Here is a 70,012-nt window from a genome sequence, read left to right as displayed (position 1 = left end):
TACGTACACACACATACCCCACATATACACACACATACACATACACACACATACCCCCCACCACATACCCCACATATACACACACATACATACCCCCCACACACACACACATACCCCCACATATACACACACATACCCCCATATACACACACATATACGCACACACATACCCCCACATATACACACACATACCCCCATATACACACACACACACATACCTCCATACACACACACACACACACACACACACACACACACACACACCCATACACACACACATACCCCCATACACACACACACACACACAGGAGACTGGGGAGAGGGAAAGGCGGAACATGAAAGAATGACTGAGGGTGTCCTCAGGGATTCTGGCAGCCACACCATGGGATCTCTCCCTGCATGTGATTGCAACAGGGATGACCAGTCTTAGCTGATGAGGCTGCGTGTGGGTCACCTCAGCCTGAGTCTGCTCACTCTACACATGTCTCTGGGGGTGCGTCCGAGTGTGGCTGCGTTCTGCCACCATCACTTCGTGTAGCTTTGAGCCCGAGGCAATGTCTCAGGCCGTCTTCCAAACATCCATGATTGTGAGTGGGCAGTTTATATAGAATGGAAATTTGGGGGGCTGGGGCATCACTCAGTGGTGGGCTGGCATACTGAGCACGCGTGCTGCCCTGGGTTCCATCACCCAGAACCAGAGGAAAAAGTAAGACTGACCAGGCACTGTGACACACCTGTAAACCCAGCGTTCTGGGGCAAGAGGACTGTGAATCTAAGGTCAGTTTGGGCTACACAGCGAGACCCAGGCACAGACAGAATGCAGGCTGTTTCTTAGCTTGGAAGGGCAAGAGATTGCCTGCTTTCTTTTTCTCTGTCTCCATCGGCTGCACTCAGCATGGAGCCGGGCCTGGCCTTGAACCCCTGATCCTCCAGCCTGTGCTCCAAGCGATGGGATTACTGGTGTGTGCCATCACACTCGGCGAAGAAGATTCTCTTTGGCTTATGTGGCAATATGAGGGTTCTTTGTGACGTACCTGAGTGTAGTTTCTGGCTTCTAGAACTTGCATATATTCAACTTTACAAGTCAATGCCAAAATGTTCCTGTCAGAGCTCTCAAACATTCTTTTCCCTTATAGTACACTTGCCCCCACTTACGCTGCTATGAGTGGGTTTCTATTGCTCCCAACCAAAATGAATTTTAACCCATCTGAGCCATCAAGAATGACTATGGGATGACAGCCGACTCTGTGATCTTGCTCCCGAGAGATCCCTACCCCAACAGCCATCACCTGCTGCAGTTTCAAAACTCACATGGAAACTTGTCACACCAACAACATTGAAAGGTGGGGCCTGTAAGAGGTGACTACGTCACGAGCCTGTCACCGTCACCAATGGGTGAAGCTGCCTGAGTGGGAGTGAATTAGCTCTCACAGGCGCAGAGGCTGGAGAGCCCCTCCCTTCTCGAACACAGACGCCCTCTGCTGTGGCTGCACAGTAAGAAGACACCAAGATCAAGCTTGGTAGCTTACTCCTGTAAACTCAGCACTTGCAGGCAGAGTCAGGAGGATCAGGAACAGCTCCAGCTACACGGTGAAGCCAGTCTGGGCTGTATGAGATCCTGCCTCAAAAATGAAAATGAGAACCAGGGCAATGGCTCAGTGGGTAATATGTTCCTTGCACGAATTTGAGGGCTCCAGTTTATTTATTTATTTAGATTTTTTGAGACAGGGTTTCTCTGTGCAGCCCTGTAACTTGCTCTGTAGAAGAGACTGGCCTCGAACTCACAGAGATCTACCTTGCCTCTCGAGTGCTGGTATAAAGGGCATATGCCACCACTACTTAGCGAGGGCTCAAGTTTAAAGCTAGGTGGCCAAGGTGCCCTGTGACCTCAGTGCTGGGGGCAGGAGGGAGAGGTGGACACAGGCAGATTCCTGCAGATCACTGACTGGCCATCGAGCTGGTGGTGAGCTCCAGGTTCAGTGAGGGACTGGTTCTCAAAAAATAAGGTGGAGAGTGACAGAGGAAGACAATTCACAGCGTGGGCAAGCAGGCACACACACACACACACACACACACACACACACACACACACACACACACACAAGCACATGAACACATACACACACAGGTACACACACACATGAACACATATACACACAGGCACACACACACGCACACACACACACAGTCCTCCTGCCTCTGCTTCTGAGAAGCTTGGATGACAGTTCTGCACCACCAGGTCCATTTTTTGGTGTGGTGTGGTTTGGTTTGGTTGGATTGGGTTGGGTTGACACTGGGGATTAAACCCGGGTCTACTGCAGGCTAGGCAGACACTATGCTATACTGTTGACTCACAACTCTAGACCACATTTTATTTTTGCTACTCTGTGTGTGTGTGTGTGTGTGTGTGTGTGTGTGTGTGTGTGTCCGTCTGTCTGTCTGGAACTCCTGTACTATGAGACAGGACAGCAAAAGCAGCACACATTTCCTTTTTCTTCCTTAGCAGATCTCAGCCTCCTCAGTCAAGGACACTTTTCTTCTCTTCCTCTTGAGTTCTTTCTCCTTTTCACAGGAAGGGAGCCGTTCGGGCTTCTCTTTCTCTTCTATGTCGCCAGCGCAGATCCAGTAGGCAGGGCTGCCTGGCCACAGGGAAGATCAGGGCCCCAGGCAGGACAATGAAAGGATTCATCCTGATTCTCAGAAAGTTGTATAAATCAAACTGGTTAATTGGAATGGGATGCAGCTCACAGGCAACTCAGCACACTCCAGGCCCTGGTTCCATCCTTAGGGCAGAGAGAAAAACAATAAAACTTGGATGAAAATGGGGTAAAGTCACTCAGTGATAGATCACCTGCCTAGAATCCCCCAGTGAGGGGCTGGGGGCGTGGCTCAGTGGTAGAGCCCCTGCCTAGAATCCCCCAGTGAGGGACTGGGGGGCGTGGCTCAGTGGTAGAGCCCCTGCCTAGAATCCCCCAGTGAGGGGCTGGGGGTGTGGCTCAGTGGTAGAGCCCCTGCCTAGAATCCCCCAGTGAGGGGCTGGGGGTGTGGATTAGTGGTAGAGGACTTACCTAGCATGCATAAAGCTCTGAACTCCATCCTCAGTACCACAAAAACCTAGCAATACACACACAGAGGCACATTTTCATACACACCGATCTCTAAGCAGAAGAAATCAAAATAAATAAATAAAAGCAATATATGAATTGGGAGGCTGAAGTAATGGCTCAGCAGTTGAGACCCTTTGCTGATGTTATAGAGAACCTTGAGTTTGGATCTCCAAGACCCACATCAGGTGGCGTACAACCAGCCACCTGTTATTCCAGCTCCAGGGGGTCCAGCACAGTCTTCTCCCTCTGAGAGCATCCACGCCCATCAGCACAACCCACTCATAGACACACGTATTTTTAAAAAAGGCATGTCTCTTTAAGACGGCATTCCTGCTATGTATATTATAATGACAGTTCTGTCTGCAGGGACTGTGTCTGTGGCATGGTCCCCTCAGATGACATCACACAGTAAGTCACAACCATCCGGAGTGAACAATCTGTGATGTTTGCACAAGTCCACCACACAGTTCTTAGGATGTGTCCCCGTGGTTAAGTCATGAGTGACCAAAGGGAACAATTCCACGGGGTACCTGCCACTCCTCAGCAGCAGTGACTACGGACAGCCTGGTGTGCTCAGGGTTGATTGCACATTGTTTAGTATGCACAAAACACATGTATATTTTATATGTATTTTAAAAAAAAACAGTGGGGCGTTGGTGGAGCACACCTTTAAAACCAACACTCAGGAGGCAGAGGCAGGTGGATCCCTGTGAGTTCAAAGCCAGCCTGATGTACAGAGTGAGTTCCAGGACAGCCAGAGCTACATAGAGAAACCCTGTCTTAGAAAAAAAAAAAACAACCAACCAAATAAACAAAGCCCCCTCTTTTCCTTTACTTTCTATTTTATGTGTATGGGTGTTTTGCCTGTATGCATGACCATTTACCACATATGTGCGGTGCCCACAGAGTAGGTCAAATCCTCTAGAACTGCAGGTATAGATGCTGTGAGCTGCCGTGTGGGTGCTGGGAATTGAACCTGGGTCATCTTGAACGGCAGGAATGCTCCTAGCCTCTGAGCCATCTCTCTAGTGTTCCATTCCCTTTGAGACAGGATTTCTCTGTGCAGCCCTGACTGGCCTGGAACTCACTCTGTAGACCAGGCTGGCCTTGAACTCAGAAATCTTCCTGCCCCTGCCTCCCGAGTGCTGGGGTTAAAGGCGTGTGCCGCCACACCCAATTTCATATTTACGTTGTAAAACTTTGTGTGGGTGATTATGTGTCTGTGCGTGGGAACACACATGCCATGGCATTTATGGAGATGTCATAGGGCAGCTTTAGGAACTAGTTCTCTCCTCCCATCATACATGGGTTCCAGGAATTGAAGTCATGTTCTCAGGCTTTTCACCTACGGAGCCATCTCTCCAGGTCGGCTTTGTTATTAAACCCCATGCCATCCATAATGGTATTCATGCATAGAGATTACTCTGAACCAGAGACATTTCTTTTTCTCCCAGGGGTGATTTCACATGGGCAGCAATCTCCTTTTTTTCTGGGCTGCTGGAAAAATGTCGAATCAAGGTTGAGGGATCTAAAAAGAAGATTTCTTTTACTAATCAAAACGTATCACTGGAAATTTAAAAAAGAAAAAAGCCAACCTCTCTTTGCAATACTTTCCCAGAGTCCTTTGCGATGTGCTTGTTAGAACCCCTTTCACTCGGTGTCTGAGTTATCGATTTACCATCTGGCTCTCTCAGAGGCCCATGGACTCCTCAAGGGCAAGGCATTCTTGCATTCTTCCTGGGAAAGACTGTTGTGTGAGATGTTTATTTTCCTAAGCTTCTCTAGTATTTGTGAACACTCGGTGAGGAGACTTGCTCCTGAGTGGAGGTGCTGAGCATGTGCGCACACAAACTAGTCGGATGCGTGTGTGGGGATTTGCACGATGGAGATTTTGTGGAGTGTGGGGCAGGAGTGAGCCAGGGGTGAGCATTGCAGGTAATAGTGCCCTGATTGCACTGGTACCAGGATGTTGGTGGCTGTTTCTCTCTAGGCCTGTGTATTGAACCTGTGGCTACGACACTACACTCAGAGTGTGCCCTTTAGGATCCCTGGTGAGGGGCTGGGGGTGTGACTCAGTGGTAGAGCCCCTGTCTAGAATCCCCCAGTGAGGGGCTGAGGGCGTGACTCAGTGGTGGAGCCCCTGCCTAGAATTCCCCAGTGAGGGGCTGGGGGCGTGGCTCAGTGGTGGAGCCCCTGCCTAGAATCCCCCAGTGAGGGGCTGGGGGCGTGGCTCAGTGGTGGAGCCCCTGCCTAGAATCCCCCAGTGAGGGGCTGGGGGCGTGGCTCAGTGGTGAAGCCCCTGCCTTTTTCATCTGCAGTATTGTTCTTGAGAAATGCAGAACACTCTGGCCTGAAACTCAGAGTCCTCACCTCAGTCTCCTCAGTGCTGAGATCACAGATGCACAACCACACTAGACAACCATTCTGCTTTTGGACTCCTTGCTTGTTATTGCGTGGCCTAGTGCTAGAGTATTTGCCTAACCCATCTGTGTCTCCACACATGACAAAAACAAAGACTAGCAAAACACCAGAGACTAGATGAACGGCCCAGCGTCAGTCCCTCTACCCACATGTGTGTTGGATGGGGTGCTGTGCCACGGCCTGTTCTGTAGTTCCTATGATGACGCTGTGTGGCGTGAGTCATGTTCTTGTCCCTTTCCTGGGACCCTCCTGGGTGTATGTAGCTGCAGGCGACTGCACCACACTTTGGTATCAATGGCTCCATGCCCGTGGACCAGTAGTTGGGACTCTGTGACCCTGAAGTCCTGGAAAGTTCCTGGGAAGTTAGCAGCTGGAGATTAGATTGCATGAATCATGAGACCGGAAGGAGGGACCAAGAGCTGAGCCTGACCTGGGGCAGGTGAGAGTCTCAGAATCATGCTAAGATTAGTGGTGACACTGCAGCTGACCCAGCAGACCCCAGGCCTTAAGCTCTGCACATTTACACACATGATTTCATACTTAACTGATATTTTCTATTAGGTATCCACATATACTTATAAATAACAATGATGTGGCTGGTTTGTAGTGTTTTAGACTCATTATAAATGACTTTATCGATCAGTCTTATCATCTATGATCCCATTGAGGGCAAGAAGCAGCCAAAGCTCAGAAAGATAAGTGCACCCGCCCAAAGTCACTCAGCAAGCACTTAGCAGAGTCCAGGTTTAAGCTCCAGGCTGCGGAGATAGCACAGTGGGTAGAGCGCTTGCCCTGCGAGCCTGAGGATGGGGTCGCGGCGGTGCGTGCTATAATCTCAGTGCTGGGGAGGCAGGCACAGGAGAAAGGAGAAGCCGGGCTCATTGTGCTCTCATGGGGCTCACCCACCCACTTACTCCTTGCACTGGAATTCTGAAATAGGTCCCATCCCCGTGAGGTGCAGCGGCTTGAAAGAGCTGGGGTTCGGACCCAGGTGATCTGGATCCCCGGGCAATTCTGCTACATGCTTTTTATAAATGTTATTTATTATTACCATGTGCATGATGGCCGGGGTGGAGAGGTCACAGGAGATTGTCATGCAGTCAGTAATCTTCCACTTCTAAGTAGGTTACAGGTTCTGAGCTCAGGCTGTCAAGCTTGTGTGGCAAGCACTTTCACCCACTGAGCCATCCTGGCAACCTCCGTGCTTTCTGTTTTGTGTGTGTGTGTGTGTGTGTGTGTGTGTGTGTGTATTTATAGTGTGTGAGCGTTCATGTGTTTGCACATGTGTATGTGGACATGTAAAGATCAGAGTTTAACATTCAACATCAGGTGTCTTTCTCAATTGCTATTTATTTATTTATTTATTTAATTTGAGACAGGGTTTCTCCGTGTAGCTCTGACTGTCCTGGCACTCGCTCTGTAGACCAGGCTGGCCTTGAACTCAGAGATCCACCTGCCTCTGCCTCCGGAGTGCTGTGCTGGGATTAAAGGCGTGTACCATCACTCTCAGCTCTCCACTTATATTTTAGTTTTAAAAAATCGGAATCATTTTGCTCTACATGAAAGGGCACACCACATGTTTATCTAGTGCCTATGAAAACCGGAAGAGGGTGTTGGATCCGATGGAGCTGGCTGGAGTTATAGGCAGCTGGAATCGAACCCAGGTGCTCTTAACTGCTGAGACCTTCTTCCAGCCCCTGTCCACTTATTTTTGAGACAGGGTCTTTCTGGCACCTGGAGGTCACCAGTTCTCTTGAGAGCCTGCTGGAGAGCCCTGGGCTCTGCCTGTCTGCTTGCCCAGCACTGGCTCACACAGCTGTACTTTCACACACTTGGCTTTTTATGTTGGTGCTGGGATCTGAACTCAGGTCCTCATATTTATGTATGAGCACTTTAACGACAGAACCACCTTCCCAGACCCCAGATTTTCTTTGCATACTTGGTAGTGCTACAGATGAGCTCCCCAGCTAGGCTAGGCTCACCCTCCATCACTGACTTCTAGCTCAGGCACCAAAACACCTTGCCAGTCATCCGTTGTCATCTTTACAATCTGTCAGTGTGGAAAAACAATACTGCCCATTTCACAGGTGAGCAAGCCGTGTGGTGTGGTGGTGCACGTCTGTAATGCAGCACTGGAGACGCTGAGGCAGGGGGATAGCTGTAAGTTTAAGGGCAGCTATGAATTGAGATCCTTCCTCAGAAAACTATAAGAGAAGAAGGAGGAGAAAGAGAAAGAGGAGTAAGAGGAGGAGGACCAGAAGGATGAGGAGGAAGGAAGGAAAGCTCCCTAGTGTGGCTGGAGTGCAGCTCGCCTGAGGCTGTGGGTTCCAGACCCAGAACTACACACAAACAGATCTCCAGCTCTTGAGGTATAGGGCGACGGTGGGAGGCCCCTGTGCTCACCTTCTCCTCGGGGCCTCCGCTTTAGTGTGGAGGTCAGGGTGAGGAAAGAGGAAGCTCAGTTGCCCTCCCCCACCTCTGATACAGAGCCTTGCAGAAACTTAGGAAGTGTTACAAGAACACATCTGTCCAGTTCAACAATTTCAGCGCGAGGGTGGGAACCCTTTTTTTTAAAAGATTTTATTTATTTATTATGTAGACAACATTCTGCTTCCATGTATATTTGCACATCAGAAGAGGGCACCAGATCTCATAACGGATGGTTGTGAGCCACCATGTGGTTGCTGGGAATTGAACTCAGGACCTCCGGAAGAGCAGTTGGTGCTCTTAACCTCTGAGCCATCTCTCCAGCCCCGGAAACCCCCCTTTTTTAAAAATAAGATTTATTTATTTATTTATGCCTATAAGATTTATTTATTTATTATGCATACAGTGTTCTGCCTGCATGTATCCCTACAGTCCAGAAGAGGGCACCAGACTACATTACAGATGGTTGTGAGCCACCATGTAGTTGCTGGGAATTGAACTCAGGACCTCTGGAAGAACGGGCAGTGCTCTTAACCCCTGAGCCATCTCTCCAGCCCGGGAACCCTTTTTTAATTAGCTAAATTATTCACTTAATTAACATGCCCAGCCCCTTGGTTTCTTCAGACAGCATTAATCTGTAGCTCAGGCTGGCCCAGAGTTCTCACTTCTCCTTCCTCGGTTTCCTTGGTGCTAGAATTAGAGGTCTGCACCGCCATTTCCAGCTGCCTTTTCCTTTTTTCTCTTTGTGACTGTGTGCATGCGTGTGGTATGTGCACACACGTGTGGGGTGTATACATTGGTGTGCACGTGGACACAGAGGCCAGAGGACATGGATTATCCCTGCTCTATCACCAACTTATTCTGAAGACGGGGTGTCCCACTGAACCTGGAGCTAGGGTGCCGGGTAATCCCCAGCCATCCTCCCGTCTCTGTCCGCTGCCGTGTGGGGGTTATAGGAGCACAGGGGGCCATTAGACTTTTTTCATGGCTGCTGGGGACTCCAAAGTCAGGTTTCCCATCTCTCCAGCCCTCACATTGCCCATTAAAGATATATTTGATTTCTTTTTTATTACATTTTGCATGTGTATCTCTGTGGGAGGATGTGTATGTGATTGCAAGGTGCCCATGGGGACAGAGTGATGAATCCCCCCTGGATCAGGGTCCTCTTCAAGGATCTGAACCTCTGAGTCGTCTCCTTTCTTCCTATCTATCTACGTGTCTGTGTACCTATCTATATATCTATGTATCTGTCTATCTATGTATCTATCATCTATCTCCCACTCACCCAGGGTCTGGAATACACAGGGTAGCCTCCAGTTTGCTTTGCAGCCAGGGATGAGTCTGAGCTCCTGATGCCCTGCCTACCCAGTGCCTGCACCACCGCAGCAGAACTGTAAACAGGAACAAAGATCAAACCCATGGCTTCCTGGGTACTAGCAGGAACAAAGATCAAACCCATGGCTTCCTGGGTACTAGGCAGGAGCTTCTTGGGTACTAGGCTCGGAGCCCGGTCTCCAGCCCCTTGACTGTCTTTATAACTGTGTTTGACCAGTCTGACTTCCTTGCCTTGTATTTGTTATTCAGGGCTGCGGGGTTTTCCACGCCGAGCATCAAGGTCTCTGGCTCCTAAGGCAGAGGGCGTGTCCTCTTCCCTCCCCAGTCTTTATCTTGCAGCTTCTCTCTTCCCATGGGTCAGACGCATAAAAGCATAAATGCACCGGAGATCTCTCGTGGCCCATTGTCACCATGTCCCCGCTGTGCCCGCTGCTGCTGCTGGCTCTGGCCCTGGTGGCCGTCCCCGGTGCTCGCGGCAACTGCCCGGTGCCTGCAGACCTGAAGAGGGAAGATGGGACGCGCACGTGCGCCAGGCTCTATGACAAGAGTGATCCCTACTACGACAATTGCTGCCAGGGAGCCCAGCTGTCATTGGAGCCCGGCAGCGACCTGCCCTACCTGCCCTCGGACTGGGCCAACACGGCTTCGTCTCTGGTAGTGGCCCAGCGCTGCGAGCTCACCGTGTGGTCTCTCCCCGGCAAGAAAGGCAAGACTCGCAAGTTCTCTGCAGGCAGCTACCCGCGCCTGGAAGAGTACCGCAGAGGCATCTTCGGGGACTGGTCCAACGCCATCTCTGCCGTCTACTGCAAGTGAGTCCTGGGACCTTAAAGTTCTGAACTCCCTACCCCACCCACCCCCAAGCCCAAGAATCCAGACACCCCCACCCGCCAACTCATACTAAGAAAAGTAGATTTCCTTTAGAAACTGTTTCTGGAGGCCTCATCTCCCAGTGCACCCCCAGTGTGGGCCTCCACCTTTTGGCCCTCCGCCCCCTGAGTCTCTCAGACACACTCTGGGCTCCCCAGACTAGGAAGCTGCACTCCGTTCCACTGTGCCTCCATTCTACAAGACCCTCCCCTCCCTTCAGGAGTCCCCCCCCCATTCGGCACCAGCTTCAGGTGTCCTGGCCTGAGAACAAGGCGCTCATTGGTTCCTTTGGGGCGCTAGATACGATGTCACTGCCCCCTTGTTGCATTTGAATGCCCCCCCCCAGACCCAACTCTCATACTTAAGACTCCTCTCAGGCCTCAAGACCCCAAGCCCAAGTCTTGAAGACTCGGTCTAGTCTAGATTTCCAGCGCCCCCGCCCCCATCTAGATCAGCCTCAAACCCAGAAATCACCTCCAGACCTCCCAGACCCAATGATGGGGGTCCCCGAGACCCACAGACCCCAGGTATCCTCTATCCCACTGTAGAATCATCCCAAACCAGCCCTGCAGAACCCATCAAAAATCACCAACCCCAACCCCCCTCCCCAGGTCAAGACCCCAAACTCCTGAGCCTGGAGCCTTGAAGCCCCTCCTCAGACCTTGGGACCCGGGGCAGTTCTGTGCCCTGGCAACCCCTGTAGAGAACTCCTGTTTCTTTTACAGGTGCAGTTGATGCCTTGAGGGCGGGTCATCTAATTCCACACAGTGCTGAGTCCAACCCCGCCTGACCTTGGGGATTGCTGTGGCCCCAAGAGCCAGGAGGCGAGATAGCCCTGCTGCCTGAGGTCGCAGCCGCCCCATAATACAGTCCTTGAGAAGTTACTACCCCTGTGTGCCATCTGCTTGTGTTTGAGAGCCAAATTCACCCGGGACTGGATAAAACAGGGAAGGGGGTAAGCAGAATGATCAGATCCGGGTCACTCCATACTGGAGACACAGCCTTAGATCCCTACTTGGGGTAGGGGTGAACAAAGACACCTACGGGGCAATGAGGGAATGCTGACTATGTCTAAGGATTTAAACACTCTTTGTTTACTTCAGGTACATATCCTTCAGCTCCCCAGGGAGCTTACACACCCTCACCATTCATGCCTAGAACATCAGAGGTCATTCTAGAACCTTGTGCCAGTCGAGAGCCACAGTGTGTTGGGTGATGTGGTGGTCTTTGATTTCTGTTGCTGTTGTTATTGTTGTTTTGTCTGCATTTATTTGGATGTTGTGGATGAAACCCAGGGCTTTGCACATGCTAGCAAGTGCTCTACCACTGAGCCACGCCCCCAGCCCCTCACTGGGGGGATTCTAGGCAGGGGCTCTACCACTGAGCCACACCCCCAGCCCCTCACTGGGGGGATTCTAGGCAGGGGCTCTACCACTGAGCCAGGCCCCCAGCCCCTCACTGAGGGGATTCTAGGCAGGGGCTCTACCCTGAGCCACACCCACAGCCCTCTCTTTACTTTTCATTTGAGGACAGGGTCTCATTAAATTGCCCAGAGTATCTTTTAACTTGAGACCCCTTTACCTCGGCCTCCTTAGTAGCTGGGATTACAGGTTTGACTCTGGGTTGTTAATTACATTTAATGTTTCCTGTCTGACACATGGAAGACACTTTAGTTCAAATTTATGTTTCTGTTCAGGTTGTGAGCTCTGCTTCACCTTTGCCTCAGGCATGAGGGCTCTTAATGGCTATCTGGTTTGGGTGACTCTAGGGATGGGGGGAGACTCAGTGTCCTGGGCAGAGAGATATGAATGAAATCCAGGGTGAGCTGGAGACAGGCCTGGGATTTGGGGAGAGTCTAAGAGTTAAGGGATGAGGGAGAATGGGTCAGTGGGAATACTTCAGGGACATACACAGCGGGGGGGGGGGGATATAAAAAGATGGGCTGTCGGGGGCCTCTGAGATGGATCCGCAGCCAAAGCGGCCTGCTATCAATCCCGATGACCTGAGTTCGATCCCCAAGACCCACAAGGTAGAAGGTAGAACAAATAGAGGTCAGGCTAGGCCCCATGGTGCAGACGACCTGTAACCTCAGCTACTGGAAAAAGGTTGAGGCAGAGGACTGAAAATTATAACCAGGCTGGGCCACTTAGCTAGAGCCTGTCTCAGAATTTCAATAAATAAAAAGAGCTCTGGGGATATATTTCAGTGGTAGAAAACCTATCCAGAACACGCAAAAGAACCCGAGGTTGATTCCAAGCATTGCGAAAAGAGGTCAGAGGTCACCGTCAATGTAAAAGATCCAGAGGTCGCAGAATTGCCCAGAAGTCAAGGATCTGTGACTGGGGAGACGGGAACTGAGGGAGGCTCTAAGGAGCAACGACCAGGGGACACTCAGCCTTTCAGAGCACATGTGTGTTCTTACAGTCACTCACGGAAGCTTTATTGAACACCTACTATGAGACCAGCAGTGGTTTGCAAGGAGCAGCCCCAGGGAGATGTGAAGATGTCAAAGAAGACCCCAGGGGCCAAGCAAGATCTGAGAGACGTGGGCAGGGAGAAATTGTTAGGGGGGAGCTGAGGAGAGAAGGGAGCCAGGTGGGGCCAGGGGGCGATGGAGACAGGGGCTGAGGATCAGGAAGGGAAGGAAGGGTATGAAGGATAAGAAGGGGTGAGGGAGCAGAAGGGGTCAGGGGTGAACAAGGGTCAGGGAGGTAAGGAGGGGTCAGGGGTGAGCAGGGGTCAGATTGGCTAAGCACGCGCGCGCACACACAGGGAGAAGCAGGAAGCAGTTGCATCACGGAAAGGCTAAGGGCTCGGAGGTGACAAACACCCTTCCAAAGGATGATGACAGACTTGGAGAGCCTGGCCAGTGGTCACTCCCGGAGCTGCACGGACACGGAGGAGTCGGTCACCCTTGTCCTCCGCAGCCCGCCAGCCTCCATGCGGTTCTTGGCCTTGTGCTGGAAGTGGACGTAGCGTACTCCGGGACCGTACTGCCGGAAGACGTGGGACACCTGTGGCGGCCCAGGGTTGGGGACAAAGTCGCAGCAGGTTGCCACAGCCTGCTCTCCCTCCTCCCCCTGCCCAAGGTCTTGGGAAAGAACACCTGCGCGGGCAGGACCTGGCAGGGCATCTCACCTGAACCCAATGGCCAGGGGGACCTCTCCCATTGGTCCGAGGGGCCACGTGGTGCTGGGCAATGACTGTGCGGCGGTCAGCGGCCAGGAGCCAGACATGCAGCTCATAAACACACTGGTCCAGGCGGCTGTCCTCGAACCTGGATGGAGGAGGGTCAGGCTGTCACCGCCATACAGCTGTCACGCCATCTCAGCCCCAAGCCCTGGTCCTGGGCCCCATCACACAACTCTCCAGCCCCATGCCCTGTCCAGTGGGGGAGCAGAAACGTCACTGTCACTCTCTACGTATGTAGATGGCAGGAGCAGGCAGAAATCAAGGTGAGATGGGGTACAGGCAGAGGGAAAGAGCAAAGTGAGGGTGCAGGGGAGAATGCAGGGCGTTGGGGTAAAGGACCCTTCCTATAACTGGGGTAGCTTTGGGAAACTACCCCTTAAGAGGGGAATGAATCTGGGCATCACAGAGGGGCAAAGGCTTCGGGAGATAAAGGAACAGCCTGATCCAGAGGGACCCCACCCAGTTGACACCGGAAAGATACAAATATACAAAGATCCAGAGGAGGCCGGACAGGAGGCGTGGTGTGTGTGTGGGGGATGGGACATAGTGTCAAGGGGTGTTGATGAGGGGCTCAGGCCCTGGGAAACAGGGAAGCCTGAAGTCTAGGAAGCCTGAATGGCCATGATCAGGCAGCCAGGCAGGGCAGAGAAGTCAGGCAGGGCGGGGCACACCAGTCCATGACGGTGATGTCAGGCTGCTCGTCATCCAGCAGTTCTTCCCAAAGCTTCTTGGCCAGCAGGTTCACACACTGTTCCTTCACGGTCCAGCTGCAGAGAAACAAGAGGAAATGGGTCTGTCTGGTAGTTCCACAATCCTGAGGTCTCCCAGGGAGGAGGAAGTAGGGTCACAGGGCTCTAGTGACAGCAGGAGACCCTCTCCCCACCCCACACGTGAGAGCCTGACAGTCCTTGGTTCCTAGGAGACCCTGGAGGGGAATGTACACAAGCCTTTGTTCCAGAAGAAAACTGACACTTTAGAAGATTTCAACCAGGCCTGGAATCTCGGCCACTCTATTGGCTGAGTTAGAGAACTGGAAGTTTCAGGCATACTTAGGCAACTTAGTGGGATCCTGTCTCAAAATAAAAAGTAAAAAGGGGGGGGAGTAAAAAGAGGACTAGGGGTGTGACTTAGTAGTAGAGCCCCTGCCTAGAATCCCCTAGTTGAGGGGTTATGGGTGTGACTTAGTGGTGGAGCCCCTGCCTAGAATCCCCCCAGTGAGGGGCTGGGGGCATGGCTCAGGGGTAGAGCCCCTGCCTAGAATTCCCCAGTGAGGGGCTGGGGTTTACACTCAGTCCTAGAGATTTGTTTAGTTTAAGTTTAATCAGTAAAGCAAAAACAAAACAAAAACCCACCAAATTTAAAAAAAAAAAAAGGGATTTGATTCTGAGCCCCTGAATTACATACACCCTCTCAACTACAACTCAGGAGCCGGACTGGGGTTAATAGAGGACCCTGGTGACTCTCTCCGGATGAGAGTAAGGGTTATCAAACACCTACTGTGCTGTGTGCTGGTCAGAATTCTTGGGTGCCTATGTTGCATGTTTCATAGGCATTGTGTTATGACTAACCCTGTCACCAGAGCAAGAAAGAGAGGTCCCCCTGCAGGAGCCACACACAGCAAAGAAGGCTGGAGGACGGAAGGCACCTAATTCCACCCCATCCCCAGGCCCTGTGCAACTCACCTGAGGGGCCCCTGGAGGTTCTCGGTAGTAATGTACCATCCGCGGAAATTACCTGGCCAGTGGGGAGGACGAAGGGTTGGTGAGACATCATTCCTTGAGGGGCTCCATCCTCCCTGGCAGAGCAGCCCCGCAATGCTTACCCAGGTCCGTCAGGGGTTTCCGGGTGGGACCCGTAGGGGGCGCCGGCTGGTAGATGTTAATGCCTGAATCAAAGAAGGGAATAGAGCCTCAGGCCAGTGCCCACCTCCTCCTGTCTTCCTCCCCTGGAGCTAGACTGGAAGGGCAGGAATCCAAGCCGGGCTCGACCAGCCTGGCAGGGACTAAGGATGGCAGTAGGCGGTTGTGGTGAGTCCCTGGAGCGCTGGAAGAAATCTAGAGAAAGGGACGGAAACCCAGACAAGGAGGGCGAGGGCCAGGGTCTCACACACACACACACACACACACACACACACAGACACACACACACAGACACACACACAGACACACACACACACAGACACACACACACACACAGACACACACACACACACACACAGACACTCACACACACACACACACAGACACACACACACAGACACATACACAGACAGACACACTCACAGACACACACACACAGACACACACACAGACACACACACACACATACACATACACATACACAGACACACACACACAGACACAGCACACATACACACAGACACATACACACAGACACACAGACAGACACACAGACACATACACACAGACACACACACAGACAGACACACACAGACACACACAGACACACTCACACACACAGACACACACACAAACACACACACAGACACACACAGACACACACACTCACACACACACTCACACACACACACACAGACATACACACACAGAGACAGACACACATATTCACACACACAGACACAGACACACACAGAGACAGACACACAGACAGACACACACACAGACACACTCACACACACAGACACACTCACACACACACAGAGACACAACACAGACACATACACAGACACACACACATACATACACATACACACAGACACACACACACACATACAGACACATACACACACACAGACACACAGACACACAGACACACACACACAGACACACACACACACAGATGCAAACTAGGACAGGTGACGGAGATCTGAGCCCCGCGCCGGGTGTCCCCGGCTGGTCCCCACCTTCGGGGTTGGGTGAGCTGAGCAGGTTGCGGTAGAGCGGCCGCTCCAGGAACAGCAGCTTCCAGCTGAGACTCGGGGGCAGCTCCAGCTTCCCGCTCAGGGGTCCCCATTCTTCCAGCAGCAGCTGCCTGGCTTCAACCTCGGTCGGAGCTTTGGGCTGTGGGAGCTCGGGAGTCTCCGGGGACAAGGGGGACCTCGGGGACGGCGGTGGTGGCGGGGACTGTGGGGTCGGGGGCAGCTCCTCGGAGTTCTGGGTCCCCTCCGCTTCCATCCCGCCACTGAGCGCGTCTCTGTCCTGTGGCTTCTCCATCCCTAAGGCTGGGCGACTGGGTTCCTAGGATCCAGGTTAACTGGGGGTGGAGGGGCGGGGGAAGTCATTAGGCATTTAAGAGAGGGTGTGTTAGCGGAAGGAGCCGAAAGCCCGGGGCCTCCTCCCTCAGACCAGGAGCCCAGTTTGCAAAGTCCTCCCTCCTCTGACCTAGAGATCCAGGTGCCAGCCCTCCTCCCTCAGACCCAATGGGTAGACCAGACCCTTCCCTCAGACCCAGGGGTGCAGACCTGAGACCCTTCCCTCAGACCCAGGGGTGCAGACCTGAGACCCTTCCCTCAGACCCGGGGTGCAGACCTGAGACCCTTCCCTCAGACCCAGGGGGCCAGACCTGAGACCCTTCCCTCAGACCCGGGGTGCAGAGCTGAGACCCTTCCCTCAGACCCGGGGTGCAGAGCTGAGACCCTTCCCTCAGACCCGGGGTGCAGACCTGAGACCCTTCCCTCAGACCCGGGGTGCAGACCCCAGCCTCCTCCCTCAGACCCAGGGGTGCAGACCTGAGACCCTTCCCTCAGACCCGGGGTGCAGACCTGAGACCCTTCCCTCAGACCCAGGGGTGCAGACCTGAGACCCTTCCCTCAGACCCGGGGTGCAGAGCTGAGACCCTTCCCTCAGACCCAGGGGGGCAGACCCCAGACCCTTCCCTCAGACCCAATGGGTAGACCAGACCCTTCCCTCAGACCCGGGGTGCAGAGCTGAGACCCTTCCCTCAGACCCAGGGGGCCAGACCTGAGACCCTTCCCTCAGACCCAGGGGTGCAGACCTGAGACCCTTCCCTCAGACCCAGGGGTCTACACCCCAGCTTCCTCCCTCAGAGCCAGGGATCTAGGCTCAGTCCTCCTCCATCAGACCCAGGGGTCAGACCCCAGTCCTCCTCCCTCAGAAGGGGTTCAGTCCCTGCTCCCCACCCCCAACTCCTCGCCCATCCTTCCCAGTTTCCCCAGGGCCATCTGAGGACACCCCCCCTCCCCGTCCCCGGCCCTGGGGCTAAAGTCAGGCTCTCTAATGATAGGCTGACCTGGCAGGATTGAGGCCAGGTAAAGCCACACTCTTCCTCTTCTCACCCTATGCAGGGCTAGGAATGGGCAGGGGTCTAGCCTCGGGCACATCTTCACCTTTCCTGGGACAGGAAAGGTGAGGTGGAGTGAGGTGGGAAGCAGAAACAGGGTTGTCAGAGGTGGGGAGTCTGGAGGCCGTGGCCCCTGACTGGGCTTCTCAGGGTGACTGTCTCTCCCGGCCTCCTCCCCCAGAGAGGACGGGGCACAGTGGAGTCAGGACTTTGGGGCGTGAGGAACCTGTAGGGCCAGATACCCAGGGCCACTTCCTGTCTGTGGCTCATCCCCTACCCGGTCTGGTTAGCCCTGAACGGAGACCATCAGCAGCCCAGCTCCTTAAAGCCACCCCACTGACAAAGGGGAGGAGCAATGAGACCATGGGCAGTTTGTAAGCAGATCTGGGCCCTGAAGCCCCCAATCTGCACCTCAAGCCAGGCCGAGCTACTCCTGGCTTCTGGGTTATTTTGTTTGTTGTTTTGGGGGGCTTTTGTCTTTTTTGTTTCCAGACAGTCTTTATGTAGCCCAGGCTGGCCTTGAACTACTGACCATCCTGCTTCTACCTCCCAAAAGGTGGTAAAGGAGCCTGTGTTGCCTCGTCCTGTGAGTGCTGCCATTGCTGCTGCTCCCAAGTCTGGCTGCACACTTCCACACTCCCTGTCCTTCAGACTCAGTCAGAGCTCACGCCCCAGTTAAAACGCCCGCCTTCCCCTCATTGTTTCTAGCCAGGAAATGGGGTAAGCCATCCTCTCATCCACCTTAGGAAGTCCACCCTGTCCTTGTGCCATTTTGCCAATGAAGAAACAGAGACACAGAGAGGCCCAGTGACTCACTCAGGGTTGCACAGCAGGGACATGACGTGTTGGACAGATGGACAGAAGTCTCAGGTGTGCTCAGCAGGGATCAGATTTGAATCAAGAAACACAGCCACCGGCTCACAGTGATGGCTTCAGATGATAAAATAATAGATTGTTTTGTTTTGGTTTCCCACAGACCAAGCCTTGACCTTTTTTTTTTTTTGGTTTTTCGAGACAGGGTTTCTCTGTGGCTTTGGAGGCTGTCCTGGCACTCGCTCTTGTAGACCTCCAAGCCTTGACCTTTATTTTTAAAAGCTGCATATTTATTTCGCTTTCTGACTCTGTGTTTGTGCCTTCAACACGTTCACAACGATTTTCTGCTCCTCAATAAGGAAAGCCGCCTGACCCTGTCAGGGACACACGTGGCACACACGGAGCCACCACCCTAACCCCTCCAAGTCTGCCTGGGCACACCCTGCGTGCGGCTTTAGGTGCTCTCCCAACCTTCTTGGTATAAAGGTAAGCAAACAATCCTGTTGCCAGGGGTTCGAGACAGCCTAGTTTTGTTAGAGGCTGTATTGTAGGAAAGCCTGCGTCACTACGTCAAACGCTGGACCATTCTGAGCGCCTCTAAGCACCGTCCCCGGAAGAGGAAAAGGATGGCGATAATAGTTATTGACTGACTTAAGCCATTCACTTTAATAAGAGCCCTGTGAGGAAGTGAGAGGCACCTCTCAGGGAACTGAGGCAGGAAATGGCTGGCTGTTGGCCTGAGCCGCACTGAAGGTCTGGGAAGTCACCAGGGCCCTGTGAGGGCTGAAGTGACAAATGTACCTTCCAGGTGTCACCCTGCCACACCCCAGCGGGTTCCCAGAAAATACCAGCAGAGCCCATGGCACACCCAAGACTGCATACGCTCCTGGGGCCATCTCAGCACACACCCCTTGTCCCAGCTACACTCCCACCCGCCTCAGGCCTGTCACGGTGGGTGGGAGGGAAGCCTCATGAGTGGGGCCAGAATCCAGGGCAGGGTGTGGCCACAGCCTGCAGGGACCCAGAGGAAGAAGCCCCAAGACTACAGAGGCTTTGGGTTCATTTAAAAATGTATTTATTCTCCTCTAATTCATACGCACATAAACAGATAGGATTATAAAATGGGCTGGGATCTTATTACCCCTCATCATCCTTGCCCACTCCCTCCCTCTCACTGAAACCAGTATGCCCCTGTCCTGCTTTGATGTGTTTTATTTGTTTGTTTTGTTTGAGAATATATTCTTATGAAGTTCAGGCTGTCCTCAAGTCCCCCATGGCCTGTTGAGTGTGCTGAATTGTTCTTTTGTGTTCGTAAAGATGAAACCTAGGGCTTTGTGAATACTAACCAAACTTCTGCCCAGCCACACCCCAGCCCCTCACTGGGGGAATCTGGGCAGGGCTTTACCTCTGAGCCACGCCCCCAGCCCCTCACTGGGGGATTCTAGGCAGGGGCTCTACCACTGAGCCACACCCCAGCCCCTCACTGGGGGGATTCTAGGCAGGGGCTCTACCACTGAGCCACGCCCCCAGCCCCTCACTGGGGGATTCTAGGCAGGGGCTCTACCACTGAGCCACACCCCAGCCCCTCACTGGGGATTCTAGGCAGGGGCTCTACCACTGAGCCACACCCCCAGCCCCTCATTGGGGGGATTCTGGGCAGGGCTTTACCACTGAGCCACGCCCCCAGCCCCTCACTGGGGGATTCTAGGCAGGGGCTCTACCACTGAGCCACACCCCAGCCCCTCACTGGGGGATTCTAGGCAGGGGCTCTACCACTGAGCCACACCCCAGCCCCTCACTGGGGGGATTCCAGGCAGGGGCTTTACCACTGAGCCACGCCCCCAGCCCCTCACTGGGGGATTCTAGGCAGGGGCTCTACCACTGAGCCACACCCCCAGCCCCTCCCTGGGGGATTCTAGGCAGGGGCTCTACCACTGAGCCACTCTCTAGCCCAGTCTCAGGCTTTTTCTTTCCTTCTTGCCTGTGCCTCCATGCTCAGAGGATCTCAAATCCTGGGGTATGTCTGATTCACAGTAGAGCTCCCTTGTTTCATCACTGAAGTCTGGAATGGACCCCAGAATCTCAGAGTTTGCCTGAGTATGAGGACTCTGGGTGTGTGGCTTTTGCTCTAGCAGAGTAAGTGGATTCCAACGCTGTCGCCAGCTTCTGCACTGGCCACCGGAAGATCAGGAATGTGGCCGGTGTGGCATTTAGCACTTAAAGCAGATATTCACACAGACAGGATCACCATGCTGGTCCTGGCAGCCCCACAGCAGAACAGCTCAAGTGTGCACACCTGGATTAACACCCTGGGATGTAACTGGAGTCGGAGTGTTCACAAAGGCCAGTGTGTTAAGGGCGTGGTCTCCAACTTGGCACTGTTAGGTGATTAGATCTTTTAGAGGTGGGGACTAGTAGAATATCTTCTGGTCCCCAGAGTGTGCCCTTGCAGTGGACAAGGGACTCACTCCTGTCCCTTTTCATTTTGCTCTTTCACTTCCTGACCACCGTGAGTTGGTGGCTTGGCTCTACTTCAAGTCCTCACAGTGACCAGAAGCCACCCTGTGTGTAGTTGTTTTTTTGTTTGTTTGTTTGTTTTTTAACTCTTTGGGCCTCCCCGCCCCCAGCTCCCAAATAAATACATGGAGACTTATTCTTCCTTACGAACGCCCAGCCTTAGCTTGTTTCTAGCCAGCTTTTCTTAACTTAACTTAACCCCTCTACCTTTTGGCTCTGGGCTTTCACCTTTCTCTATTTCTGTACATCTTTTCTTCCCTTCTTATTCCATGTCTGGCTGTGTGGCTCCGAGGCTGGCCCTGGCATCCTTCTCTCCTTTTCTTGCTCCTCCCTCTTCTCTCTCCTCTCTCTATTCTCTCTGCCTGGCCCCAAATATTCCTCTCTTCCACTGAGCTACTGGACGTTCAGCTCTTGATGAGAACCATTAGGTGTTTCAGGCGGGCAAAGTAAGACAGCTTCACAGAATTAAACAGATGCAACATAAAAGAATGCAACACATCTTTGCATCATTAAATAAATATCCCACAGCATAAAGGAATGTAATACATCATCAAGTAATATTGCACAACACTGTGGATTCTGGGAATTGAACAGCAGTCCTCAGGAAAAGCAACAACGACTTTTTTTTTGTTTTGTTTTTTGAGACACGGTTTCTCTGTGGCTTTGGAGGCTGTCCTGGAACTAGCCCTTGTAGACCAGGCTGGTCTCAAACTCACAGAGATCTGCCTGCCTCTGCCTCCCCAGTGCTGGGATTAAAGGCGTGCGCCACCACCGCCCGGCACAACAACGACTCTAAACTGCTGATGTATCTACCATTGAGCTCCATCTCATTTTTTGAAGTTGAGGTTGCAGTGTTTTTGTTATGGCAGCTGACAGTTAATCACCTTACTGCTGCATGCATACACTGGGATTCCACCCATCAGTAAAAGGAATGAACTATCCAAACACTTGGCAATGTGGATTTCTGGATGAGTCTAAAAATCTCTATGCAGACCGGTAAAAGACAGGCAAAACAGCCAGGCGGTGGCATTGCACGCCTTTAATCCCAGCACTCGGGAGGCAGAGGCAGGCGGATCTCTGTGAGTTCGAGGCCAGCCTGGTCTCCAGAGAGAGTGACAGGATAGGCTCCAAAGCTGCACAGAGAAACCCTGTCTTGAAAAACAAAACAAAACAAAAGTTCCTATCGTGTGATTTCATTTATATAAAATCCTGGAAAAGGCAAGATTAACTAGCATCAAAGAAATCATGTTGGTAAGCCATTAGAGGCTAAAAGAATTGCAGCCAAAAGGCATGAGTGAAATTTCACATGCAGTGGGATCCAAGGGCACACTGTGCAGTCCAGGCTGTCCTGGAACTAGATATGTAGATCAGGCTAGCCTGGAACTCACAGGGCTCCACCTGTTTCTGCCTCTTGTGTGCTGGGATTAAAGTCCTGCACCACCACACCAGGTCTAGAAAGTTCCATCTTAAGAATAGTTGCAACTTGGGCAGATGCATTTGTCAAAGAGACAGGGTTTCTCTGTGTAACAGTCCTGGCTGTTCTGCAACTCACTTTGTAGACCAGGCTGGCCTTGAACTCATAGAGATCTGCCTGCCTCTGCTTCCCAAGTGCTGGGATCAAAGATGCGTGTCTCCACCACCTGGCCCTGTCTTAATGTTTTTTTAAATGAGTGTGTTTATCATGTGTTAATTATATCTTGACAGGAAACACAACCATCAAGAATATCTACTCTTTTAATTAAGGGGATTTGTACAAATCCAGGAAGTAGAAAATAAGTACAGCGGTGGATCTCGTGGGCCACTGTTCACGTGACAAAAAATAAAATAGAACAAGCATTTGTCCAAGGAGTCTGATGTTAGCTTATAATTAACAGAACTGGACTGGGGTGAAGCTCAGCTTAGAGGGTGCTGACTCGGCACACACCTGGGATTAAGCCTCAGCGCTGAAGAAAAGGGCACACAGTGGAGAAAGCGTCCAGAAGGTGGAGGCAGGGCTTAAGGCAGAGAGTTCACAAACAGCGCCGGGATACATGAGACCCCAAGAAAGAAAAAAACACAAGTCCCTAGAATCTAGTAAAGTTAGCCCCAGAAAAGACTCTTTTGGCTCGCAGTTTTGGAGGCATCAGAAATTATCACTGGCCTTTTTTTGGTTTGGGCCTGAAGTGACTCTATGTGGAGAGCATGTGGTGATGCAAGATGTTTGTTCCACAGCTGAGAAGGAAAAGAGGAATAAGATCAGGCCAGGGAACCTTCTGCTAGGCATAACCTTGTAAAGGCTACCCATCCTCTGGGTATAACTGCTCCAGGATCCTCAGACCATCACTGGGGGATTCTAGGCAGGGGCTCTACCACTGAGCCACACCCCAGCCCCTCACTGGGGGATTCTAGGCAGGGGCTCCACCACTGAGCCACGCCCCCAGCCCCTCACTGGGGGATTCTAGGCAGGGGCTCCCACTGAGCCACGCCCCCAGCCCCTCACTGGGGGATTCTAGGCAGGGGCTCCACCACTGAGCCACGCCCCCAGCCCCTCACTGGGGGATCCTAGGCAGGGGCTCCATCACTGAGCCACGCCCCCAGCCCCTCACTGGGGGATTCTAGGCAGGGGCTCTACCACTGAGCCACGCCCCCAGCCCCTAACTGAAGGATTTAGGTGTTATATTTTGCTGCTATATTCCAACCCCCTTTTCACCCCCTTTTTTATTTTGAGACAGAGTCTGACCTTGTAGCTCAGGCTGGACTCCCAGTTCACCAGCATATCAGGCTGAACATCCGATTACTAGCAAAGTCCCCAGGGTGGCACTTTTGCTATGGTCTCGGACTCCTCACATAGGGGACCACTGTGCTTCCAAGAGGCTCTGGGTTCCATTCCTATCACCACAAGAACAAAACCCGAGATCACTGTGTGGAAGCAGTAGGCTGGATGGACTCAGTACTCCCTCCCTTTGTCCTGCTGGAGTTGGCTTAGCTTCTTTACCCTACACACTGCTGGGGGCAGTTCACACCTGCTCTCCTGTTTGGCTAGCCCTCAGGCCTTCACCTTCCTTCCCACTTTGGGGCCTTTGCACATGCTCCTCCTGCTGTCTGCAAGGTTCTATGGATGCTTCGGTGGCTGTCTTCAGCGTGTTACTTCCTCAGTCTGCAGACAGGCGCCTTAATGTCTCCTTCCAGCCTGTGCCTCTGACCCAGGCACGGTCACACAGTGCTGGGCCCTCCGAGCCCAGGTATGCTGTACCCTTCTGCACCGCCACCCCTCGTCCTGGCTTCTTTCCCTCACTGTGCGCTGTGGCTATGTCTGAGTGCGCAGCTCTCTGCATCACCGTCTGGCTCACCCTGCTAGAATGTGGCCTTGCCAGGGCAGGGCCTCCACAAGCTCTGTTTACTGTTTGTCTCCATCGTGGGCTGTGGCCATACCTCCTGGGCGGGAAGGACGTGCCCTGGTGAGAAACCATGTCCAGATATCCTGAATTCAGATCCTCACTCTGCTGCAAAATCAGTATGTGCCCCACGAACTCAGGACCTGTGCCTGCTGGAGGGTGGCACCCAGGAGTGGGAAGAGGCAGCCGGCTGCTAGGGAAGAAAAGCAGACTGGTTTGAGTGTTGCATGATGGGGTGGAGGGGTGTGATTCAGCTCTGCTTTGCAGGGGGCAATGTGTATATACACCCAGCCCCTCACTAATGGATCTAGGCCAGCACTCTCCTCTCAGCCACACCCCACCCTCTCCCTGGGGAATTCTAGGCAGGGGCTCTACCACTGAGCCACGCCCCCAGCCCCTCACTGGGGGATTGTAGGCAGGGACCCTACCACCACTGAGCCACGCCCCCAGCCCCTCACTGGGGGGATTCTAGGCAGGGGCTCTACCACTGAGCCACGCCCCCAGCCCCTCACTGGGGAATTCTAGGCAGGGGCTCTACCACCCCTGAGCCACACCCCCAGCCTTGTGTGAGTGTGTGTGCGTGTGCGCGCAAGCGCTTGTGCTTTGGAGGTCATAGGAAAATCTCTCATGTCAATCCTTACTCTTCACCTTGTTTGAGATGCTGCAGACCCATGCTGGCAGGTCCACAAGCTTTCAGGGATTCTCCCGTCTCCACCTCCCATCTTGCTCTAGGAACCCTGAATCTACAGACATAAGCTAAAACATCTTGACCTTACTTGGGTTCTGGGGATTTAAACTCAGATCTTCATGTTTGCATGGAGAAAGCATTTGCCCGTTGAGCCATCTACTGAAGCCCAGTGCCTTTTTTTTTTTTTTTTTTTTTTTTTTTTTTGGTTTTTCGAGACAGGGTTTCTCTGTGTAACTTTGGAGGCTGTCCTGGAACTCGCTCTGGAGACCAGGCTGGCCTCGAACTCATACAGATCCGGCCTGCCTCTGCCTCCCGAGTGCTGGGATTAAAAGCGTGCACCACCCAACACCTGGCTTGGCTTTTTGTCTTTTAAAGGGAGTGCTTGGCTGTGGTTTTAGAGCTTTCTGCCCCTGGTCTCTTCTGTTACCGACTCTGGGTCTATCTTAAGAGAGCACACCAGGAAGCAGCCGTTTTGTTTTGTTTTTTTGTTTTTGTTTTATCCCATATGGGTAGTGTACAATGGCACCCCCTTTGTGAATTTGCATTTCTTGGGTAATGAGTCACAGCCTGGCTCGTGACCTCACGGCCTTTGGGCTCTTGCTTCTCCAACCTGCCTGGTCAAAACCATCACCCGTATCCCTGCTACGGTTGCCCTCTTATTCTCGCTAGGTTTTCTGATTGGTATGAAGGGAATATTTTCCCCATTCTGAAACCTGCCTATTTCAGATGAAAATTATTTAATTACTTAATTCATTTTGAGTCAGGGCTCACTCTGTAGCCCGGGGTGGCCTGACCTCTCCTCCTGCCTCACTCAGCCTCCCGTGAGATGGAAAGACGGCTGCACCGCCACGTCTGGTGTAAGTGAAGCATCTTGATTTTTATATTATCAACTATTTTTGCCTTTTATCTTTCATTTATATTCTTTATATACTTTTATTTCAGATGTCCTTTTTGACCCTGTAGTCGTGGACGGCTTTCTTCTGTCTGCCTTTCATTGCTGTGACCAGACTCTTGAGGGAAAAACACTCTGGGGTTGTAATGGTTAATATTGTCAACCTGGCAAGGTCTAGAGTCCCTAAGGAGACAGGCATCTGCTCTTCACAGACACTTGAGGGGATTTGTAGATTAAGTTAGCTAAGATGGCAAGATACACCCTGAACATGAGAGCGATCATTCCACGGGCTGGGATCTCAGGCTGAATTAAAAGGAGAAAGTGATTGGGGCTGGAGGGATGGCTCTGCAGTTAAGAGCCTTGGTGTGGGACATGCTAGTCCATGTCCTAACACGCTCGAGGAACCACATGTGAGCTGCTGGCGCTGGAAGTCGAACCTGGGTCCTCTGCAAAATGAGCCACTGCTCCTAACCACTGGGCCATCTCTCCAGCACCAGTCTGTGTTTAATTTCATTCTATGTTAATTTTTGTTTGGCTTTGTGGTGCTGAGAACTAAACCGAGGGTCTCATAAACGGTAGGCAAACACGCCACTGAGTCACACATTAGCTTCAAATTAAATAGCTACCTCACATTTGCGTGTGTGTGTGTGGGGGGGGGCGTCCTATTTTGGACGGCACAAATTTAGGGTGCCTTTAAAATTTTTTAGTATTTGTTTTTGTCTGTGTCGGGGGACCATTTACAGGAATTGGTTGTCTCTTTCCACCCAGTGGGTCCTGGGGATCGAACTCAGGTCTTTGGGCTTGGCGGCAGTCAGCTTTACCAGCTGGGCCATCTCGCCGGCCTGCAGGCTGCCCTCTCTTGTACAATCAGCAAGGGCCTTTTTCTTCCCGGGGTGAAATGAGCCTGCTTCCTGTGCACTGCTATTCAGCAGTCCCTCTTCCGTCACTGTCTTGCGGAGATCACCGCTCTGTCGCGCATCCTATCTGCCTCTGAACTCTCGGATGTGTCACTATTATGCCACAGTTCCTCGGGTTCAAGCCAGCAAATCCAATGAGCCACTGGGGTGGGGCTTCTCAAGTTCCAGCTGTGGCAAGGACTACATTTTCCAGCCTGCCTTGCCCCTGGGCGTGGCCAAACCCCTGGCCAATAAGAGATGGTGCAACCCTTGGGTCAAGTCCTTATAGAGTCTGTCTTTCCTGAAGGAGGTTACAGCCCCAGGATGGAGGGCAGATGGGAACTGGGGTCCCCGCGACTCGAGGGACCGAATTCCAGTTTCGTGTTTAGCACAGGAAGGTTGCTTTGTTTCTGGGGCTTCCATAATGGAGCAGACATCTGGGTCCCTTGTTGACGTGCAGATTGATGGGCCCACCCAGGTCCTGATTCAGCCTGGGCGGGACCCAGGAAATCAGATTTGCAAATTTGGGTGGACCAAGGGTGAATACCTTAGAGACCCACTTGTCTGACCAGTTTACGCCATTTGTTTGGGCGCTCTGCTCACACCCCTCTGGCTTGAAGAATAAACATCTCCAACTGGCTCGCCTGCTCTTGGGCCCGGCTCGTGAACCTTCTGAGTCGATTCGTTGCTTGGAGAGCGTGGCGTCGGGCAGTGGCATCTGGGCAAAGAAGTTGATAATTTCATCTTCCGCCTGTGCTGTCATTGCAGGTGGTATGCATGGCCCTCCCACGAGCTAGCCTGGGGTCCCGCTTCTGCAGTCTAGAGGTCCCAAGAAAGCCATTGTAGAAAACACCCTTGCCAATGCACCAAGACGGCCGGAAGATACTCTTCAAGTTCAGGGCGGGTACCTGGGAGGAGCCATTTTGCTCTAGCCACAGCAGAGGTGAGTGACCTTTCCAGGGTTGGGGTAACACTCCCTCCACCCCCAGCCACTCTTGCGGCAGTGACCCTGTGGGTCTTTGGGTAATTGGCTCCTCCAGTCTTCCTGACACTGATTGACACTCCTACACTAAATCCGGATTGGGTCAGTCAGGGGTTTAGGTGTGTCCTGATGGTAAGTGGCTGACCCTTGGGGCCATTTCTGCAGTTGACTGGGGCAGAAGGCAGAGCTGAGAGAGTCGTGAGTCTCTTGCAGCAGCTCCTATTGGGAGACATGGAGCCACCCCTTCCAAATGCAGGGACAGTGACTGAAGATGTCCAAACCAGTGGTCAACTTGGAGTCGGGCATACGGCAGAGCGGCTGACTTCCTGCCCTGGGCCATTTCACCCGCGTTGCAGCATCTCCTAGAGGCGTTCAGTTGCCAATGGGATTGCGCGGAGCTCAGGCACTCAGCAGCAGGGCTCTGGAAGGTTTACTCTTCCCTAGTTCTCCAGCCCCCTAAGCAGAGTGAGAGTCCTTTGGCCTTGCTCTCGGCAACAGTCTAGGTTCCTTTCATGTTTGTTCCATCATTTGTTGTGAGACAAAGTCTCACTATGTAGCTCTGACTGTAACTCACACTGGTCACCCACTCTGCCTCCCGAGTGGTGGTGGGATTAAAGGCACACACCGCCACACCCAGCGTATGGTCTTATGCAGCCCTGGCTGCCTCCAACTGATCTACATCCGATCCCCCTGATTCACACTGACTTCTGGGTGACAGGCATGCAGCACTACGTCTGGTTTTACATGGTGCCGGGGACTGGACCCAGAGCAAGTACCAACTGAGCCATATCGCCAGTGCAAAGTGGATCTCCCCTATAAAAACAGCCAGGCCCGAGGCTTATTTATTTTGGGGCATATGTCTTTCCCCCTCCCCCGGCAGTTTTGGCCAGCTTCTTTACAGAAAGGACTCCACTCCACTCAGGCCATCCATTCCTTCTCACACTATCATGTCTTACCCTGTAAGATCACCAGGCACTTGGCACGGTCCTACCACATACGGGTCCCGACCCTCTGGAGGCCGGAGCTGTGCAGCAGTAGACACGGGTGAACTGGGTAGCCCTGAGTTGAAGTCCTGGTGTCCAGGAGCCCGCTGGCCCTCACTCCTCCGCTAGCTTCCTCTTGGGGAATCTCAGAAGCAGTGATGGATGTGCTCAGGCAACAAAGGCAGGGTGCTGGCCGCTATAGCGCCCTTCTCCCCCATTGCTGGGCTTGGAGGACTCTCCTTGGCCAAGTACAGGCTGCTAGCTCCAGGTTACTCAGCCTCGTCAACCCCAAAGAACTCATCTGCTGGTTCCTACACTAGTTAGGATCAACACATAACATTTCCAGGACAAGGCCATGTGTGGTGACTGTGTCAGCGTTCACCAGTGATCACAGCAGCAATCAGGAGACAGAGGCAGGGGAGTGCTGCAAGTTTGAAGCTAACCAGGTTACATAGTGAGTTTAGGCCACCCAAAACTATGTAGTGAGACCCTGTCTCAAAACAACAAATCAATGTTTTCTTTTTCAGGAAGAAACAATAATTCCAGGTCGCTGGGATGTGGGGGCTTGTACTCTGGCCCACAGGCTGCTTCCAGAGTTGAGGCCCACTTGTTCCATATAGGGAGCAGGGTGGAGTCTCTCCAATGAAGCCTATATTCCCAGGCCCAGACCCCAAACAGCGGGACAGCAGCCTTCACAGAGCACACACCCGGAAACAAGAAAATGTTTTAATTGTGAAACTAACTTGAGGGAGTGGTGAGGGGATGGGGGACAGGGGCCTGATTCTTCAAAGTGGCTCTGTCCCTGGGCCACCCCATCTACAGGTCAGGGATCACATGTCCCAGGTTGGGACACAGCTAGTGTTATAAAATGACAATATAAATAGACTTCTAGAAAATGGAGGCTGTCCAGGTGCAGTAGTCATCGCTGCAGAGGCTGGGGGAGGGGAGGCCCCAGCCTGTCTCTCCATGGAGAGAAGGCGTGGGGCTCTGGGAAAAGGCCACTCTTCAAACATTCATGATTGACCCTTCAATGGCTCAGGGTCAGGGGCCGGGCACCAGGCAGGGCCTGAGACGCCCACTTGCAGGCTGAGGACAGAGGAGCTGGACTTTCTGGGTACACGTGTGTACATACATACATACACACACACACACACACATACACACACACACACACACTCTTTACACACACCCCTTTCTCACAGCATCATCTCTGCCCCAGTGGCCCCTGATACAGATCTCCAGATGGGGCAGCTGCCTTCTCCCCTGTGGACAGAGCACAGGGGAAGAGTCTGTCCCGGAGGGACCCAGGGAGCCTCACTCGCTCCCACGTTCCGGTGTTGCTTTACAAGTCATGGAACCAAAACCGGAGTTCAGTAGCTGGGTCCCAGGAAGCCCCCGGCACAGTAATGGTGGTTTCCCCAGTGTCTCGAAGGCTGTGGGAGTGGGTCGGCCCCCTACTGGCCTGTGCTGGGCAGGGTGGCCCAGGGCTCTTTGGTTTAGAACCAGGCTCCAGCTCATCTGGTCCGGTGCTGGCGCATGAGGGGTACGATGCTGGCCGGTGGCCCTGCCTTGGTGAGAAACGGGTGCTTCAGGAGCTCAGCAGCAGTAGCCCGCTGGGCTGGGTCTCGCACCAGCAGGCGGTCCAGGAAGCCTTTCAGAGATGGTGATGCCTGTGGAGGAGCAGAGGGCAGGAGGACAGTTACTTGCTACAGGACCACTTTCCGGTAATGTCCCGTGGGCTGATGGCATCTTGGGGATGTTGAAGAAGCCTCAGGGGTTACTGCTGGGCCCCAAGGGACCCAAAGGCTCCTAAAGCTCATTTCCTCCTCACTCCTGTGGTTTAGCAATAAGGCGGGGACACACACACACACACACACACACACATATGCAAATCCACCAACAGGAGAGTCCTACAGTCAGGCAACCTGGGCATAAGCTCTGTGGCAGCCTAGGGCTCAGGGGACCCTGTGGCTCTGTCTCTGGGGTTGGGGGAGTCACCAATGGCACAGCCTAGTTCCGCTCACCTTGTGCAGGTTCTTTAGTCGGGGTGGCAAGTTGTCCCGAATCATCTTCATGGCTTTGAGGGGTGGCTCGTTGAAGTAGGGGGGTTCTCCATCCACCATCTCGATCACCATCACCCCCAATGACCAGATGTCCACCTAGGGAAAAGGGACCATAGGGCTAAGTGCAGAGAGCAGCCGATCCTCTGCGAGCCCCGGGAAACATGGTCCCCATCTAGCCTCTACTTCTTTGACCCTAGTCCTGGGCCCATAACCTGAGTTCTCAGGTCTGGGGAACAACAGCTGCCATGGATTGCTAACTGTGTTCTAGCTCCATTCTTGCCAAGTACAAGCCACCCTGACTGAGATAGTCCCAAGGATTGTCATGCTGGCCTGGTTCCCTGTGGGACTTGCAGCCTGCCTTCCCCCATGTCCAGTGGGGATCAAATTTGCTGACTGATCAGGAGAAAACCTCAGGGCTAGACAGGCCCCAGCAGGCTCAGGTGGTCACTCCAGCCAGAATGAAGGTGCCATCCTTTCTCTAGCAACAGTGGCTCCCTGGTCATCACCCAGCCTTTCCAACAGATAAAGGAAACTCAGGCCACCTTGGTGCAGGCTGCTCAGGACTGGGTAGGGCCACCACTGGGCTTACCTCTGGCCCGTAGGGCAGGCGGGAGATCAGCTCTGGGGCCATCCAGTAGGGAGTGCCCACCAACGACTTCCTCCTTGGCACCTCCTTGCTCACCTGGGCACAGAACCCGAAGTCGGACAGCTTCACCTGGGCAGACAGAGGCTGTGGGTCAGAGATGCCCGGCTCCCCAACTTCCTTCAGACATGGGCTCCATGAGCGGCCAGGGTGAAGGCTCTGCTCCCTCCTGGCTGGGCTCTCAGGTGGCCCAAGGTTCTTAGGGATGTGGCTCAAGGCCTGTGGATGGTGAGGGCTCAGCAGGGGCCAAGACAGTCTTGGTTCTGAAAGTCCAGGGATCCTGGCCCTTGGATCTAATGGGAGAAAGTGCTACACACGGGTTCAGGAGCTGTGGCTGTTGGGCTAAGCCCTTCCTCTCTGGGCCCTGGGCAGCCTCTGGCTTCCACTTCTGTGAGCTCAGTGCCTTCTACCAATCTGGACCCGTACTCTGAGCTGTTCTGTGAGGAACCGATCAGTCAGCTGTTCCTCCAGTCACCAAAGTCTCAACGGCCACCCTAGCAGCATCCTGGGGACAGGGGGTAAGGCAGGGACCCCAGCACCGGTGTGCACTGGTGTGAGCTGACCATCAGCTGGAGGAGACTGAGAGGTGCCTAGCGTCGAGTGGGACTGAGGTCAATTCCAGAGAGGATGAACCGGGGACAAGAGCTACCTGCATGTGGGAGGCTCTACTCTACAGGCTGGAACGGAGGAAGGAGACCCTCAGCACAACTTTTCTCCTGCTTCCTGGCTGCCAAGAAGGGAGCTGCTTGGCTCCATTGCACTCTACCATGATGGACTGAAACCTCTGAAATGCTAAGAAACAAAACACAAAACTTTCCTCCTTCAAGCTGTTCTGTCAAAAAGATGAAAAGCTGCTGGGCAGTGATGCCCAGCGCTCGGGAGGCAGAGGTAGAGGCAGAGGCAGGCGGATCTCTGAGTTCAATAGAGTGAGTTCCAGGACAGCCAGGGATACTTGAAGGAACTCTGTCTTCAAAATCAAAAGCAAACAAACAAAAGTCACCTCACACATTCACTACTCTCCCGCTTACCCGGCCATCATGGGTCAGCAAGATGGAGTCACTCTTGATGTCTCGGTGAATGACGCCCTGGGCGTGGAGCACAGACAGCGCTTGGAGCACCGCCAGGCACACAGCAGCAATCTGTTCCTCGTTCATCCTGCATGGGCAGAAGGAGCAACTGGGTAGTCAGGACCCTGCTGGGATGTCCAGCCCTGGGGCAAGGGTGGGGAGCCGACAGACCCATCCGCTGTTTCAGGACATCAAGAGGTCACAGAACTGCCTCAATAGTGGTTGGGGGAATCTAAGATGCTATGAGACCATCCTGTGTGCCTGGCTTCCCTGCCCCACCCACACTCTGGAGGGACTTGTCTATCACCAGAGGCTGAAGGGTCCCAGCTCCACCCCTGGGAGCACACGAGCCAGCCGGTCACCCAGCAGTACCTGGTGTGGGTGACGATATCGGTGAGGGCGCCTCCCTCCAGGAACTCCATGACCACCCAGAGCTCGTCACCCACCAGGTAGCTGTTGTACATCTCCACCACGTTCTCATGCCGGTAGTCCCGCATGATCACCACCTGGTTGGGGCAGAGTCAGCACTGGGACCGTGGGTATTGCCTCTGTCTTTAGAGGTGGCGCTGGCTGACCAGCCTCTCATCACCTTCTAGCAGGAGGCACTGGGGCAAACTGGCTCACTCTAGCTGTCTCCTTCTTCAAAGCCAAGAATTCCTCGAAGGCAGCCTGAGGCAGACCCCTCTATTCTAGGGGTGCACCCTGGATCCCTAACCCACCACTCTAACCCTGACTGGTCCTGGCTGGTTTTTGAGTGCTCTGACCATCAGGGGGCATCCAGAGACACAGGAGGCAAGGGGACAAGCAGGTATGAAGAAAAGCTAAAACAAAGGGGTGTGTGGTTAATGAGACACCCGAGACGAAGGCCCAATGGTCAGGGAAAGGTCTGGGAGCCGAGGGTGGTGGTGGGGACACTATGTTGACAGGGACCGGGGGGGGGGGACTTCCTGGTGTGTGTGGAGCATGGGGATGCGGGGTGAGGAAGGTGAAGGTGGGGGGGAAGTGCTAGGAGACAGGCGACTGGAGCTGGGCAGCCCCGAGCTGGGCCTCTGGGGACTCCTGCAGCAGGGGCAGGAGGACTTGTCATGCAGACACACACGGCTCTCTGCCTTCGTGACGGACGCCCAGGCTGCCGACACCCAGAGCCAGAAGTTGGGCTGAACCAAGTGCCTAGCTGTGGGCTAGATGGGACAGGATGTGGCAGGGCAAGGAGCTGTGTTGTGGAATATCACTTTAAGATGCGTGACATTTGTTTATGCTGTGGAACATTTGTTTAACTCTGGGAAGCTGTGCTAAAACACCCATTTGTCTACTAAAGAGCTGAACAGTCAGTAGCTTGGCAGGAGAAAGGGTAGGTGGGGCTGGCAGGCAGAGAGAATAAATGGGGGGAGAAGTCTGAGAGGAGGAAGGAGCAAGAGAACAAGAGGGCTGGAGAGATGGCTGAGAGGTTAGGAGCACTGGTTGCTCTTGTAGAGGTCATGAGTTCAATTCCCAGCAACCACATAGTGGTTCACTCATCTGTAATGAGATCTGGTGCCCTCTTCTGGCCTGCAGGCAGAACACTGAATATAGTAGTAAGAAGGAAAGAAAGAACAAGGAAAGGAGGATGCTTGGGTCCACCCAGCTGTAGAGTTAAGAGTAAGATATACAGAAGTAAGAAAAGGAAAAAGCCCAGAGGCAAAAGGTAGATAGGATAATTTAAGAAAAGCTGGCTAGAAACAAGCCAAGCTAAGGCCGGGCATTCTTAAGTGATAAGTGGATTTTATTTGGGAGCTGGTAGGGGGCCCCCCCAAAATAACAAGGAGTAAAAGAGCCACAGAGTGAAAGAACAACAGTGGCAGGCTGGACCCCTGGACGCTGCCTTAGGCTGTGGAGACAGACACTGAGAGACACGTAAAGACTTCAGTGCCACACAAGTCCTTAGGCTGTGGAGACAGACACTGAGAGACACGGAAAGACTTCAGTGCCAAAGGCCCTTCCCTTGAATACGTACAGAGTCCGGGGGCCTGAGAGAGGCTGGAGCAGAGCCCCAGGGCCACAGAGGACACACAGCAGTGGGACTGGGGGAATGGGCACTGGCTGTGCTCCAGAGTAAGGCACGACAGTTTCCCAGAGACAGGGACCCTGAGAGAAGAAGAGGTCTGGAGGGGAGCACACAGGCCCAGAACTAGTTGGAAAATGTCAGCCTGGGTCATGGGCGCTTGGTAGGACAGGCCAGGCAGGAGCCTTAGGCTGGGGACAGCTGTGAGGAGAGGACCGTGCTGAGCTTCCTGGCCTGTACCTACCTCGTTGAAGAGCAGCTCCCGTCTTTGCTGTTTGCGCAGGTCCATCTTCTTGACGGCCACCAGTTTGCCTGAGCTGCGCACAGTGGCTATGCACACGATACCAGTAGAGCCCTCGCCAATCTTGATGAAGTTATCTAGATAGGAACGGGGGTCCCCTGGGTCTACTACCAGCTGCAGAGCAGCCCGGAACTGCTCGTGGGACACTCTCTGGGGCTCCCGCTGTGGTGAGCGAGGCCCAGGGGGCCCAGGGACAGGGGGTGCCACAAGAGCACGTGCTGGGGGGGCCAGCTGGGGCTCAGAGGCGTGGGGGCCCAGCACTCCTGGGCTGGGAGCACCATGGGCTCGGGTGGGAGGCCGGGAGGAAGATGAAGACTGAGGGGCAGCCAGGCCCGTGGCTGATGGCCCATTAGGGGCCACACTGTGTGGCTCCCCCTGCAACAGAAGAAAGGCATCATGAGCGTGGAGGGTGCTTTGACTCTCCCCAGCCGGATGACATACAAGGGAAGTCAGGGTGAGATGGGGTGTGGCTGGGGAAAGGGAAGCAAGGGAAGGGGACACTGAGGTGCTGAAGTGGGGGATGGGTTACCTGGGCACCTCGGGGTGGGTGGTCCGAGTCAGCCCGTGGGTATGTGTTAAAGGGTCTGCCAGCTGCTAGTTTTGCCCCACTGGCCAGATTGGCAGGCTGGGGAGTGCTAACATCAGGCCCAGAGAGGGGGCGCTTATCTCGGGAGGCCTCCTGGGGCCCTCCAGGGCCCTCCCTGGAAGCCTTGGGCCTCTTCTCGGGCCCCACCCGCCGTCTGTCACCACCGCCTGCCTCGCTGTGGCCTGTGGCCCGGCCTTTGCCTCCAGTCTTGTCAGGGGCCGTTCTGGCCAGGGCTGCCCGCTCCTCCAGCATTCCGTTCTCCTGGTGGGCACGGGCAGGTGGTGGAGGGCTGTCTCTGCGCAGGGAGTTGGAGCGCGTGACCGACATGTTCTCAAACTCGTCCAGCAGCAGCGTGAGGGCCCCATCCTTGACACCTTTGCTGCCCCGCACGATGGTCTGGGGTCCAGGCAATGGCAGGATAAGGCCAGGAAGGAGGGGACACAGAAACAAGACAATACAACACGAAAACAAGACAGAGACAGTAAAGTACTGGTGTGGTGATGATGAGGAGGAGTGACAGGGGACCCTAAAGTGCCCCAAGAACTCCTCTCTTGCCCATCACCACTCTGGGGGCTCCCCAAGTGCCTCTTGAGTTTCCTTGGCTCCCAGTCTGGCAGCAAGTTCTGCCCTGTGGACTGGGGTGAGGGAGGTAAACACAGCCTATAATCAACCCCCGAGAGCTGCAAATTACAGGCCACTTGGCTCGGCACTTCCTCCCTTGCAGGCTGCCAGCGTCATTAACCCCCAAACCATGCACTCTGATCCTCTAGGGCAGAGGACGGGGTGCAGGGGAGAAAGCCCACAGCCTAAAGTCAAGGCCTAGGAGCCGTGTGGCATATACATCCTGAACCACCAGGCTCACACCTCCCTGGCCCCACTCAGTTGTGGTCTCCACAGTTCCTCTATGTCCTGAGCCCCAGGCACACAGGCTTCTTCACTGTTTCCCCAATACACCAGACATGTGCTCATCAGCTCTTTGCCCTGCCCACAACCTACATCTTCCAAATGTCTCCATGGCTGCCCTGTTCCCCTCCACAAGGTCTCTGGCTCTTTCCCGTTTCCCCCTGGCCCTTAGTGCCAGCTGACATGGCTGTGCACCCACCAGGCTGCTCTATCCCCTGTGAGCTTCCCAGGGACTGAGTGCTCTTTCTGCTATTTACAGTCCCGCCTAGGTCTTGGCTCCAAGATCAGTGTCCATACCATGAGGAAGGGAGAGGGGGCAGACAGGAGGGTTGGGGGAGCTGTCCCACCGCTGCCCCCAGGTGGCAGGCAGACCCAGGACCTGGACAGCTTCTGATAGGCTGAGGGTATGCTGAACTCACAAGAACCACCTGTGGTCCCAGACAGGTCCTGGCAGTCTGCCTAGAAGTCTGGTCTTGCTCTGGGAGCCAAGTAAGCAAGGTGGATGTTAGGTCTCAAACCCCAGACAAATGGCTGAGGAGCCTATTTACCATATCAAAGCTGACCTGGCTGCTGGGCTCTCCCAGCCTCCCTTGGTCCCTACCTGGCTGGCATCCCTGTCCTCTACCTGCCTTCCCCCTATATAATCCAGCCATTTTGGCTGAGCTGCTCCTTTTACCTTTTTTACCGTTTACCCTTCTGGCTGATTGGTCTCCTAGCTTTCCCTTCCCCACTCTCCTCACAAGGCCCAGTCATGTCCACTCTGGACTCCTGGAGACCTGCCTCCTGCTGTGCTCTCCCTCATATCTACAATAAATCTCCTCCTCCACACCTGGGAGCACTCAAGCCTCCTCCTTTATTTTTCTTCATTCAGTGGATACCTGCCAGTCTTTGGTATTAGAACTTGGGGTCAATGGCCAAGAACTTTGGACGTGTAGGCAGTAGCAGCTAAGGTGCCCGCATGTGAATTAGGGCAAGCGCCCTTCCCCTTGCAGGCTGGGGATGGGGGCAGGATGGGAGCAGGGGTGAAATTATGGGGACATCTAGTAGGGACACAACCTGTGAGAAACAGCCACAGAGCTCAGTGGAGCACAGGAGGGCCTAGGGTGGGCTGTCTGGGGACTAGGACCCAAGAAGCAGAGCTGCTTCAGAGCCAGTTTCTACTGGCTTCCAGCTGGCCTGAGTCATGAGAAGCCATACAGAGTCAGATGATAGGGCCTTTCTGAGCCATGGAGAGAAGACAAGGCTCAGATGACCCTGCCAGGCTCAGCCTGGGCCCAAGCACTGTGGCTGAGGACACCCTGCTGGTTCTGCCTCTTTGCTGCCAGGCCTGGGCTGGTCCCTGGGAGAGGATGAGTCAGCTACAGTGCCAGGCACCCAGTCCGCTGACCACAGGCACACCCAGCTCCACCCACTGGGGACAGGCTTGGCTGTACTACCCTGGGCCCCGCCACTCGAAGAATGAATCCAACTCTAAAGTGGGCTTCAGCAGGCCTAGCAGGGACACTTTTATCATTAGGCCTGTGGGGCTGCAGCCTGTGCCTGGGAGAGGAGACCACAATTCTCACTGCTTATGGAGGTGGGGGAAGTGTAGGGACCTTGGATCCCGACCTTGGGTCCTATTCCAACTCTGTCATTTTCCTCAGGAAAACCCCACAAGACTGAAGGGCTTGCTGCCCTACTGGGGCCACAGCTTCTGCCCCGCTCCACCTGCCTTAGTTGTTCCTTTTCAGCCCTTGGAATGCAGCTGTCTTGGAGTGGGCTGACTCCTATGTGAAGCCCCGAGGAGACCAAGTTTGAGTGTGTGGTACTGGGGCAGGAGGAGTGGAGAGGTCAGGGGTGGGGCTGGAGGGCGAAAGGCGGGCACTGAGTTACAGAGGTGGGGGTTCTGCAAGGAGGCCAAGAGCAGCTGAGGGGCTGGGCCACTATGGCTGCGGGGTAGAAGTGATGATGGCTACCTTGGAGGCTCCAGGCTGGATGGAGGTGATGCAGGCAGGGTCGATAAGGGGCTTGGGTCGGCGTGCTGACTCTTCAATCAGGCTCTGCCACTGGCGGGGCAGCCCTGTGAACTTCTGCTCGTGCTGGTCGAAGCCCGTGTGCACACGATGCTCAAAGTTGGATGGGGCCGAAATCTCCACCCGCTTCTTCTTCTTTCCAAACATGGTTCCAGAGCCCCAGCACGACAAGTGTGCAGCAGGCGGTTGGCCTGGGCTCTCACAGGCACCTGCGGGGGGAAGCACCAAGGGAGGTGGGACCAGAGGCAGGTGACCCGTCACCCAAACCAAACCACACCAGTTCTTCTCTGCCTCTGCCCTGATTGCGCTCCCCCCCCCCCTCTCTCTCCTCTCTCTCTCTCCACCCCCCCTTTCCTGAGTAGCTTCTTTGTTTTGTGGGTTCCTCTGTAAGCAAGCAGAGCACTAGTTCTTCACCTTCCTAGCACTTTGACCTTTAATACAGCTCCTCAACTGGGATGGTGGTGGTGGCAGTGGTGGTGGCGTTGGTGGCGCACACCTTTAATCCTTGTACACAGGAGGCAGAGGCAGGTGGATCTCTGCAAATTCAAGGCCAGTCTAAATAGTGAGCTCCAGAACAGCCAAAGCTACTACACAGAGAAACCCTGTCTTGATAAACCAATAAACAGCCGGGCGGTGGTGGTACACGCCTTTAATCCCAGCACCCGGGAGGCAGAGGCAGGCGGATCTCTGTGAGTTCGAGACCAGCCTGGTCTACAAGAGCTAGCTCCAGGACAGCCTCCAAACCCACAGAGAAACCTTGTGGAAAAACAAACAAACAAATCAACAAACAAACAAACACAGTTTGTGGTAACTCCCAAGCATAAAATTATTTTTGTTGCTACTTCATGTAATTCTACGTAATTCTGCTGTAATGTAAATTTCCATGGTTTTCAGATGGTCTTGGTGACCCCTGTGTGTGACCCTAAGGTGTGCTGACCCACAGGATGAGCACCACTGAGCTACAGGGACAGGCCCAGCTGCCTCCTACTGATAGCTACAGCTAGAATCCTTCTTGTGGCCAGAGACCTCATACAGCCCATCCCATCACCTCCCGTTAGCTCCACACCTTTGCACAGGGACACTCCTCCCTATCATCCCCAGAGCTACCTCTCTCTCCTCCTTCAGTTAGCACGGAATCCTTTCCCAATCACACAGCCTGCTGGCCATCACATTACCTTCAGATGCCCTTAACCTGTGGGGAACCTGCTGTTGGTTCCTGTGTGTGGTGTCTTCTGTCACTCCCCCACCCCACTAATGCTAACAATGGCTAAACTAGCCCATCCACACAGTCTCCCGGTCAGCCCAGGGCCCTGCACAGTGTGAGCACAGTGTGAGCATGCCAGTGTGTACACTGAGCAGTACCCACCTCCAGTCTGGCTACCACAGCCAGCAGCCAAGGGCACATGGGATGCCCTACTGTGATCCACACTGTGATGTTATCCTATCTTTAGAGCTTGGGTCTTCAATTGGACACTTAATAGCACCAGCCACAAATAAATGCCTTGAGCCAGGCATGGTGGTGCACGCCTTGAATCCCAGCACTCTGGAGGCAGAGGCCAGCCTGGTCTACGGAGTGAGGTCTAAGCTAGCCAGGACTACAAAGAGAGATCCTGTCTCAAAAAAAAGGGATGGGAAGCTGGAGAGACGGCTCAGCAGATAAGAGCACTGGCTGGAGCTCTTCCCAAGGACCAGGGTCCAACTCCCAGCACCCACATGGTGGCTCACACCTGTCTGTAACTGCGGTTACAGGGGAATCTGATGCCCTCTTCTGACCTTTGAGGACACCAGGAACCAATGTGAGGCACCGGTACACATGCAGGCAAAACACCCATACACACAAAATTTAAAAACTAATATTTTTAAGAAAGTAAATTAAAAATAAATAACGCCAACAACAAAGGATCAAAGGGCAAGCCCAGCCAGGGGCATAGGCTGGCACCAATCCCTAGAATCCCAGCTACGCAGGATGCAGGAGGATGGCAAGTCCAAAGCTTCCCCTGGATGGAGAGTGAATTCAGGCTATTCTGGACTACTTGGTAAAGGGCCTGGGGCTGGAGCTCAGCAGCGGAGCCCCCACAGTACTCGGGAGGCCCTGGGCTCCATCCCAGCTGAAGGAGGGGATGATGGTGACAGAGAGCTCAAGAAATGACGGACTCCAGCCAGCAGCAGTGACACAAGTCTCCCCTTCCTCTGACTCTCACTGTCACCCTGAGAGTGACTGAGCCCTCCCTGCCCCTTACGCCAGAGCCCTGTAAGGAAGAGCCCTGTTGTCACACAGACCTGGTCTGAAGCTGGCTGGGCTAGAAACACCCTTGCGTGGGTGACGTCTCCTCCTGGGGCTTTGAGTTACTCATCTGCAAGACAGGAAGAAAAGATCCATCACTGATTCATTCACTAACACCCACTGTACCCTGGCTAGTGGGGGACATGATGACAACCTAGACAGCATACGACCCATTAAGCTGTCCACATAGGACGGACAGGCCAGTCCCTAGACAGTGACAGTGCTCCCTGGTAGGGACTGGGCTGACAAAGTGCTACCAGCCATGGAGGGATGGCTAAGGGGAGGCTCCCTATAGGAGGTGTCCATGAGTGGAGGCCCAAAGGACCAAAGCATGTGGCAGGGGACTGCCATCTTCCTCCGACCTGGCTCCCCAGTACCTGACAGGGTGGAAGGCAGGCACAGGGCCAGTGCCCAGAGCCAGCCCTAGCGAGAGTCTGCTGGGGAAGTAGCTACAGACAAGAGTGCAGGGGACCCAGCCCAGTTCTCCCCACCTCCTGGCACAGCTCTCTTTCTTGGGGAGCCACCAGCCCAGTTCTCCCCACCTCCTGGCACAGCTCTCTTTCTTGGGGAGCCACCAGCCCAGCCCACAAGAAGGACATTAATGGGCAGGAAGCCAGGGAAACCGGTTTGGCAGTACAGCCAAGTGAGAGGCAGGTGGGGGGACTCAGCAGCCAGCCTGTCTCAACTGGTCCCAAGAGGCCAGCAGGTGGCCAGCCCTCTGCCTGGACAGGGCTTTCCCAGCTGGTCAGGTCCAGGGGTTCTCGAGAGTTGGGGCACCTGGGACAGAAGGGCATGTCTGGCTTCTAGCGTCTCTATGCTCCCTTCCTCCCAGCCTCTCCTGCCTGGCCCATCCCCGTCACCTTGACCTCTGCACCAAGGCTACCCAGCCTGGCTTCCCAGCCTTCCCTGGCTTCCCAGCACCTGTCTCTACAACCCCCACAGTGGCACACCTCATGCGGCCTGGCCTGGTACCGCGGCGTGGAGCCAGGTGCTGCGACCTGGGGCTCCCTGTCTTCTTCGTCTAGCTTGCTCCTCATCTTGAACTCTTGGCTCTGCTCTCGGCTCCCTCCTCCCACACCCAGACAGCCCCGAGGCAGCTCCCAGACTTGGAGAATGGGGGTGGTGGTGTATGTGATCTCTCATACACCTAGGGAGGCGCTCAGGATGGAAAAGGTGGGGGAGCGTGGGCAGTGCCTTCCCATGCTCCCACACAGACCCCCACTCATAACCTCCAAGCCCCCTTGCACACTGCAGTCCCTGTGACCCTGCAGGAGAAGGGCGGAAGGGCACACCTCCGGATATTTGCCTGGGCCACCCCTTCCTCTGGGCAGCATATGGAGGGAAGGACAAACAGAGGAACTGGCAATGTTTATAGTGACCTGGTGCAGGCCCCACCCAGGCCCTTCTAGGCAGCTCCTGACCTCGTAGGTTCAGAACTTCGGAGCCCAGCAGCTCAGGCCTCAGAACCCCACAAGACTGATTTCTGTATCTGTGAAAACCCAGCCCACAGCTCATGCCAGGAAGCTCAATGTGTGACCCCAGGGAAAGAGTCCACTTCAGGCCTCAGTTTCCTCTTGTTAAGACGGTGATGACAGCAGCTGCTTCCGGCAGCTCTTACAAGGAGTCCCACAGAACACAAAACAAGCAAGGCACCAGGGCCTGGCTCAGAGCCACTATCACCGAAGCTAGGAATGAATGTTCAATGCTAGTCACAATACGACAGGAGCCAGCAGGAATGTGCACCTACTGTGTGCCACCTCTATGCTGAACAACTTCACCCAGCATCCCTCAATCTCTGCTCTGGACCCAGAAAAGGCCATGAACTCCATGCCTTAAATAAGGAAAACAAGGCACAAAGCCCGCCCCAACCACTTACCCAGGGGCAAAGCCAGGGGCAAAGGGTAGACATCAGTGTAGGCCACTTCTCCCAGAGCCTATGGCCCTCCCTCCTTCTAGTGCAGGCAGACCCTGTTCATGGTGCACAGTCCATGCCACCTGCACAGCCCTAGGACAGAAGCTAATCATCCCAGCTGTCCAGAAGGAGACAGACTCCAGAGAGAAACTCCCCTGGTCCAGGCACTCAGCCAATGAGAGGCTGCCAGGATTTGAACCTGGGAAGGCGGGCACCAGAGGCTAGGCTTGGCCACCATGCTGCCTCTACCTCCCTGGCTGCAGACTTTGCTTTCCTCTCCTGTGCTGGCACTGCAGGGGCGGAACTGCACCTCCCACACAGCCTGTCCTGGTCCCTTGGGGAATGGGCTTCCTGGACCCTCCTCCCAGGGCCTTTGGTGAGACAGGTGACCATAGAAAAGATGCCTGAAAACTAGTCCCTGCCACCAAATGGACTCCATTCTGTTCTAGTGCTGACATGCCCATCCATCGCTACCATGAGGGAACCGTGGCCCTGGGAAGACACCAATCCAAGCCCCCTGGCTCCCAGAAACCTCAGGGCAGGGGCTATGTGAGCCGGTGTTGGGAGTACGTTGTTGGACCCTAGACATAATGGGGTGACTAGGTACCCACAGAGAAGACAAACAGATGGAGCAGTATGGCAGGCAGCTCCACCCAGCCAGGACACACACACACACACACATATATATATAAAATGTTCCTTTTTCAAGACAGGGTTTCTTTGTGTGGCTCTGGCTGTCCTGGAACTCACTCTGTAGACCAGCTGGCCTCAAACTCACAGATCCACCTGTCTCTGCCTCCCTAGTGCTGAGATTAAAGAGGTGTGCCAAAACTATACTGTATTTTGAAATGCTTATTTCAGTTTTTTTTTTAATTCTTCAAATTGTGGGATATTCATGTTTTCCAGTTACCCCTTACACCCCTTGCTCCACTCCTAACCTTTCACGAGATGCAAATGCCTCCATCTCCCATACTGTCAAAAGGAATGAGCTGCCAGCTCCAAAAGAGTTGCCTGTGTCTCAGGGTACCCTCTGCTTTCTTTCCAGGACCAAGGTGGCAATGAGGGTGGGGTCTGGTTCCTGCCTTCTTGAGCCCATTTCCCCCCACAGTCAGCTCTGTCAACCCACCGCTCCCACCTACGCAATCTGAAGGTGCCCCACTCTCTCCCTTTGGCCCCACTTCTTCCAGGGAGTCCTTGGGACTCCTCCTAGATGGCCCCTGGTTCCTCCTCACCAGACCAACCCCTGACTCCCCCGTCACAAGTGACCTGTCATAGCTACTGGGCCTTCCCCTACCTATAAGCTCATTTGAGTGACAACTGAGGGGGAGTCTGCCCAGCCCACAGCTCTGTAGTGTTGCTGCAGGGTTCACACTGGGGAAAGGTGGCTCTCAATAAACCAAGGTGGCAGGAACTGTCAGTCAGGCCCACTGCATGAGGCCTTGTCCAAAAAGGACCTGTGCTCTGGAAGAGAAGGGGTAAAATAAGTCAGGGCAAAGGTTCTGAGGCAGGCACTTTCTGGATATAGCCAAGGGGTCCTGATGGCTGCAGATGGCCAGGCGAGGGGACAGTTGGGTTAAACAACACAGGCTGGTACTTGGGCAAATGGGATGGAGGCTTGTGGGCCACAGCCGGGGCTCCATCTTTGAGTGGAGCTGCAGGAAGAGTTTAGGTGGAGAGGGGTGGGAACAGGGAACCAGGCGGACGGCTGGACAATCCAGCAGGAGATAAGATGGACAGGACCCCTGGGGGCTGTGCCAGGGCACGGGATGTGAACTCTCCAGGCCCGGCTTGCTCGGCACAGCTTACCCTGGCATCTGGCTGGGCCCACTGGCCTCTAGTCCATCCACTCTCGAGTGTTCACCACCCACGAGCATAGGCAAAGCTTATGGTCTGCTGCACTGGTGGCTCACACAGCTGGAGCTGTGCCAGGCGCACAGACAGGAACTGGGTGGTGGGGAATCCTCTTCCCTAAACCAGGAAGCTGAGGTCCACAAAGGTGAAATCAACTGCCCAAGGCCACCTAGAGCCAGGTACAAAAGTCCCCAACTCTGGCCCCAGCTCCACCCAAGGCCTCCACTCCACAAGAAGGACCAAAGGGTCTACGGGACGAGAGCAGGGGGCAGAGACAACTGTTGACAATGACCAGACCTAAGAGCCGAGAGGCTGCTATGAGGAGAGAATGTGACTCCAAGGGTGATCACACAGTCCTACCTGCTAGAGACCTGAGCATCTCACACACCTGTCCCCTCCCTTCGCCGTCCTCCAGTCAAGCCATCCAAATCAGATACCATGAACACTTATCATAGCTTTGTATCTACAGTGCCTTCTGCTCAGAACTGTCTGCTCACTTTTTTGTTCATTTGTTTTGTTTTTTGAGACAGGGTTTCTCTGTGCAGCTCTGGCTGTCTTGGAACTCACTTTGTAGACTAGGCTAGCCTTGAACTCACAGATATCTGCTTCTTGAGTGTTGGGATTAATGGTGTGCATCACCACGTCCAGATCCTTGAAAGTCTGTCAGATTTATCTTTCTCATTCTTAGTGGTCCTTCTATGGATATCTTCCTGCTAGAAGGACAGCCCATTAGCACAGAGCCTGTCTCTTTGGTCACTGCCCATTAGCACAGGGCATCTCAGTACAGGGCTCCGTGAGCCTACAAGCAGACTGCCCAGACCCAGGTGCTAGCTTGGCCACTCCAGCTGTGTGTCCCTGGACAAGTCATCTATCCTCTCTGGACCTCAGTGTTGACAGTCCCTGCCTATTGGGAGCATTCAGATGGCACAAGTCAGGTATACAGAATCAGGATGGTCATGGTCCCTGCTACTGCTACTGCATGAGAAGACTGAATGAGCACATAGCTAGGACACTGGTCACAGTCACGCACCCCCCCCATCATACATGTGGCAGTGTTACCTTCCCCAGGATTGGGGTTGGGGAACAAGACGGGCTACAATGATAAACCAAACAAGTCCACGGACAGACAGACAGATGTGCGAGGCATGCAGATTCATGCAGTCACCCTGAAAACCCCTGAGTAGCTGGAGCCCACAGTCACCTACCCATCACCACCTCACAGCATCCTGAGCAGCCGTCATGGAGCATGAGCAGCGGCTGGGCCAGAGCTTACCTGGAGCCCGCTAAGGTAAAGCTCAGAGCTGAGCCCCTGCCCCTCACACACAGGTGCAGGCACAGCCTGGTGGATGAAGCTTAGGAGGCACCAGAGGGAATGCAGGGAAGCAGCTTGCATGCCCAGGCTCTAAGAAAGTGCTCAGCAAGCAGGGGCTGGGGACCCTTGAGCAGCCCTCTGTGGACTGCTCTGAAACATGAAGACCCTCCCCACCCCAAAGAGGCCGAGGCTCCCTAAAGATACCTATAGTCATACCGCAAAAGCCATGATACATAAGAGACCCCAGCGTCTCTGCAGGCGCAGGGATGTACATGTACACACAATCCCTGTGTCCCGCAACTGCTAGACCTGCTGAAGGATGTACTGAGGACCACAACCCAAGTTACCAGGTTAGACCCTGAGACCCACACCAGCACAGGTCCGTGCACAGCAAGCAGTGGGCGCTCAACGTCTGACACCAGCCCACTCAAGGGTCACCAGAAGGTGTACAATGTTTGTACAGAGGTTCAGGGGCCTGTGCTCAGACACAGTTCCCAGGAGCCTGCCACCTCACACATGGGAACAGCAGGCACCCCACCTCCGGACCCAAGAAAGGTGCGGCCCATCCCACACTGGCTCCAGTGGCCAGCCCCGCCCTCTCCTAAAGGTTCACAGGCAGCCAACTTACCTCCACCATTCTCTTCCTACTTCCTGGGCCACCTCTCCAAAGGCAGCTGGTGGCCGGACCTCCCAGTGCAAAGAGCAGGGACAGGCTTCAGGGCAGCCTGAGACTGGCCAGCTGGCTCTGCACCCAAAGCTCTCTCTAGCAGTGGTGAGGACACAGCCTAGCACTGGGAACAGCTCAACTGGGGCTGTGGCTCCCACCCACAGAGGGCGGGAAGCAGGGAGGCGGGAGGTGGGGCTGGAGCCAGTAGGCCCGGGAGAGTAGCCCTCAGCTGAGGGACAAAGGGGAGGGTTGGCAGCGCCCCCAGCCACGGCATGGTCTCAGCAGGACTTGCCCCTACTACAACAGGCACGCCCGTCCTCCTAACTCCACCTCCACACACACCAGGTTGGAGAACAAGGGTCCAGGAAACCAGGGCTTACCTAGGCTGCACACCAGAGTGGCTACGGGACCAGTGGGTGGGAGACCATTGGAGAGGAGCTAGGTACTGGACAGTGCCTCTGGAGACCTCAGGGTGGGCTGGCTGAGGTACAGAGGGGGTCTTCTGAGATGGGGTATAGCCAGAGAGTCTGGTGGGCTCTACCCCCTTTTTCTTCCCTGGGTGGGAGCAGGACAGATGGATGATGGGAGGGGAATGGTGGTGCCGAGGCTGGGCCAATACATGCCAGGCTAACCCTGCTGCGGAGAGCAGCTCACCCTGAAGGGGACACACTCAAGCTCAAGTCCTCTTGCTAAGGATCTGTCCAGGAACTGACTCTCAGGCTGTCTGTCCTTCTGGGGCCAGCCTCCTGCACTTGCTCAAGAAGCATTTCCTATCAGCCCAGGCTGGACCACACATGTCCTGTGGGCCTGGCCACAGCAGCTATGACCTCTATCTACTACTGTCTGTAGCCCCCAAATTTACCAAGCTTCTCTCATACATGAAGACTCACTCCGTGGCAGGCAATCTGGCCAAAAATGCCGGGGGTGGGGGCTAGAAGGCTCTGACCCAATGAGCACAGGGCCCGGTCTGTGGAGCCCTTATAAGGACAGTGGGGATGGCAGCAGCAAGTGGCAGAGCCACCGGTGTCCCTCCAGTCCCACTCCCTCCCCCTGCAGAACAGGGCCTGGAGACCCCCAAGTCCCAGGTCTCTGGTCACCGCCTCCCTGTGGGGGCAGGGTACCCAGGAAGCAGCCTACCAGAGAGGAGCTAGGTAGGGCCGCCTCCCCTCCCCAAACCAGACCAGCAGGTTTGGCTCCAGTGGGGGAGGTGGTGCGGCCTGGCCAGCTCCGGCCAGCTCCAGGAAACAGGTTCAAGAGGAGGGAGTGCTGAGTGTGTGACTCACTAATCATGGCTTGTCAGTCTATCCCTTTCCTTTTCATCTCTGCCTGTCTCCAGGACACAGTCACATGGTGCCAATACCAAAAGGTACCAAAGGGTAAACAGAGGCAGGATATGCCCTCTGCATTCACCTTGGTTTTTTCCTTTGGAGACCCATGTGTTCCCTGAATACACCTGCCTAATTTAAAGAACCCCACAAAATGCAGCATGTGACGTACATGGCACCTTTACCTACTCCAAAGGGTACCCTGCCACCCAGCTGGGACTTGGGAGGGAGGGCTTTGGCAGTTTCCAGTCAGGTGGAAACAGCCCAGGGACCTGGCCAGGGTTCTCCTCAGTACAGCACAAGCAAAATGCAGCCCATGGGCCCATGGAGAGGTTCCTAGCAGTCACCAGACAAATGCCCCTTGATGTGACCTGCTGGGTCCCAAGGACCGCATGAAAGCTAACGGCCTGCACTGCACTGGGGTGGCTCTCAGTAACAAAGCCTAGGAGCCCATTACGGTAAAGCGTGAAGTCCCTGGGAAGGAGGTGGCTCTGGGACTTTGTCAAAGGTGTAAAACCAAAGAGGAAGGGCAAAGGATGATGGTCCCAAAGAGTCTGGAGGATCACAAGCTCAAGGCTGCAGTGAACTTTATATCATCCCGGGCAGCTAGATGAGACCCTATCTCAGTATCTAAAAACAACAACAAAAAGTAGCCAGATGTGGTGGTTCACTTACTAGGCTGAGGCAGTGGGTTACCATACGAGGTCACCCTAGGATACAAGCCAATACAGGCTAGTCGGGATACATAGCAAGACCTCATCCCACCCCCCCCACCAAAGGGTAAAGGGAGGAGAGTCTAACAGTAGAGCCCCTCTACCAGGGAGGGGCTGGGGACGGTGTGGCTCAGTGATAGCAAGCCTGCCCAGCATGCAGTCTTCAGTTCCCAACACAGGAAGAGCAGGACCAGAAGTGTTAGAGCAGGCAGAGAATGGATAGTACCACCTGTCTCTCCCCCTGAAGGGGACAAGAAACGTTTTCCCTTATACTAACTGTTCTACTGTAATATTACCACGTGAGGCCATTTTCAGCAGGCATCCTAACATCAAGTCACAGTTTTAAAGAGAAAGACTATGCACACATATTTAAATGTGTATCTTATGACTCTCACCATACCCTGTTTTGCACAATGTTGGCCCCCACTTTGGCGGCCATGTGGACGTGCTGTGGAGCCTTGGGCAGCCCATGGGGCCAAGCCAGCCGGTAGCTTTGGCGTTTGCTCCCACAGGCAGTGCAGGGAAGCTAACGGGGCACCTGGCGAGTGTCGCCACCATCTGAGGGCGGTGCCAGTGGCCCTGCACCGGGACTGCCCTGCTCCCAGCACCCCCAGCAAGTCCAGGGCCACCACTGCTCACCTGCAGCAGCATCAGTGCCACCCACCTCTGGTCTGCCCAGCTCCTGCTCAGCTCAGCCTGCTTTTCATTTGCATTTTCTTCCTCCCTCCACGGAGCATCCTTTTATGCTCACAGAAGCTGGCAGAATGTCCTCTTGCACTAAGTGTCTATTCAATACCTTTGCCTGCTTTTCTGCTGGGTCAGTCGGACCTTTGTGAGGCTAATCTGACTGTGTCCCTTTCTGCTGAAAACCTACTGGGGCCTCACAGCTACAGCCATCTCCCCACCAGGAGCCCCCAGGCCATGCCCACCTCTGCCCTCATTTCCTCCCACCCTCCCCAGTCGCCTGCTACAGCACAAGGGGTCACCACGTGGCACTAGATGCCCCGTGGGGCTGCTGACCAGAAGCCACACACATGAAACTTGGAATTTCAGCTGACAGGCGGGTGGAGGGACAGCAAGGACAGGGCCTGAGGGGAGGACAAGGCGGTAGAGGCAGGCCATGAAGAGCCACAGTGGCAGGCTGCCAGGGAGAGGCATGAGCTTGAGGCTGTAACTCTGCTTGGGGGAGGGTGGGACCCAGAAGAGCAGAGTGGGTGTGGAGAAAAGTGGTCAGGATGGAGCATGGGCCAGGCAGCTGAGGAGGGTAGCCAGGGAGTAAGGGCGATGGAGGGGACAGCCACGAATCCCATCTACTCAGGAAAGCAACACCAGGGAGGGAGCTCAGTTGGTAAAGCGCCTGCTTTGTAAGTACAAGACCCGGATTGGATCCCGAGCACCCATGTGAAAAGCTGGGCAAATGTGTCTATAATCCCAGCTCTGGGGAGGTGGGGTCAGGTTGCTACAGGAGCTCACTAGATAGTTGGTCTGGGCAAATTGGTGAGGTCCAGCCTCAACAATGTGGAGAATAACTGAGGAAATCAACCTCTGACCTACACACGCACGCACGCACGCACGCACGCACGCACGCACGCACGCACGCACTGTGATAAGTGGGACACTTATGAGTGGTGAGGTTGAGGGAGGTGGCAAGGATGAGTGCCATCTTGGAGAAGTTCCAGAATGTCTGAGACAGACCCAGCAAAGTGAGGCACCTCCCCACCTGACAGGAAAGCCTGCCACACAATAGAGAGGGAGGCTGGGACATGCAGATCTGTGCAGGAGCACGGGGAACCCAGAAACAGAGCCCCACCAACATGACTTCACTAGTTTCATTCTTTAGGGCTTTGTTTTTATTTTATTTATTTATTATGTATACAGTGTTCTGCCTGCATGTCTATCTGCACACCAGAAGAGAGCACCAGATCTCATAACAGATGGTTGTGAGCCACCATGTGGCTGCTGGGAATTGAACTCAGGACCTCTGGAAGAGCAGCCAGTGCTCTTATCCTCTCAGCCAACTCTCCAACCCCTATTTTTATTTTCTGTATGAGTGTTTGCCTGCTTGTATGTCTGTGCACATGGGTGTATGCAGTGCCCACAGAAGCCAGCAGAGGGTGTGGAATCCCCGGGAACTACATGTACAGCTCCTACAGTAGGGAGCTGGGTGTTGGGACCTAAACCCAGGTTCTCTGCAATAGCACCAGTGCTCTTAACCTCTGAGTCACCTCTCCAGCCCTGGGGCTTAAAAATAAGTGATTTTATACCCAGTGAGGTAGAGCATGCTTGTAAACCCAGCACCAGGAGGCAAACACAAGAGGAGTTGAGTTCTAGGTTAGCCAGAGACACATGTGAGTGAGACCGTCTCAGAAAACAAAACAAAACAAAACAAAACAAAAAAGGTGACCTTTTTTCACTGTGGTAAAAGGCACACGGGATTTAGCATATTAACCACTTGGAAGTGTGCATGCAACCCAGCATCTTTAAATACACTGAGTGCTGTGGATTGCCATTGCGTTCTCTTTACCCCGGCTAAAGAGAACCACCCCTTCTTTGTCCCCTCGGCCTCTCTTCCCCTCTGGGCTTCTCTAGGCACCATGTGCAGGTGGAATCATGCAATCGCTCTTCCTTATGCCTGCCTCTTCACACTAAGCGTAATGTTTTTAAGGTTCAGCCACACAATAGCATCGATTGACACTCCGTCCCTTTCTACGGCTGAATAATACGCCATATTCTGTGTACCTGACAGTTCTTTCCATTCATGGAGGGATGCGGGGATGTTATCACTTTCTGGCTGCTGTAAAGAACACTGCAAAGAACTGGGTGTGCAAATATCTCTCCAGTCCCGGCTTTCAGGGTTTTTTGTTGTTGTGGTTGTCAGTTTATTTTTTATTTATTTATTTTTGTTTTTTTCTGACAGGGTCTCTCTACACAGCCCTGGCTGCCCCGGAACTCACTATATAGACCAGGGTGGCCTCAAATTCAGAGATCCACCTGCCTCTTCCTCTTGAGTGCTGGGATGAAAGGCATGCAAAACCATGCCTGGCCCCTGCCTTCATTTCTGTAATATGCACCTGGGACTAGAAGTGATGGGTCACATGGACAGTCCGTATTTTGTGTTTAATGTTACAAGAGGATGGCAAGCTGTTTCTCATGGTCCCGCCTATGATGAATGAATGAATTCCCAATTCTTCTACCTGCCCAATTCCTGATTATTTTCCTCACTACCCACACAACCCAAAGCCCAGGCCGGCTGTGCAAAGATCTTCCTGCCTCTGTTTCCTGAGGCCGGGACTGCAGGCCTGAGCCAGCACACCTAATTATTCTTCCTTTTGTTTGACAGAGGCGGTCCTGGTAAGTATGAGGTGGTAACAGATCATGGTAGCTGGGGAAGTCAGTAAAAAAAGAGCAGAAGGTCATCCCCCCACCCCCCCCCAAGGAACCTTTGACAGAAACTACACTGCACACAACATACAAGGGAGCATGTCCTTAAAGGGAAAACTCTTAAGACTTCCAGAAAACAAAACAGGTGGATGCAGAAGGATTCTAAATTCAAGACCTGTCTGGACAAAAGAAAGAGTTTACAGCCAGCCTGGGCAATTTAGGGCTGGTAAACAGTAGGAGAGGTTGGGCTTACCAAGTGCGGGGGCCCTAGGCCCATCCCCAGTAATGCACATATGGAGAAACTGGAAGAAAGCCCCCAAGGCTTAGCTCAGGGCTCTCAGATGACACACAAAAGGCACAAGCCACAAAAGGAGATATAACCTCACCAAAATTTAAGACTTTTTCAGTTAAGAGCACTGGCCATTCTACCAAAGGACCCAAGTTCAGTCCCCAGCACCTACAAGGGGGCTCTCAACCATCTGGAACTGCAGTCGCAGGGAATCCAATGCCCTCTTTCGGATTTCGCAGGCATCAGGCACGCACACGCGCATACACATACATGCACACATATTGTAGGCAAATATCCATACACATACAAATAAACAAAATATTTAAAAATAAAGTTGTGTTTTGTTTAAAGATTTTTTCCTCTACAAAAGTTCACGTGAAGAGGATAAGAAGACAAGCTATAGGCTGGAGATGTAGCTCTGTGGTAAGGTAGAGTGCTTGCCTAGCAAACACAAGAGGCCCTAGGTTCAATACCCAGTACTGAAGGGGGAAAAAAAAGGCAAGCAACAGACTGAGAGAGACATTTACAAGCCATATATCTGACAAAGGCCTAGTGTCTAAGATAAAGCACTCACAGACTTGAACAGTAAAAAAAGCAAACAGTTCAATAAGAAAGTGAGCAGAAGCCAGAAGACATGTCACCAAGGCAGATCCACAGATGGCAGATAAGCACAGCGGATGTTCAACAGCATTAGCCATTAGGAAGACACGCATTAACTCGAGCGAGAGGCAGTGCCACACACTCACTACAAGAGTTAAAATAAAAAATAGTGACAAGAGCAAGTGCTGGCGAGCCCGCAGAGAAGCAGCATCCGGCTCACTCTGCGCTGCTGATGGCAATAGAAAATGGCGCAGCCACTCTGAAAAACAGTCTGGCGTCCTCCTTAAAACCTGTAACTGCCATATCACCAAGCAATTACATGTTGGGGTGTTTGTCCCAGAAAAATGAAAATTTATGTTCCACACAAAAACCACTATGGGAATCCTTTACAGAGGCTGTCCTTGCAATAGCCAAAAAACTAGACACAAGCAGATGTCCTCCATGGGCGGATGGTGAAACACCCTGGGGTATCCGTGAGTGCCACCCAGCAACAGCAAGGGAGGGGCTCCCAACACATGCTGCCATCTGTGAGCATCTCCAGAGAACTAGGCTGCATGAATGAAGACAATTCCAGAAGGTTCTCTATGGAATGATTCTGCTTATGTCACAATCCTAAAATGAGAGAATTATAAAACTGGGGAATGGATGCCCAAGTTCGGGGGTGAGAGGGGTGTGGCTGAAGCAGGCCTCAAGAGGGAGGGGCGACTGTGATGGAATCTTCAACCTAGACCAGATAGAAGTCCACATCACGGTAGGGGACCCAGGTGACTTTGCAAGATGTTACCACTGAGGGAAGACGGGGAAGAATGTGACAGCTCCAGTTCATGGAGCCTTACAACTTCAATGGGAACCTACAGGCACCTCAGAATGTAAGTTTACCTGAGCACTAGTCATCTGTTTAAAATGACAGACCTGCTTCTTGTCTGAGACAAAGCCTCGCCCAGGTTGGCAGGTGTATGCCACCATGCTCAGGTGAATGAATGTGCCGTTCTCCTCTCCATTTCTTCGTCCACAGACGAGTTCAGGCTGCTATTCTAGCCTCTGATGGGGGAGGTCCTTCTGTGTATGTGTTGATGAATAAAGTACTGTTGGCCAATAGGGAAGCAAGATAGGTGGGACTAGGAGTCGAGGAGGATTCTGGGAAATGTAGTAAAGAGCAGACTTGAGATCCAGGCAGAAGTGACATAGCAGGCAGACTCAGAATATAAGCAGGGACAAGTAGGAAGTTGCTCTCTTCCTCCTCCTCTCTTCTCTGTGAAGCCACCATGTGATCAACGGCAAGAGAGGGCGCATACAGCAGCGTCCTCGATAAGATAAGTCTTTATAAATATATAGGTTATGACTATGGTTGATACCTAAGACAGAGCAAGCAAATAAGAAATCCTAATCTTTGGCCAGCAGCATTGTAACTAATGTAAGTCTGTGTTATTTGGGGCCCTAACATGGCGGCGGGTGGAACTTGGGCGGCTTAGCATTACAAGCCTCAGTCTACATGTCTCCCCCTCCAGGAAGCCACCCCTGGTTTCATGGATAGGCTTCATCAGGACAACCATCACTCTGCTGACCTCCCTAGATGAGGCGTTCTCTGAGTGCTGGCCCTCAACATAGCAGGTGACCGACCGCCAGCCTGGCATGAGGGCTAAAAGGACAAGTGAAGGGACGAAAGGCAACAAGGGCCATACTGCTGATGGCCATCAATGTCTGGGCTGAGAATCAACACAGAAATGTGTCTCTGGGTGTGTCTATGAGGGTGCTTACAGAAGGTTAGCTGAACAGGGAAGCCCCCCTCCTGCAACATAGGCAGCACCAGCCCACAGGCTAGCTCTGTAAAAAGGAGAAAGTGAGGGGTTGGAGAGACAGACAGCTTAGTGGTTAAGAGAGCTTGCTTGGTCTTCCAGAGGACCTGAGTTCAGTTCCCAGCATTCATGCTCAGTGGCTCATAACTACCTATGACTTCAGCTCCAGAGAACCTGGCAGCCCCTCTGGTCTCTATGGTGGGTGTGTACACGCATCTGCACTCACATGCACATGCGAACACACACACACACACTTTTGTGAACATAGAAAGAGAGCAGAGTACCAGCATTTGTGCCTTTCTGCCTCCTACTGGCAGACATCAAGTGGCCAGCTGCCTTCCCGGTCACGATAGGCTGTAACCTCCTTCCTTCAGTTGCTTCTGTTGGGTGTCTGAGTTCAACCAGAAGAGTTAGTCACACAACTGCCACTGAGGACACTAAGCGGTGCCAGCTCTTTTGCGAGCTTCCCTGAGGTGGTGGTAGGGTTTGCACACGCCTCCAAACTACCAACTCAGTAGTGGACCTGGGCGATGAAGCCCAGCTGATCTAGACTGCTGCAAAGGAATCACTGCAGTGGCCTCCCTATGGACATTGTAAACCAGCTTAACAGGGTGGCTCAGGGGCACAACAAGAGAGAGACACCCTTCCTGCTCAGCCATGGCTCCTCCAGCAGCTTTATAGAGCTTACACTAAAACTAACCCCCATTTGGTGACCACCCACCTCCCAAGTTCTCCCCTGCTGAGCAGGGTGGAAGGGGGATAGGAGGCGGGGCCTGGGTGGGAGGAACCCAGAGCAGGTCAGTTTTCACCTGGACTCTGCTGGGGAATATGCCTGCTGATGTTTTCTTTGCTGGCTGGTGAGCTCTCAAGAGCAAAATACCAGACAGAGCAAGCTGTGGCCAAGAGCTGCCAATCTCATGCTATCCCCACACAGTTTACACCTAGGGAAAGATCCAGGGTGCCGCAGGGATGACAGGGGTATGGCCCCTGGGCTATGACTTTTATTTGGGCAGGGGATCCAGAGCAGCAGCTGATTCTCTGTTCTCCTTTGGGCAGTGAAAGGGAAGGAAGGGGCTGAAAGCATGAGCCCGTGCCACCAAGAGCTCATTTCTGGAAAGGGGCTTGCAGTGGCTGCCAACACTTGTCCTTTGTTCTGGGTGGCACATTGCTTGACACCTAAGCACTGAAGTGAACTCAGAGGTTTCCACACTGTGTACAGGTTAGACTTTGTACTGCAGAATAGGTTGAGCCCTGAGAGCTTCTGCATATGTGTGGGTGCTGGCCAGTCCCTCTGCCTCCGCCCCATTTTCCTGTCCATCTCCTGCTCCTGCCATAAACACAGTAGGCCTTCAGCATCCTGTTGCAGCAGGGGACAGACAGCCCTGGAACCCTCAGACCCAGGCCTCTCCATACACTGAGGCACTGACTCCTGGGTTCTACTCCTGTGGCATGGGGACATCCTGGTTTAAGCTAGTAGCTAGTTCCACAGGATAGAAGATGTTACTATTTAGACAGTTTATTAAATAACTGTCCTGAAGGCAGCAGCAGCCCCTGGTGGCTCATCTGTGCCCCATGCTGGAGATACAGGACAGCTACAAGGTGTTATGTGTGGGCACCATGCAACTGTACAAGCATGGATGAGGGGACGCTTAGGCTCCATTTTACAAAGGAGGACCAAGAGGCTCGGAGAGATAAGGCACCAACCCCAAGTCACACAACAGATGTCTGTGGCAGGTCTGGTCCACTCACTGCGCCTCCATCATTCTTTTGTCCTATCACTCAACAATGTTTTGTCTGTTTAGGACAATCTCCCTATCCACCCTGGCCTGGCCTGGCCCTCGAGGGCTTCTTATGTATCATCATGGCTTTCTTTTCTTTTTGTAATTTTTATTCTCAAAGTTAACTTGACAGTCATGCAAACATTAAGTCATTAAGTCACTAAACCCAGATGTTCACCTACAGCAACAGCTTCAAAACTGTGCACCTGTGTGAGTGTACACAGACACCCCCCCCACACACACACACACAGAGCAACTGCATGGATGGAAGGCTGCTCAAGAGGCCTTGGACCTAGCCTAGTCTGGACCAAATGGGACAGAATGAAAAATGGATCTCAAGGTAACTTCTAAGTGTGAGGTTATTACAGAATTCTTGTCAACAGACAGATCTGAGAATTTTCTGACTAGAGTATATACTGCTTAGCGTTTGTTTTAAAAGGATCACCTGGGATGGGGCTACAGATGGCAGCTGCTGCAGTTAGCGACAGGCACCTGGGGTGGGTAGGAAGCAGTTCTCTAACACAAAAGTGTCCCATATGTCTCTGAAGGGAGATGCCCAAATTATAGTGAATCTGTGGGAGCACCGCCCTCGCCCAACCATAATGGTAACAACAGTGATCAGGACTCTAATGACACAGTACCAGTAGTTCCAGGCGGCACACGTGCTGACTCACTCAATACCCAGCCGCCCTGGTAGGGAGCCAGTTATCACCCCCCAGTCCCAGATGTGGCAATTGGGACATCTGAGCTCAGGCCTTACCCCAAGAAAGAGAGGACTTCATCCTAGAGGGGCTGAAGGAGGCAGAGGTGGTACAGCCACAGCTCGTGGGGAGTAAAATAACAATAAGCTCTTGGATGTGATATTCACATCTTTAATATAAGTCCTTGCTGGCACTAAAGTAGTGTCAGCAGACTATCCAAGTCCTAGCAGCCAGCACTGCAACTGGCAGTGGTGACCAGACACACAGGCCCACAGAGCGGCTGGAGGCTGCAGGGGACACTGCAACTCTGTCCTAGGAGTGAGGTCTGGTGGGTGGCAGGCCCAGTGAGGTCAGCATCCTTCCCATGGGGAGAATGTCCTGGGCCTAGAGAAGCCACAGCCCCTCCAGCCTCCCTGGAGAAATTGTGCCAGGGATAGGGAAAGCAGACACGAGCAAGATAGAGAGCGGGTGGGCCGCAGAAATGTGTGTGTGAGTGTGTGTGCAGAGTACTGCCCACTCCTCTGGATAGCCCAGGGAGAGGTGGCTGCCACGCCACCAGGCACAGAAACCCATCGTGGCCCTCCACTGCCCATCTGTGAACCCAAATAACAGAGCTGCCTTCCCAGAGTGTGCAGTGACTTGGTCAGATACTTAGAAAGTACAGGAATGTCCCAACATGTCCTGAGGGCTAATACAAGGGTGCCATCCACCCTCCCCCACAGGCCACCAGGGGCACTGGAAACACTCTACAGTGAGGGATGCTATGTCCAATGGCATGGGCCTAGGCCTTTGGCATCCCCTAAACCTGGCGAGTCTTTCTGCTGATGAAATGGGAACTAGCCAAGAACTCAGCCAGGCCTGATTAGAGGGAGGGCAGGCAGACAGTGGCTCATGGGCCACTATCCAGAGGCCTTTCTCCAGGCCTACCCTCCCCCACCTAAGGCCACCAGAAGTCTGGGGCCTGCTGAGGAATGCAAGGAATGAAATCATGCCTGGTGCAGCTATCTCTGGGTCCCTCCCCCTCCAGACACTTTCAGGGCCCATGGGGTCCAGCCAGCAGCCTCTCCTGAGAAAGCCTAGGCCATTGTTCAGTGACTCTGCTACACCTCCTCCCGTTCCCAGCCCTCTCCTTAAGAGTTCCACTCCAGAAGCCCTTGTCCCCTCAGGGCCCCTCATCTACAGGGCCCAGCCAGGGACTACAGGGCTGATCCCGAGCCAGCACCCATAAAGGCTTCCCAGTCACCCTGACCTCTAAGCCAGGACCCCCAGAATGAGACAAGTGAGAACACGAAGCAGATACTAGCTGGAAGAGGAGACACAGGGATGGCAACCCCTGCTGACACAAGATCCGGGGTATCCCCAAATCCTACTAAGCCTGCCAAGGGCCCCTGGTTCCCTCCCGCCACACTCTGGGGAGACCCAGCAGAGTCTTCCACACTCCTCAGTCTGTTCCCTGATAATTAAACAGTAAGCTGATTAGTCAAGGAAAACCTTTAATTAGCCCCTGAAATTGTTCAGGAAAATTACAGCCTCTCTGGGCACCCTACCCGTCTTCTGCAGGGCCCAGGATGGTGCCACAGAAAAAGCAGGGAATGGGGGAGGCCTTTGCCCTGCAAAGTCAGATCTGGGAGCCAGATGTCTAATGGTAGTGAAGGGTAGAGACCTCTGCTCCATTTGAAAAGTAGCTGAAATAAACCCACAGGAGGCAGGCAAGACCCCTGCTGGGAAAGTCTAACACTGTTCTGATGGCCATGAGAGAAGACATAAATAAGACAGACAGACCACATTCATGGATTGGGGCGGGGGAGGAAGTCGGGATGGCTCAATGGGTACCAACCTGAGTCCAATCCTCAGAACACACATAAAGATGAAGAAGTTCTAGCAACAGTGGAGAGGATGCCTGAACTGGCCTTCCCCTGTAATCAGACTGGTGAGTACCCCAACTGTCATCACAGAGCCTTCATCCAGTAACTGATAGAGCCAGGTGCAGAGATCCACAACCAAGCACCAAGCGGAGTTCCAGGAATCCAGTCAGAAGAGAGGAAGGAGGGAATACATGAGCAAGGGAGGCCAAGACCATGAAGAAATCTGAAGGAGACAGTTGAACCAAGCTCGTGGAAACTCATGAACTCTAGACCGACAGCTGTAGAGACGCCATGGGACTGACCCTCGGTATGTGGGAGACAGTTGTGAAGCTTAGTCTATGTGAGGAGGCCCTGACAGCAGGACCAGGATCTATCCCTGGTGCATGAGACAGCTTGTGGAGCCCATTCCCTATGGTGGGATGCCATGCTCAGCCTTAATGCAGGGGGGAGGGACTTGGTCCTGCCCCAACTTAATGTGCTAGACTTTGACTTCTCATGGGAGTCCTTACCCATTGGGAAGAGTGGATAGGGGGGTGGGCTGGGGGGGGAGGGGGGCAGGAGGAGGGGTGGGAGGGAGAAGAAGATAGAAGAAGAAAGCCAATGTCACAAGGATGTCCTCTGGCCCCCGCAAGCACACTGTGGCACACCTGTGCACACACTCACACACATGCACCATGCACGCTAACTCAGAAATGAGAACTGAAAAGCAAAAGGGAACATAAGATACCTGAGGGCAGAGCCAGCAGGTGACTTGACTTGGCCTTTGAGTTTTGAAGGCCATAGAGAAGCTACCCTGCCTGATGACTGCCAGAGAGATGCCAGTCACAAAGGAGGGGACACAGGGATCATCTTGGCACCAGGCTGTGTCTGCACCAAAGATTCCCCACAGGTGCCAGGCTTATAGTCTCATCTGCAAAATGGGTCAGATGGGAGTGGCACCCTGGGATTCCTGAGCACAGGGCTCAGGGCCACTGGCACACACCTTCGACTAGTTTCCCTATTAAAGGCTTAAAGAGGGTGTGTATCTTTACATGAACTTTCCAGGCCAGAGGTTGTATCAGGCCTTTGCCCCAGGTAGTTGAGGCCAAGAGAGAGACTCCAAATGAGCAGCAACTCAGTCTGTGACAGCCTCTGGAGGTCACAACAGGCCAGCATGCACTTGCAGGGAGAAAGATAAACAGTGCCATTTGTGGGGGCTGGAGAGATGGCTCAGAGGTGAAGAGCACTGGCTGCTCTTCCAGAGGTCCTGAGTTCAATTCCCAGCAACCACATGGTGGCTCACAGGCATCCGTTATGAGATCTGGTGCCCTCTTCTGGTGTGCAGATATACATGGAAGCAGAATGTTATATACATAATAAATAAAATCTTTAAAAAAAACAGTGCCATTTGTATTTTTGTGGCAGGCAGAGGGAGAAGCTGTTGTGGGGCGGAGCCTCACAGCATCTGGAAACACAGGGAAATTTAAGGAGCCACATTCTACACAGGCGCACACACTGAGGCACAAAAAGTCCAGAGTAACTACCATGATTTAAATGCGGCCTTACTTGGGACCTGACCCCCAAGTCTTCAGTTCCTCAAAGGCTCCCAGAGACTCCCCAAGGGACATCCACAGGAGATAGGCTAGGGCCGGAGGGTTCTCTAGGCAGCATGCCCACAATGCCACCTACCGGGGTCCCCCAGCACATAGCGTTTACAACCACTGTATACAAACCAAAAAGATCAGAGTGAGGGACAAGGTGTCAGCACTGCTCTTCTAGGCCAGCCTACCAGTGTGACGCTGGCTATGGCAGGGGTGCACCATAAACCAACAGGGACCAGCTCACAACCTGATCTTAGCAACTACACTGCTACTACAGAGAACTGCATGGGAGGCCGGGGAGCCATTGCAGACTTTGGAATTAGTCTCCCAAAGGGGATAGAAGTCAGCAGAGATGATGAGATGGCCAGGGTTCTCAGGGCAGTTGGAACAAAGGCTCAGAGGTAGGACTTAGCCTGGAATGTTCCAGGAACCCTTTGGCAGAGAAGAGTAAAGAGAAGTGGTCTGAGGTGAGGGCTTGGTGTCCAAGGGTCATGCAAGGAGACCTGAGCCACAGGGAGGGTCCTCAACAGGGCTCCTGCTCGTGCTGAGACAGACTAAGGGGGCTATGGGAAGGAGGGACTAAAGAAGCTCCAACTTGGCCTGGGAGGAAGTTGAGGGCAGTTTGAACAGGGAAGAAATGTGTCAGGAGGTAGGTTATACTGGGAAAGGAGACAATACTAACAGTTCGGAGAGAAGAGGGAGGAAGCAGTGAGGACCAGACCAAAGTATGCAAGTCACGGGAGACCACTGCTCAGACCTGACCCCAGGAAAGGCAGGTGAAAGGCACAGCCTGCTTCCAGTTACTTGTCACAGTGTCATTCTTTGGACAAGATTTGCGTCCCTAAGATAGACTGAGCCTAGCAGCGGCCTCTGCCTAGGGCCCCTGGTACAGGTCTTATCTCTTATTCCTAGAGGGCATAAGAGTTGGAATGTACAGAAACACAGGTGAAGACAAGCTGTCGCAGCTTTTTGGAGGCTGAGACAGGAGAATTCCCATGAGTTTGAGGCCAGTCTGGGCTACACTGACACACCTGTCTCAAAACACACAAACTAATAAATAAATAAAACTGGTCCAAGGTCAAGCAGAAAGTCTGACAGTACCAAGTGCTATCGAGGGCCCCAGGATGTGGACTGGGCAACATGGAGCAAGGCAAACTCTCACTACTATCAACTTGTCTCCTGATAGTGCGGACATCCTGCCCTCTGCTCCTGGGAGTGGCCTGTGGGAAAAGGCATGCATGGCCAGGGACATGAGAGACCCTGGGAATGGGGGCGCGCGTGCACGCACACACACACACACACACACACACACACACACACACACACACACACACACACACACGACAGACAGACTGACAGACAGAGACACACACACACCCACACACACACACACCTGTGAGGAAAGAAAGGCAGGCTGTGGAGACCTGTGGACAGCAGGGAGGGAGGGGTCCCTCAAGAGAGGAACAAAGCTGTCTTGAGGAGTCCCCAGCTGGGGGTGAGTGTGTAGAGAAATCTTCAGTGTCCTATTTCTTCTTCTGGCCAATCTGACTGCTAACTGTGGGATAGACAAGAGGGAAGGCCTTGGCATCTCCGCTGGCCAGGAAGGCTGGCCACTCTATCCTGTGGGAGTGGTGAAACTGAACCAGGAATCTGGAGAACTGCACAATGGGGCTTTATCAGAGTTCCTGGGGCAGGGAGGGGGAGGGACATCCTCTGTGAGAGGCCCCACCTGTCTAGGTCCCTTCGCAGCTCCCCTGCAGGCTGGAATGAAAACACCACATTGGGAGTGGTCAAAGTGCTAGTCAGTTAGCAGTCCTCCTGGGTCCAAACCCCAGCCCTGCTTACTGAGGCCAGCTGTCGCGCCTGGCCAGTCTTCTAGGCTCTTAATTTCCTGCCCTACAAATGGAGATGTGTGACCCCAGAGTTGATGACAAGGGCAAGTAAGTTCAAGGACCATTAAGTTCAGGTCATACTTAGAACGGTGCCCGGTGGCTCACACCTGTAATCCCAGCACTAGCAATGACAGGACAAGAAAACCACTAGTTCAAGGTCAGCCTGAGCTACACAGTGAGTTCTAGGACAACCTGGGCTACAGTGTAAGACCTTTTCTCAAACAAACACAGAAAACACAAAAACCTGATTAAACAAAAAGAGAGAAATGCTGAGTATTAAGTCCAGCAGCCAACAGCCTTTGCCGCTGCATTCTGCCTGTGGATATGCACTTTTGTCCCCCCCAAAAAAACCCTTTGAGGAATTAGCATTACCATAATTTCTTTGACGATAAAGTCTAATAAAGCCCAGGCTGGCCCTGAACTCAGTCCTCCTGGTTCCCTCCTGAATGATGGGATCACAGGCACATGCCACCACGCCCAGCCAGGAGGCTTCCTCATCATTCCCATTTCATAGATCCTGGAAGTCTCCAAGGCAGACAGGAGCCATGCCTTGTCTTGGGTCACACTTCAGTGAGCAAAGGACAAAGCTGCCTCGAGAGCAGGGGGCTGGGAGGCAAGTCCCAGATCTATTACCAGCTTGCCATGGAACTGTGCCCCAAGCCTCTATTATGAAAACGGGTGATCAGGTATAAGCGGCACCCAGAAAAGGATGCTAAGGGGCCTTTCAACAAACACACTCAAAGGTCTCAGAAAGGTGAGGACCTCGGTCACCAACCCAGGGGTCCACAGTCAAAGTGCCTGATAGCATTCTGCTGGAAGCAGCAGGGGTGTGGGGTCTTGGGATCCTGGGGGTGGCTGCACAGTGACCAGGCAGCACCTATCTGGCAGAGGAAGCATGCTTGCAGAGCTCCAGGTGCACAGCTCTGACCCTCACACTCAGTTCTAGGCGCCCATACTAGTACAGTCATGTTTAGTGATTCAAGCCCGTCTGCAGCACAGAAGGGGCAGGGAGCATGAGAGCCACGGGACACTCAAGGATGTGCTCTGTCATGACCCAGAGCTTTGGAGGCCAAGTGCAAAATGCAACCAGGTTATAGTACACAAAAGCCCAGCGTTCCACTCAGGAGGCTGCCTCGGGAGGAGCAAAGACACAAACATGGTGTCTGCTCCATTTGAGTGAGAGCAATAGGAAGGGAGAGCTTGCAAGAACAAGAGTGGTGGGAGAGAGAACTATTGAACCGGAAACAACGCATTGTGCTGGGAAAGTGACCAGCATCCTAGCCACTGTGTCTCCAGACTGTACGTGGTTTCCAGCGGTGACTAGCCACTAGGTAGTGCATGCACGTGCAGAACAATGTGCCTTCCTTCGTAAAATGAGAATGCAGGAAGAGAAATGAGGTCACTGGCAGATGGCTTCAGGGTCCTTGTGCAGAGCCCTGGCACACGTGCTGGGGGTGGTAGAGGAGGAATTGGGGCGGGAGGGAGGGGGTGAGCAGCGCAGCTGTGCTTCAGGTAAGGCCAGGAACAGGGCACCCGCCAGGAGACGACACATCTGGAAAAGCCATCAAGTTAGACATTCTGGAGGACTCATCAGGCTCTGACCTGGGGAGCACTTTGCAGAAGTCCCTCAAATCTGCCTTGGACTTGGCAGGCAGGGATCTGAAAACACCCCATTTTACCAAGATCCCCCAGCAAGGGGGACTGGCCAAGATATAGGCCAGCACTGAATATCAGTCAGGGAAGTCCCCATTGCCCCTTGGATTGGTGGGAAAGAGCGGGACACCAGCAGCCCCAGGAGACAGGCTGCAATGAGCTGTGGCTTCTGTTATATCTATCACTGTGTGCTCCCCTGGGATCTGGGGGAGTTCCCCTTCTGACCTTCCTTAGCACCCACAAACCTTCCTGTGGGCCAAGGCGTCCAGCAGACAATAAGCTTTGGCCCCGGATGAGTGAGGGGGGCAGTCCATTTCCCTGGCCGTGACTTGGAAAGGGACAGCTTCCTACTCAGAGCATCTGTGGCCACCAGTCTGATAGGGAGATGTAAGAAACAGCTGCTGGGGACACCCCTGACCGGCGTCTGGCCAGGAAGTCTAGCTCATAAGCCACGGGCCAAGAAAGGGTGCATAGTAGTGCTCAAGGAAGGGCAGGGTCGTGGAGGAGCCGGAGGGGACATGAACTTAACATCCAGCATTCATGTCCAATGGGTCCCCAGGGAACTCATCTGAAAGGAACCGGGTGAAGCCCATAGGGATAGAAATGGACACTGTCTAGTCAAAGCTACTCTCAAGACACTGGAGGGCTGTCAGGATAACCAGTGATTCTGGAGCCCTGCCTGCTGGGTACCTTAGATGTGTCTCCTGGGTCTGTTTTCTCATGTACAAAGATCATGTGAGTTAGTATGGGGGCAGGATTCTCACAGGACCCTCCCTCCCATCACGACACTCCTGCTGCCTCTCCCACAATCCATCCCTTTGATAGCAGCCTAGGCTATCATGGCTTTTGGGCATATCTCATGCTTCTGGCCCCTCTGACCCACTTCCTGAGGTTATAGTCATTCACCATCAAGTCTGGATTTATGTGACAGTGGGATGGAACCCAGAGGCTCACCATGCTAGGCGAGCACTCTACCAACGGAGCCACATCCCCAGCCAGTGAAAGCAAGCAAGCGTTATAAAGGGAAAGCGATGCTGCCCAAGCCCTTCCTGCGATGCAGCTGGAAGCCTTGCTCCTCACCTGCCCCAGCTCGGCAGCACTTGCCATGCACTCCCAGTCCCAACACCACCATCTGCTCAGCTCCATTATCCCAAGCTCACCGAGACCCCGCACCTTCAGCACCCACCGCCTGCTCCATTGTTCTACTCTCTGTTCAGGGCCTGGTGTATTCCTTCTCAACCACATGTCTTTCTCCAGAAAGCCCTCTCCCTACTGTCTGAACCTCCCACTCAGACCCCTCTGATCTGGGTGTCACCATCCAGAGACATATCTGCCAGGCTCTGTTAGTTAGCCCGGGGACCAATAAGCACACAGGCAGAGTGTAACTAGTTAGGTTAACCCCTCTCTCAAGTCCAGGCCTTTTTACAAATGTCTACCCTGGGAGGTAACCCTAAGGGAAGAGCGGTCAAAGCTGTGGCCAATGTCATACATGCCCTAGAGAGTAAGGCCAAGGCTCCCGAAGCCTGCCCTCTATCCTGAACATGAGACTATCAGGTACAGAAGTCACACAGGCTGTCTCCTCAGGTGGTCTCCATTGCCTGGAGTAATGGGAGGCCTGTCACGCCCAGCCTGAGGCCCATCACGCAGCACAACCCTCTAGGAGAGCAATTTCCCACACGGCCAAGTGTGATCTCCACCACACGGTGTAATGCCAGACACACTGTGGCCATGGCCCACAAGGAAACATTCTCGAACAGTCATCACAGCCCAGTGACAGCTCCAACAAGGAACTGACCACATGGCTACCAAATGTGAAAGGACAACTCCTGTGTGAACGATCATGAGAAAGAAATACTCACGAGCATGGAAAACAAGTGGCCAATCCAGGCCTTTACAGTGCGGGACACTGTTTGGCATGCTCAGGTGACACTGTGTCTGTGCACTGTGAAACAGCAATGGACACGCCAAGGCCACCTCAGTCCTACCTAGGGAGGCCAGGTGGGGATCTGTGGAGCAGGCTGATCAGGTGGTCTGATGTGGCTAGGGAAAGAGCTATCACCTATTAGCCGATGCCTTCTCAGAAGGAAGGGTGGCTTTGCTGATCCCGTCCCACTGAAAGCTTTGCTTTTCTCGACAGCCTATCATAGAGCATACGGACCAAAACTAGTCAGCATAAAAACACTCGCTTAAGACCCCAAACTGGCCAGGCAATGGTGGCGCACGCCTTTAATCCCAGCACTCAGGAGGCAGAGGCAGGCGGATCTCTGTGAGTTCGAGACCAGCCTGGTCTACAGAGTGAGTTCCAGGACAGCCAGGGATACACAGAGAAACCCTATCTCAAAAAAAAAAAAAAAAAAAAAAAGAAAAAAAAGAAAAACAAACAAAAAACCCAAACAAACAAAAAGATCAAACTGGTAAGAGAGAAGGCAGGAGCCTGAACCTTTAGTAACTCCTTCCCACGGCCCCCATCTCTCCTTATCTGTGCCAAGCTGGCACTTCAAGGCTGGGAGACTAGGTGGCCTCACAGACCTGGTGCCGGCAGCTTGCCAGCTCTCCGACGCTGTCAGTAGCAGCTGGAGGTTGGCCGGCTGGGGGTTAAGTCTGGAGTTATTGGTAAGACCAGTGCTTCTACAGTATGCCAGGCTACCCAGTGCCTACTGTATGCCCAGTGTCAGGTCTGCCCTCCACAGCCAGCACTCATTAGGCCCACTCTGCAGGGAGGAAACCGGGTACTTCTAAGTGGGCCTTCTCAGGCTGAACTTCTGGGGCTGTGCCCTGGTCTCTACCAGCCAGGAGGGCTTATGTACAAATTGCTCTTTCTGACCTTGTGTCCCTTCCTGTCCCTCTTACTCATCCTTCACAACTTCCTCGGGGGACTTTCCAGGGACAGGAACCTCAGCACAAACCAAGAGTATGGGCACTCTCCCTGTCTTAGCTTCATTTACAGAGGTAATGCTCAGTGTCCCTGGCTGAGGTCTGGTCCCAGCCTGCTCCCTCAGGAGAGCCTGGGCAGGCCCTATGGGTAGGGCTGTCCCAGAATCCAGCACAGTGCCACCCCACCCCAGTACTCAGCAGCCAGCTGGTACTCCAGAAGCACGCTGAACCAGCAGGAGGGCACATGCCCTCAGGAACCAGGAAAGGGCCCAATGGGCTTTCTCACAGCTGGAGAAAGAAAGCCAAGGCAAGAGCTGCCCAAGGCCGGCCAACTGTGAGTGGCCCAAGTGGAAAGATGGCTGGCTAGGATAGGGCCTCAAAGCCTCAAACTGAAGAGTTTGGGAGCCACGGCAACTGCAGCCGTTAAGGGTGGGAGCCCCTGAAGACCACAAGGAGAGCAAGGGGTGGGTGTTAAAGCGGGAACTCCTAAGGTCACACCCACCCAACCAGAAGAAGCTCCCTGGACTCTGGGCCACCCACCAACACGCCACTCCCATAAGCCCAGTGGGACCTCCCCTCCCAGGTCACACCCTTCCAAGGAGGCTAAACAGACACTCTCTCGGTTCCCACCCAGGGAGTGGCTTGGCTGTCTGCTTCCAGGAACAGACCTCCTCCTAGGAAGTGGACAGGTAGGGGTTAGGAGCTCTGGTCAGCTTCAGCCTCTCAGCAGAGCGTTCTTGGCGTTAGTTTTTCTGTCTGGAATATAGGGGTGTTCTTTAATACTCAACTCGCCCATCTCACAAGATAAGGGAAGAAACAAGAGCAGGCACACACACCTCTCCTCTCTCTCTCTCTCTCTCTCTCTCTCTCTCTCTCTCTCTCTCTCTCTCTCTCTCTCTCTCTCTCTCTCTCTCTCTCTCTCTCTCTCTCTGTCTCTCTCGTTAAACATTAACCAGCACCAAGAGTGTTTGAAAGGCAGCAGGCCACACGAGCACTGCTTCGGAGCTGGAATCCCAGCTGCTCACCTTACTCATTAGCTGACCCGGGGGGCAAATCACTTAAGAGTCTGAATAACAGCTTCGGGGCCCCAGCGAACGAGTGCGTTACCCAGCAGCCTGTCATCAGTTACCCGTGCGTGGCCTTCGCTATTTGCAGGAGGGGTGGGGGGTCCCTTTCTAGTGCCACCCCCAGGATGCACTTTGGAAGGCTCCGGGAGGCGCCCCGATTGGGGCTCTTTTTGTTTTAAAGCTTTTTTTTTGACCCTACCGAAGCATCAACGCCCGTCAGGTCTCTGATCTTTTTGCCCGGGACACCCCCAAACCTAAAGCTCATGCCGGGTGGAGGCTTCTCGTTCTCTCGCCCGGCCTCGCTTCTCCCGCCTGCGACCTCTGACCCCCGCCCGCCCGCTCGCCCGCGGGCACACCTTCTCCTCCTCCTCCTCCTCCTCCTCCTTCCCTCAGGACTTGGCGCGCCCCGTCTGAGGAGAGCCGCTGCGAGCCACTCCCGGGCGGCCCCCGCGAAGCCGCCGGGGCAAACTCCGCACGGATTTCAAACTCGGCCACGCCCCTCCGCTCGCCCGGCCTCGGCTCGCCACAGCCCACCCCCCACCCCCACCCCCCCCCGATCTCCGCGCGACCCCGGGCCTCCCGGAGTGAACTTTGACCCCTCCGGCCCCGCCCCCTCCCCCCCCCCCAGCCGCCGCTCTCCCTCAGCGCGTGCCCGGACCCCCCGCCCGCCCGCCCGCCCGCAACAGCCTCCTGCCCCGTAACCTACCGGCTTGGCGCGGCCTAGCTACCCGGGCCCGGAACTCTGCGCTCGCGCACCGCCTTCAGCTGTCTCGCGCCGCCGCCACCGCCGCCGCCGCCGCTACCGCCGCCGCCGCGCCGCCGCGGCTACCGCCGCCGCCATGTTGAAAGCCCAACGAACATCCGGGGCCTCCGCTGCTCCTCGCCGCCCACCAGTCCCCATGGCAACGGAGCTGGCCGGTGGCGGGGGGCGGGGCCGACCCGGGGGCGTGGCTAGGCGTGGGGGCAGGGGGTTCCCTGCAGCCGCTGATTGGCGCGGGTTGTCCAATCGGAGACCTCCGCGAGTGAACGCGGAGCCGAGATTGGAAAGTTTGGAAAAGGTGCGGGGCCGCTTAGTCCCCGCCCACTCTGGTTCTTAAAGGAGAAGCGGCGGCTTTCTTTCGGGTCGCACGGACGCCTACCGGCTCCGAGCGGGTCAGGACAGTGGACTAGAGTGACATAGTGGCCAGAAACAGTCCTTAGACGCTTTTTCTGCCTGTCCTAGCATGCGACTCGTTATGAATTAAGCTGGGTACCACGACCCTGTTGATCTAATTCCTATTTTAACAGCAGGCTAAAAGGATGCTACTTGGTTTATGACCGCAGGAAAGCAGATAACAAGTTTTGAAAGAAATGCAGGCAGAACCTGAAAATCTGACGCTACTTGATCTTAAATCATTTAAATAAGTTTGAGGTTTTTGTTTGGTTGGTTGGTTGATTTTTGTTTTTTTTTTAAATTAGTCACAGGTGTGTGAGGTGGCTCGCCGGGTAAAAGGTGCTTGCTGCCAAAACCAACGACTTGAGTTCGAGCTCTTGGACCCATACTGTGGAAGGAGAGAAATGAGTCCCACTAGTTCCCCTCTCACCTCTACAAGTGAGCCATACACATAAATTAATTAAATAAACAAATGTAATTTAAAATTTTTAAATTAGTCAATATTGAAAGCACTGGGAAAAAAAGAAACCCATAAATACACCCTTGGTCTCAGTATGGTCTTACTGAGAAATGTAGATGCTTTCTCATCTTGAGGTTTCTCAGGGTTTTTTTAATTTGGGCACTAGGCGTTGAACCTAGGCCTTTGTACGTGAGAGGCAAGCCGTACTAGGTAAATCCCCAGCCCTAGGGAATTCTAGGCAAATGCTTTACCACTGAGCCACTTGGGAATCTGAGATTACAGGCTTGCCCAGAACAGGCCTGGCTTTCTCTTGGTTCTATTACTGTCTTTTCCCTCTGTCTGGAAGGTTCTCTTCTTCAAGGCACCCTCCTGTCCCTGCTCAGTGCTTCTTCAGGTTTTCCTCACCTTCACCTTTGCCCACTACCTAAACCCTTTGTCCACTTCTGCTTATTTTCCTTGGCTGACTTT

General features: G+C 53.7%; 3 protein-coding genes across 4 annotated transcripts; 1 reads left to right on the top strand and 2 right to left on the bottom strand.

Annotated features, from left to right (window-relative positions):
* Nucleotides 1–9,701: 9,701 nt before the first annotated feature.
* LOC113837227 (syncollin) lies at nucleotides 9,702–10,103 on the top strand. The gene has a single exon (XM_035449399.1). The coding sequence runs from the start codon at nucleotides 9,702–9,704 to the stop codon at nucleotides 10,101–10,103; it is 402 nt and encodes a 133-aa protein (XP_035305290.1).
* Nucleotides 10,104–12,625: 2,522 nt separating this feature from the next.
* Nccrp1 (NCCRP1, F-box associated domain containing) lies at nucleotides 12,626–16,543 on the bottom strand. Its single transcript, XM_027430625.2, has 6 exons — nucleotides 16,234–16,543; nucleotides 15,172–15,234; nucleotides 15,032–15,083; nucleotides 14,021–14,116; nucleotides 13,296–13,434; nucleotides 12,626–13,171 (listed from the first exon to the last, which is right to left on the bottom strand). The coding sequence occupies exons 1-6, from the start codon at nucleotides 16,541–16,543 to the stop codon at nucleotides 13,031–13,033; spliced, it is 801 nt and encodes a 266-aa protein (XP_027286426.1). The 3' UTR covers nucleotides 12,626–13,030.
* A 12,942-nt stretch (nucleotides 16,544–29,485) lies between these two features.
* Pak4 (p21 (RAC1) activated kinase 4) lies at nucleotides 29,486–68,777 on the bottom strand. Of its 2 annotated transcripts, XM_027430509.2 has the most exons (10): nucleotides 68,638–68,777; nucleotides 40,672–40,745; nucleotides 38,335–38,600; nucleotides 35,420–35,872; nucleotides 34,834–35,265; nucleotides 32,921–33,054; nucleotides 32,510–32,636; nucleotides 31,428–31,553; nucleotides 30,800–30,934; nucleotides 29,486–30,445 (listed from the first exon to the last, which is right to left on the bottom strand). In XM_027430509.2, exons 3-10 carry the CDS (start codon nucleotides 38,536–38,538, stop codon nucleotides 30,290–30,292), a joined length of 1,767 nt encoding a protein of 588 aa, XP_027286310.1. In that variant the 5' UTR covers nucleotides 38,539–38,600; nucleotides 40,672–40,745; nucleotides 68,638–68,777; the 3' UTR covers nucleotides 29,486–30,289. The 2 variants fall into 2 exon arrangements, with proteins under 2 accessions (XP_027286310.1, XP_027286312.1); XM_027430511.2 differs by lacking the exon at nucleotides 40,672–40,745 and having other exon boundaries at nucleotides 68,638–68,758.
* Between the last annotated feature and the right edge of the window lie 1,235 nt (nucleotides 68,778–70,012).

Source organism: Cricetulus griseus, chromosome 9 (genome assembly GCF_003668045.3).
Source record: "Cricetulus griseus strain 17A/GY chromosome 9, alternate assembly CriGri-PICRH-1.0, whole genome shotgun sequence".
In the NCBI taxonomy this organism is placed as follows: Eukaryota; Metazoa; Chordata; class Mammalia; order Rodentia; family Cricetidae; genus Cricetulus; species Cricetulus griseus.
Note: the sequence above shows the minus strand (reverse complement) of the source record. Positions and strands in the feature narration are given on the sequence as shown.

Excerpts from the sequence above, each read along its gene's own strand:
- LOC113837227 (XM_035449399.1), top strand. The coding sequence starts at position 9,702 with ATGTCCCCGCTGTGCCCGCTGCTGCTGCTGGCTCTGGCCCTGGTGGCC.
- Nccrp1 (XM_027430625.2), bottom strand. The coding sequence starts at position 16,543 with ATGGAGAAGCCACAGGACAGAGACGCGCTCAGTGGCGGGATGGAAGCG. Across the intron at positions 15,235-16,233 it reads CAGCTCACCCAACCCCGAAG|GCATTAACATCTACCAGCCG; the intron begins GTGGGGACCAGC and ends TCTTTGATTCAG. Across the intron at positions 13,435-14,020 it reads GACATCACCGTCATGGACTG|GTTCGAGGACAGCCGCCTGG; the intron begins GTGTGCCCCGCC and ends TCCTCCATCCAG.
- Pak4 (XM_027430509.2), bottom strand. The coding sequence starts at position 38,538 with ATGTTTGGAAAGAAGAAGAAGCGGGTGGAGATTTCGGCCCCATCCAAC. Across the intron at positions 33,055-34,833 it reads GGGAGCTGCTCTTCAACGAG|GTGGTGATCATGCGGGACTA; the intron begins GTAGGTACAGGC and ends TGCCCCAACCAG. Across the intron at positions 32,637-32,920 it reads GATATCGTCACCCACACCAG|GATGAACGAGGAACAGATTG; the intron begins GTACTGCTGGGT and ends CTGCCCATGCAG.